General features: G+C 40.7%; 4 protein-coding genes across 4 annotated transcripts; all 4 read right to left on the bottom strand.

Annotated features, from left to right (window-relative positions):
• Positions 1–3,389: 3,389 nt before the first annotated feature.
• Positions 3,390–4,340, bottom strand: LOC106890105 (olfactory receptor 6B1-like). Its single transcript, XM_014945688.1, has one exon. It carries the CDS (start codon positions 4,338–4,340, stop codon positions 3,390–3,392), a length of 951 nt encoding a protein of 316 aa, XP_014801174.1.
• A 19,290-nt stretch (positions 4,341–23,630) lies between these two features.
• On the bottom strand, positions 23,631–24,560 carry LOC106890088 (olfactory receptor 12-like). The gene has a single exon (XM_014945671.1). It carries the CDS (start codon positions 24,558–24,560, stop codon positions 23,631–23,633), a length of 930 nt encoding a protein of 309 aa, XP_014801157.1.
• Positions 24,561–34,133: 9,573 nt separating this feature from the next.
• LOC106890087 (olfactory receptor 6A2-like) lies at positions 34,134–35,069 on the bottom strand. The gene has a single exon (XM_014945670.1). It carries the CDS (start codon positions 35,067–35,069, stop codon positions 34,134–34,136), a length of 936 nt encoding a protein of 311 aa, XP_014801156.1.
• Positions 35,070–44,423: 9,354 nt separating this feature from the next.
• LOC106890102 (olfactory receptor 6B1-like) lies at positions 44,424–45,347 on the bottom strand. Its single transcript, XM_014945684.1, has one exon. It carries the CDS (start codon positions 45,345–45,347, stop codon positions 44,424–44,426), a length of 924 nt encoding a protein of 307 aa, XP_014801170.1.
• Positions 45,348–72,089: the final 26,742 nt, after the last annotated feature.

Here is a 72,089-nt window from a genome sequence, read left to right as displayed (position 1 = left end):
AAAGGTTAGGTACTTAATGCCTTCATCTCCTTGATCTTTATTGATAAGATTTGTCTTCAGGAATCCCAGTATCCTGAGACCCATGCAAAGTTTGGGGCAAGGAAGACTTAATCTCAGTGGAGGAAGATCAGCTTAGGGAAAATTTAAACAAACTAGACTTGCAGAATTCCATGGGATCTGATGGCATGTACCCATAAGTGATGAAGGAGATGGGCAGTGTCATTGCAAGGTGACTCTTCATTGTCCTTGAAAGGTCATTGTGATCTGAGTAGGTTCCTAAGAACAAGAAGAAAGCGAATGTCACTCTTGCCTTCAAAAAGGGCAAGAATGAAGAACTGGGTAACTACAGGCCAGTGAGACTTCCCCTGAGTCCCTGGGAAGGTGATTGGATAAACCCTTCTGGAAGCCATTTAAACCCATATGAAGGACAAGAAAGTGGTTGATAGTAGTCAGCATGGATGTATGAAAGGCGAATCATGCTTAACAAATCTGATTCATAACAAATTCCTGCTTAAACAACTTGATCTCTTTCTGTGACCATGTGACCTGTCTTCTTGATGCAGGGAGGGCTGTGGATGTTGTCTACATCAACTTTGGTAAGGCTTTTGACGCTGTCCCCCACAGCGTTCTCCTGGAGAAGCTGGCGATTCATGGCATAGACAAGTGTACTCTTCAGTGGATAAAAAACTGGCTGGATGGCCGTGCCCAGAGAGTTGTGATTAATGGGGTGAAATCTTGTTGGCGGCTTGTCACCAGTGGTGTCCCTCAGGGCTCAGTTTTGGGGCCAGTCTTGTTTAATATCTTTATTGATGATCTGGATAAGGGGATTGAGTGCACCCCCAGTAAGTTTGCAGATGAAACCAAACTAAGTGGGAGTGTTGATCTGCTTGAGGGTCGGAAGGCTCTACAGAGTTGGTCAGGTTGGATCAATGGGCCAAGGCCAATGGGTTGAGATTCAATAAGGCCAAGTGCTGGGTCCTGCATTTCAGTCACAGCAACCCCAGGCAATGCTACAGCTTGGAAAGGTGCCCAGCAGAAAAGGACCTGGGGATGCTGGTAAACAGCCGGCTTAACATGAGCCAGCAGTGTGCCCAGGTGGCCAAGAAGGCCACCAGCGTCCTGGCCTGTATCAGGAATAGCATGGCCAGCAGGAGTAGGGAAGTCATCGTGCCTCTGTACTCAGCACTGGTGAGGCCTCACCTTGAGTACTGTGTTCAGTTTTGGGCCCCTCACTACAGGAAGGACATTGAGCTGCTGGAGTGTGTCCAGAGGAGAGCCACCAAGCTGGTGAGGGGTCTAGAGAACAAGTCATATGAGGAGAGGCTGAGGGAACTGGCCATGTTTAGTTTGGAGAAGAGGAGGCTGAGGAGGGACCTCATTGCCCTCTACAACTACCTGAAAGGGGTTTGTAGAGAGGGGGGTGTTGACCTCTTCTCCCAAGGGAATAATGACAGGACCAGAGGAGATGGTCTGAAGTTGCGGCAGGGGAGGTTCAGATTAGATACTAGGAAGAATTACTTTACTGAGAGGGTGGTCAGGCACTGGAACAGCCTGCCCAGGGATGTGGTGGAGTCACCATCCCTGGAGGTATTTAAGAAATGTGTAGACATGGCACTTCAGGCATGCTGTAGTGGCCAAGATTGTTGGTTTGTGTCTGTTTGTGGGTTTTTTGTTTGTTTGTTTTTTGTCTGTTTGTTTGTTTTTGTTTGGAGGTTTGGTTTGTTTGTTGTGTTTTTTGGTTTTTTTGTGTGGTTGGACTCGACGATCTCAAAGGTCCCTTCCAACCATGAAGATTATGTGATTCTGTGATGGACTTCCACAGTGAAATTAATAGCTGAGTGAATTGGGGAGAACAGTGCATGTTTTCAACTTTAGAATGGCTTTTGACACTGTGCCTCATAATATCCTCATAGAAAAATTAATGGAGTGTGGGTTACATAAGTAAGTGGACAATGAAGTAGATTGAAAACTGGCTGAACTGCCAGGCTTAAAAAGGTTGGGATCAGTGGCACAAATTCCAGATGGAGGCTAATCACTAGTGGTGTGCCCAGGGGTCAATACTAGAGTGAGCACTTTTTAATACATTCATTAATGACCTGGATATTGGAAAAGAGTGCACTGTCATAAGGTTTGTTTATGATACAAAAATGTGAAAGGTGTTTGGAAAATTAGATGGTTGTGCTCAGAGGGACCTTGACAGGCTGGAGAAATAGGCAGATAGGTATCTTATGAAGTTCAACAAGGAGAAATGCAAAGTCCTGCGCTTGGTTGTGACCAGACTGACACCCACCTCACTACACCCTTGTGTCAGGGAGTTGTAGAGAGCAATAAGGTCTCTCCTCAGCCTCCTTTTCTCCAGACTAAACAACCCCAGTTGCCTTGGCCACTAAGAAAATTAAGCAATTGGAATATCTTCCATATCAGCAAAGACTAGAGAGCTAGGATTGTTTGACTTCAAGAAGGGCAGGCTCAGGGAGGAATTTTATCAGTATGTATAAATACCTGATCAGAGTAGTAAAGAAGGTGGAACCAGATGTTTCTAAGTGAGCCCAGCAACAGGTCAAGAGGCAATGCAAACAAATTGAAATACAGGACATTCCTTTTAAACTTAAGAAAAATCTTTTTTTACTCTGAGGACTGTTGAACACTGGAATGGGTTTCTGAGGGAGGTTGTAGGGCCTCCGTCTGTAGAGATGTTAAAAACCTGACTGGGCATGACCCATAGGAACCTGCTTTAGTTGATCTTCATTCAAGCAGGGATGTTGGACTAGGTGATCTCCAGATGTTGCTTCTAACCTCAGCCTTTCTGTGATTCTGAGAGTGATCAAACACTGGAATAAGACATGTAGCTAAGTGGTGGGGTTTACATCTTTGGAGGGATGCAAATTCACCCAAAAAAGTTCCTTATCTAATTGGGCTTGCTTTGAGTGAGAGGTTTACCTATATACCTCTTAGGGTACCACCAGTTCTATATTATTCTATGATTCTGTTCTAGATTCTATGATATAGGTGCAAGGACTTCTCAGAAATAGTCCTGCTAAATAGAGTCTCTTTAGTGGGAACAGAGAGAAAAAGTTATTGCCAGCTTGGGGACCTTAGATCTGGATAGTGTTCTGGATAGACTAGTTAAGGCTTATATGGGGCTAGGGAGCAAAGAAAGTGGGAACAGGTTCTGATACCCACAATTGTCCGCAATTTCATTTTGTCCTGTTGTTAGGTGCCCTGACCACTTGGTTTCTTCATGGAAGGTGGTGCACATTCCTCTGAACTCTCTCCTCTCTTTCTTCAGGATCGCACAAATCTCCCAACTGTTAGAAATGAACACTACTAAATTTATTATGACCTGTAGAAATCACTTTTACAGAGCAGAAAGGAAGTTAAATACATTTCTAGGCCAAAGTATCTCTCCAGTATATTGCTTTCCTAAGAGCAATTTTGAATTCCTGGTTCCTTAAGCAATAGATGACTGGGTTGATGAGGGGTGTCAGGACAGTGTATACCACAGAAACCAGTTTGTAGGAGCTGAAGGAGTCAATAGGCTGGGGTCTGGCATAGATAAACAGTGAGGCTGTATAGAACACCATGATCACTAAAAGGTGAGAGGCACAGGTAGAGAAAGCCTTGTGACGCCCCTGGGCTGAAGGGATGCCCATGACAGTAGAGATGATGCACACATAGGAGGCCATAATCACAATGAGGGGTACAAGAAGGATGAACAGGGCCAGTAAGAAATCCATAAGTTCAGCTAGTGACATGTTTGTGCAGGCTAGCTTCAGTAAGGGGGAGACATCACAGAAGAAGTGGTTGATGATATTGGGCCCACAGTAGGTCTGAAGTGAAATGAAGTAAACCTTCCCTGTGGAAATCAGGAAGCCACTCATCCAGGAGCCAATGGCCAGACGGGCACAAAGAGTGTGATCCATGATGATTGGGTAATGCAATGGGTTGCAGATGGCCACATAACGATCGTAGGCCATGACAGCCAAGAGAGTGCACTCACTGCAGGCCAATGCCAGGAAGAAGAATAGCTGAGCCATGCACCCTGTGAAGGAGATGCCTTGTCTCTTTGTCACCAAGCTTACAAGCACTTTGGGCACTGTGACAGAAACATACCAGATCTCCAGAAAGGAAAGATTTCCCAGGAAAACATACATTGGCTTGTGAAGCTGGAGATTTGTCCAGACAAGCACAAAAATCACTGCATTTTCTGTCACTATCAGCATATAAGCCACGAAGAACACAAAAAAGAGCAGAAGCTTGATTTCCTGTTTACCTGGAAAACCAACCAGAATGAATTCAACCACATGGGTCACGTTGTCTGAGGGCATGCTGAGAATCATACAGAAGCTGCAATAGACTTTGCAGGAGAAGCAGATGTAACAGCAGTTTGAATATCTACTCAAGCTAGCTCGTATACACAGACCATGACTTGAAAATCCATATTTGTAATTAGAGCTGTCTGGATTGAGGAAAAAAAAAAATACAGTATTAGTTACAACAAATCATTCATAATGGGAAAAAATCCAGCCAATGACAGTGACATATCAAATTCAAAAAGTACTATTAAGGCACAACAGGAATATTCCAAAGCAGACTGCGTATTTTTTTTGTAAATGCAATTAGGATCATGCTCACACAACTGTGAGTTATGTTTCTTATCCAGATCTCAAGCATTTCATGGTAATAACTCAGTAAGATCTGAAACATGCTAGATACCTGAAAGGGTGCAATGCTTAGGATGTTTTTTCCCATACTCTGTTGGTTTACATGAGTTTTTCACCCAAGCTCCGTATTTCTTCTCATCCAGAAATCAACCAGTTATAACAATATAATAATATAACAATATAATAATATAATATAATAACCAATTATAACAATATTCTGGACACCAATCTTTAGTGCCTCTGGACTATTAGGGACACAATTAATTAAGCCATCTCATGAAATCTTAAGATTAGTCATCCTTGTGTAAGTTAGAATCTTCACAGAATGAGTAACGTGTTTCCTGAAATGCCTGTGATACCATTTCTAGATGTACTTCCATCCCTCTTATTGTTAGCCTTTAAACTGAGACAGATGCCTGTCTCTGTTTAAAGAGGATAAGTGGATCTCCTTGTGAATAATCTGGTTATGTAGTGAATACAAAAGTTAACGCAGAGACACAGAGTTAAGAAGAGTAAGTAAACTGTGTGTTCTAAGTAAACAATGTGGAATTAATCACACTGTGGGTATCTAAACTGTATATTAATGATTCAGGTTCCTAAACATAAGCATTTTTTGAGATGTCTTAGATATCCTGACATTCCAGCTTTCAGTCTAGAAGATTATGAGATTTCCATAAATTCTGTGTCCTGTCTGGCAGTAATTTGTGAAACACTCTAGGACATCTCAAGTGCTTTCCTATGTCTGTGTTTAGACTCTTGAATCTCGCCTTCAGTATCCATATATGAGGTTGTGGGCATGTGTAATGTGTAATTTCTTTTACATGCTGTAGATATTTGGGTCATTCATACAAGGCAAAAAAAAATAGGACACAGAAACTAGAGGACATTCAGAACCCTGGAATGACACCTGCAATGTGTGGAGCAAAGGGCCTCTCAAACAATACTGAGAGTTATGCATGGACCAGCAAATCAAATCCCTAATTAGTACAATCTGTGACTCTAGACAGTGATTCATCTGGCCTTATATAGGGTCCTAGTTATGAATGGGTTAAATATTTCTGTAGACTGTTGTCTATATGACTTACACTTCCACTTATTATGTATAATTATGTGACTATAATCAATCCTTAGCAAGCATTGCATATAAGCTACACCACTTCAGGCATTCACGGTGATATTCAGGCACCTATATAGAGTGAAATAGTGCAATTTTGGCTGCCAAGGGTATCTATCTTAGACACTCCCTTGGAGGTAGCAGATATAACATGAGACTCACAGAAGATCTATGCCATTTCAGAGCAGGCTGAAAGCCATGCAGAGTACCACAATAGGTTGAAAATGGCACTAGACATGCCTGTGTTTAAGTAGCTGAATTCCTCTTCTGTTGCTAGGTACAACTAAGAAGAAAGATCTTAATCCCTCCTTTAGGCAGGGATTGCCTAAAAATATATTTTTGTTGCCATCAGGGATGATGAAGATTATGGCACCCAGCTTTCAACTCTTGCTTCTGAAGGATGCAGAAACTTAAGAGTGTAAGAAACTTACAGACACTGTGCAGATGTCTTGGATAACCTGCAAAAGGCATTTATTTTTAGTAACTGTATTGAGCCACTAAGATTAGCTAACTTCTAGATGGTTTAAATGAGGTGACAGAAGTCCTGTGATTAGACACAACCAACATAAATGCACAAACTCACTCTTCCACATGCAGATAGCTTGTTAAATCTTACATGCATCCATTATGGTATATTTGTAGTAAAGTGCGAGGTTATTCCCTTTCACAAATGTGCTATAGAGTGCTCACGCACACCCCCACCCCTATCCATTCATCTATGCTTATACCAACATATCAACACTGTCTGGCTGAATATTTCTTCCCCCATATGTGTAAGATACATGTTTTTAATATCAGATTTGGGCAGACAGAAAAGGATATGCTGTACTAACAGAGTGCAGATTGAAGATACCTACATTATTGCCATGGTGGAAAGACTATTTTTTCCCATGACTTCTTAATTGTCCACTTTAATATCCTGCTGTTGCTCCATATATGAATCCATCTATCTATGTGAGTAGCTGTGGAAAGAAATAAAAGCAAAAGAATTTCATAAATAAGTGTGTGTGTATGTGTGTATGTTCTAGAATTAAATATTTGTGTGCAACATTTCTTAAACAATGTCATTTTTTTTACTTCTCAATTAAAGATGCTTTAGGGACATGTGATTATCAAAAAATGACAAACAATTCTTGTCAGATTAGCTTAGTTTGGGATCAGAAGGTCTGATTTCATCCTTTAATTAGGCAAAACTTTGCTCACTGTATTAAAAAAATATTATGGTGCCAATGAACCATGAACCTCTACACAGGAGAAACTGTTAGATTTGATAAAAAATTTCCCTGCCTGCTTTATTGTAAGTCACAGGCAGGGAAAATATGAAGTCGGTTTCAAGACAGATAAACTTTACTCATAAGAGGAGATTCACCAATATAAATAATAAATACAGATTTTAGTCAATTAATTTTACAGAAGATTCTCTCTCTATAACATGAACTATCTAAAGTAAACTTTAAAATAATTCAGGTGAATTGTATTCAAAGAGTGTTTGACGACAGATATTGACAGTAAACTATGGAAAGGGGCTGTACTATTGGTATTGATGTAGATACCTACGCTTAGAGGAAACTAATCTCATAGTACACAGCTCTTGAGGAAGAATGAAAGAAAGAAGGGAAATGATAAAAAAGTAAAAAAATTAGAAGTGGGAGGGCAGGAAGGAAAGAAGGAGGTAAAGAAGGAAGGAAGAAAGCAAGGAAAGAGGGCCAGACACTGAGAAAAGCTATTTCTATAATAAATGTGGATTAATATAAAGGCTAAAGAAATCATTACTTACTTGAGAGAAAAGGGCGAAGATGAACACACCAGCCTATTATTTTTTTCTTGATGCTTGCTCTAAACAACTGATGAAAGAAAAAGAAATGTCATGAGAAAAATGTCTTTTAAAGCATGGAAATAGAAATTTGAAGAAAAAAAAAAAGCAAAGATGTTTCATATTAAAAAAGAGTGAATTAGTTTTTTATGGAAGTTAGAAATCAAGAATTAGACAAGACTAGGAGAGCACTGTTTCTTTTTCTGTTGCATGGGAAAAATTAACCACTCTCTCTTCAGGGACCAATTTGAGATCTGTATGTTGAGTTGCTCCTCATTCTCCAACATGAGAGGTAAAAAAAAACATTCCTCCTGTGATCAGCAACTTTTTTTCCAACTAGACCAAAGTTGCAGTGCAAGACACTTTACTTTGAGAACTGCTAAGAAAATCGGATTCACACAGAATCTATTCCAAGGAGAAAACACTAGTTTATACTTACCATAGCATTTCGCTCCCCTATAACATGACCTAGCAACCTAGAATTTCATTCATCTGTTCTGTTTTAAATGGGTGCATTACCATAGATTGACTACTTTTAGAATTCATGGACTGTATTTAGTTACTCTCCCTTGACACAAAGCATCTATGATTAGCCTGGTATATACTAAAGGAGCAAGCAAGATGTCTAAACACAGAAATACAGTAAAATTTTATGTCTTAGGGTATTTGACACTTCTGTACAGGGCATATATTAAATTATATTCCTTAGTGGGAGCAAGAAGTCAGGTGTGATGCTCTGGGGCACCTAAAATGTCAATACCTAATGACAGATAGGCACATGAATCCTATTATTACCTTCTGCTGACTAATAGAATAACTTATGCTGGATGGGACCTCAGAAGATCTCAAGTACAACCTCCTGCTCAAAATAGGTGCAGTCCAATAGAATCATAGAATTGTCTAGAATGATAGGTTGAGGTGGATAAACACTTCTCTTGATTTACTGGCTACAGTGTTGTTTATACAGCCCAGAATACAGTTAAACTGCTTTGCTGCCAGGGTATTCTGATTGCAGTCTACTAAGACTCATAGATCCTATTCTGCAGAACTTCTGCCAGTGTCATTGCCAGGGGTTATTCCTTGCCATGTGCAGGAATTTGCATTTATTTGCATATTTGTTCCTATTGGCCAGCTCTTCAGGTCAGTCTATACCCTTGAGTGTCATCCCTCTCCTCCTCCCCCAGTTTTATGTCATCTGGTAAATCTGGTGAGTAAGCACTCCTTCACCTTATGTAGGTCATTGATAAAGATGGTAAACAAGACAAGTGCCCAAATAGACCCCCTGCAGTATTTCAGGGAAGAGTTGACCCCTTGGCCACTCCAGGCAGAGTATGACCCATTGACCACTAAGCTCTGAGCCACTAACCAGCCTTTTTATCCATCCATCCAGACTGTAGAGTTTAACTTGGCTCCAATAGGATGAAAGACAGTGTTGAAAAACTGCTTGATAAAGTCTTGCTAAAGTTCATGTAAATGGCATCTGCTGCTCTTCCTTCATCCACAAATCCAGTGATTTCACGACAGATATAGGTTGGCCTGGACTTCCTTTTTGTAAATCTATGCTGACTTCTCCCAGTCACCTTCTTTTTCATGTGATCGTAAGTGTTTTCCAAGAAGAATTAATCCATGATTTTCCTTGGAAGAGAGGTGAGAAAGTTGAATGGCCTGTAGTTTCTCAGTCTATCCTTTGGAAATGTTCACGTTGCACCCAAAATGTATTGCAGGAAAGGAAGGAGCTCTGTTTTTTTTTTTTTTTTTCCACTTCATATGGTTGCCACAGTTGCACTTTCTTCCTGTAGAACCTGAAAGTTTATTCTGCACTGGGTCTATGTATACAAAGGTAATTTTAAACAAGTCCAGGCAGACATTTCTGTATTATAAATACCCACATTGAGATAGATGAGCTTCAGCTGATGGGCCTATATACTCTGACTTGTTGCCCTTTTTTCTCAACCTTCTCTCAGATTTTAGGGTAGTTGAGATAACCTGTGTATAAGGTGAATATCACTACCATGCTGATGGTTATAATTAAACTCCCTTTAAAGGCTAGAAATGATAGCAGCTGGGACATGACAAAAGAAGCCATTTATTTAGCTGCTGATGTAGAACTGCAATCTGAAGAATGCTGTTGGCATAGCCAAAAGTGTACAATGGCACCATTTTTTTACATCTTGTTGAGGTAGAACAGTGGGCTACCAATGGCAATGAAGCAGTCATAAGCTGTGACCACTGTAAGAAAGTACTCTCTGGTGACAAAGAGAGGAAGCAACATCAGCTGAGCTAACAAAGCACCACAGGAAATTGCCTGTCTCTGAGCAAAGAAGTGGTCTAAGAAGTGGCAATGGCGGAGGGGTGGCAGAGGTCCCAGATAGAGAGTTTCTTGACAAGTGAGACATTGTTATTTGGTAATATATGAGTGTTTGTATAAATGATAACAGTCATGGGATTCTTTCCCAAGAGTATGGAGACATAGAGCAGTAGGAAGACCATGAAGGAAAGATCTGCAGTTCCAGCTGATTTTGAATGCTGTCAGTGTGGATGCAGTCACCCTGCAGCAATTTTCCATGGCAGATGCCTGATGAAGAACAAATAACACAATAAAGCTGAGTTCATGTTGGAGTTGCTTCTGCTTTCCACCTCAAATGAGAGGTAAAAACAGCCAAATACTTATTCATGTAAGTGTATGCATATAAATTAATTCATATACATAATACACATATACGTACATATAATGTATACACCTGTGCATATATAACATGATATATAAACATAATACATTACTTTCTTTTTCTGTATTATTGCCACAAGCTATATTTATCTGTAAAATTAATAAACAACTTTCCCCCTTCCACCTTCTCCCATTCCTTTTAGAAGTGGGAATTGGTGAAAGGGAAAAAGATCATAGTAAATGAATAACCAAGTGAAAATCCATTATAGCGTCTAATTACTTTTTATTTCCAAAGAAATTTTAGTTTTGAAAATTTCAATACTGCAATTAAAATTATTCTAACTCCCTTTGAACTCAAACATACCAATGAGGCTTATTTTTCAGTTAACTCAACCGTTCTTGTGATTAAAAGAAAGCAGACTATCCTTCTTTATTTTATTCAGCTATCACTGAGGATTTGGCTTCTATTCTGCTTTAATTTATGGACTCATTTATATTCATAAGCTCTATTTATATTATTATTCATGGTAAAAACCAGATTATCTGAGTTCATATAAGAATAAATAGATTTTTTTCCTATTTTTAGTAAGCATAAGTATATAGAGTGAATATTGTTTTCTGTATGTCATTGCTAGCACTCATATCTGAGTCAACTCCGCAGCTTTCCTGTATGACTATTGGAGAGAAACAGGCAATTTCAGAGAACAATCATTTAAATACCTCATTTATTAGAAGCATAATGAATTTTAAAAGTGTTAAATTTATTGTAGAAGTACTGTACATGACTTCTTCAGATGAAGTAATCTCATAGTATCTAGATGTAAACTGATCATACCAATTTAAACTTTATGTTTCTTAGAATTAAATTTAATTTTCCTACCTTCAGTTCCCTAAAGGGGGTCAATAGATGTAGCAAAATATAAACATGTAATACCATTTCATGGCTGTATGGTAGTCTGTCTGACTCCTGCTGGTGTTCAATTAGGCTAGAAGTCTCCTTTAGGTCCTATGTCATAGCTGCTAGCCTGTGCAATTTTCTTGGGTGTGCTCCTTCCTAGAAATATAATTCAGAGGGAAAAATGAATAAGTCATTCAGTAAATGTAAAAATAAAATTCAGTTTTTCCAGAGGTTCCTATGGAGCAAATCAATATGATTCTTGTTTCGGTTCCAGGAGAATATTACCCCATACATTTCAGCAATCAATTTTTGGCTTCGTTTCATCTCCCCAAAATGTTTAATGTTCGGATTTTATTTGCTTGGGAATAGTGGTGAAACTTGATTTAGCGGAAGATTCATAAGCAAAGATTGAGATTATTTGCATGCAGACACCTTTAAAATCAGTATGGCATTTAGTGATACTTCCTATTCTGTCACCATCAAAAGAAAAATCTGATGAAGAATACCTTTGCTTTGGAAAAGTACTTGTGGTGTTCAGAAATTACTTTCTCTTACCTGATTTTATGTTTATGCTTAGTTTATAGCATAAGCAGTGAGAACAAAATCTCACTTTATGTACAGTGGTAACTGACAGACAAATCCAGAATATGATCCATCTTTCCAGTAACAGAAATAGAATTTTTGGAAATTCATTTCTCTTTCAGTTATGTATTTGTCATTTTTGTTATCTCTCTTCCACAAACTCAGTTTTCCAGACTTGCTGCAGCCACACTGCACAGCTTGAAGCTGTACCAGTCCATCCTAGGATTCATTTTCCTTTTCTGTGGATCAAATTCTCTCTGAAGCATAAAGGAACAGTGTAAGGCTAGCATGTAAGCAACAGGGATTTATCTGAAGTGAGATTATTTTTTTTAACTTAGGAAACAGGTGGTAATTTGACTCCCTGCTCAAACATACCAAATGTTCCAAACAGAAGTCTAGATGAATCAAAGATGTTCAGTAGAGGCAGTCTCAGACACTGGGATTGTACAATCAGGGAGTAATTAAAGAGTAGTACATATACAACTGCAGAGAAGTCCTTGTACTGGTTTTGCAATTATCAATAAACTCCCAAAATTATTTTATGTGTTTGGAAAGACAAAGTAGTGGAATATTTTTCTGCTGTTTGTCATGAAGAGGAGAGAAAAGATAGATAGAGCCACCCTCCCAAAATCCCACCAATTGTCTGTAACTGTTGTTGATTTCTCTTTCCATCAAAACTACTGAAGATGGAAAGATGTTTTCTCTTCTGGCCGCCTCCCTTTATCTCCTCCTGCACCAACAGGTACCATATGAGTTTCCATAAAACAGGTATGAAGGAACATAGCAGGAATCATCTCCTTCTATGTTTCCACATCAAATGAACAAAAAAAAAATTGTTGCCTAATGCCTCTTTAGGCTGCAAGCTTCTCAAAAATCATGTCTTCATGACAAAGTATTAGCAACCTTTTAGTTGTACTGAAGCACTTCTAGTAGTGGCTAAGCCTACTTTACTTTCAGGAGTGATACACAGCAATATTTTGCATACTACTTTTGAGGAAAATATTGAAATTGAAATGACAAGGAAGATTTTCAAAATGAGATGAACAGGGAACTTGAGATTTGATTAGAAAAATTCATTGTGAGACTTTGCTTTGTTCCTTTTTGCTTCTACCTGCTTCTGAAAATGCTTTTTTTGAAAGCATGTGACTTAATAGAGGTGATTCCTTGGAATAATTTCCTTTTGTTGCAGATAAAAATATTTGAGATTATTATGATTTAACAGCTATTCAAAATTTATTAATGATGTAAGGTAGATTGAGAGGTTGGATTTTAGCAGCACTTAATCATTAACTGATTTAATGGTTTACAAAGTGAGTAAACAAAATAATCGAACAGCAACTTAGTTACAGGTTCAAACATGGCAATATTCACACTAACATACTAGAAGGTATCCCAAATCAATACATATCCATATGACTAGGGTTACCAATCACAGGTCAATACATATACACATTAATGTAAGAACAAAAGAACATCCCCATCCACAAAGCTAATGTGTATCTCATGCCATATAGGTGGAGAGGTGGATGAGAGAGACCAGCCTGTAATTAAAATTTCCCTTTCTCAGATTTAGGGTAAATACTCCCAATACATCAGCATTCCTCAATGGGCGATAGTTGAGGCTTGAGAATGGTCTTCTCCTGCCCTGACTTTGAGATGGTCTCTCAACTCAGGAGAGTTACTGGCCACAGCCCCTTGCCATCCAGAAGAGCTCAAAGGTCAGGTACATTTCCACTCTGGCCCAACTTGGATGATAGTTACATAACCCCAGAGCTTGCTAGATCTTGGAGGCTCCTGGTAGCCCCCACACACACACCCCATGGCCATGATCCATATGGTGTCAGGAGTGTTTGATTATAGTTATTATCTCCAAGCAGTAGGAGCCGTGGGGACTGAGCACGCTATTGTTTTCTTTGTTGCTCTCTGCCTTTTCTTCCTTTCATGTTAGACCCTTATGTTACACTCTGCTCCATTGTGGTGTTCTGTGGCCCAATTGGAAGGGAGATCTCACCAAGTACCAAGTGGCCTGCAGGGGGTGGGAGGGCATTGTACCACTACACCTTTCCAGTGTTTTCTACAGAAAATCCTTCACATCTTTATTCCTCAGACTGGAGATGATGGATTATAACATGAGGATGAAAAGACAGTATGCCACGGACAGTAATTTGAGCTGGTCTGGTGAAGAGAAGTCAGAAGGAATGGCAAACATTTTAAGTGCTGTGCCAAAATACAGTGCCTCTGCCATAGAGTGGAAGCACAGGTAGAGAAGGCTTTTCTCATGGCTCCCTGTGAAGTGATCCTCACTGTGCTGGAAATAATGTTGGAGTAGAACACCATGATCATGCAGCATACAGTGGCAATAAAGAAAGAGGAGAAACAGAACAGCACAATCTTATTGACATGTTTCACTGCAGGAGAGCTTTAGGAGAGGTAGGAGCTCACAAAAGGGGTGATCAAGCTCATTGGATCCACAAAAGTTCAACTGAAAGATTAAACTGGTGTGTACTGTGGTGTTGTCCTGGTTTGAGGTAAAACAGAACCAACTTTCTGTTCAGTAATTTTACATTTTAGCTACGCCTCTTCTAACGCTCTGAAATTAACAGCATATTGTGGAGAAAACTGTTCGCTTACAAGCAAAGAGTGATAAGACCGATGTTTGTATTTCATGCCAAAGAGGGTATGCAGAGAGAGTCTTGCTCATACTTATTGCTATAACAACCAAGATCACCCAATTTTGATATTTGCCCCGTTGGAGGGTCTGAAACAGAAAAGCGTATAAGGGTCCCACCTGTGAGGAGGAGCAGACAGGAGAGGTGACCCAAACCCAACCAACTGGGGTATTCCAACCCATCTGTCCCATGCTCAGTATAAAAGCTGAGGGATCAAAGGGTCAGCCCTCTTTTTGCAATGGCTGATGTCCAAAGAGGACCCTGTCTGTTCATTTACCTTTGATACCAATCTGTGCATTCCTGACTCCAGAGCTGGAATCCAGTTCCTGTCCCTCGTTGAGTCCAGTCTGGCAACCCAGTGCCTGCCGGTGACATCATCCTGGGAGCTTCATATGGTTTTGTATATAATCTATGTGATTATTTCTTTTTAATTTTATTATTAATGTTTCATTAAAGTAGTTTAGTTAGTTCTAAACTAGTTCTAAATCTCTTTATCTCTCCTCCTTTTATCCTGCACTGGAGAAGTGAGGGGAGAGCATCTGCCACCGTCATAGGCCAGTTTGTCCTAAACCAATGACAGATTCATGGGTGCCCAACACGGGCCATGAACAGAGCTCGACCAGAGCTCTGATAGATTGCCTGAATAGTTTGAATTTCAGCTTGCTCAGGGAGAACAGACGACTCACATCATGTTGTTCCTAGGCTATATGTTATATTGTATTTTTAGAGAGCTTTTTATGGTGTTAATTGATACAATGGTGTTTAACTGGCTGAATATATTGAATGGTTTATTTATTCTTTGTGTGTTTGGATGTGGTGGGTCAAGTGTGCTATTTTGCTGTGGATTTGCCTTCAGATGTATAATGTGATTACTTGGATAACAGTTCTAAGGGCTTGCCTATGCCAAACAATTTTAGCTATCTTGATCACCTAAGAAAAGAAGTAAATCCCTCCAGAATGTGTTAGCATTCGACTGGATCATCTCTGGAGATCCCTTCGAACTTCAATTTAAAGAGAGGCATTGGAGATATGGAAAAATAATTTGTAGAAGCCCACTTGAAAATACCCACTTACCTTTCTTAAGTATTTGGGGGAAGCACTGTGCTTGGTCCTTTACAAATGCAAGATGATTTTTGTTGCTAAAAATGGACATCGCAATTCCCTTTGTCCCCTTGCACAGGACAAGATCCTTCACACTATCATTATAGAATCATAGAATCGTCTAGGATCGAAGGGACTTTAAAGATCATCTAGTCCAACCATCAACCTAACTCTAACAAAAAAATAAATAATAAATAAGCAATAAAAAAATCACTAAACCATATTCTTGAGGATGATGTCAACCCGTCTTTTGAACACCTCCAGGGATGGTGCCTCAACCACTTCCGTGGGCAGCCTATTCCAATGCTGGATAACCCTTTCCGTCATGAAATGTTTCCTAATATCCAATCTAAACCTCCCCTGGTGCAACGTGAGGCCATTTCCCCTTGTCCTATCTCCTGTGACTTGGGAGAAGAGTCTGACCCCGCTTGTCTACACCCTCCCTTCAGGTAGTTAAAGAGCACGATAAGGTCTCCCCTCAGCCTCCTCTTCTTCACACTAAACCACCCCAGTTCCCTCATCCTCTCCTCATAAGACTTACTCTCCAGACCCCTCACCAGCTTCGTTGCCCTTCTCTGGACCCGCTCCAGCACCTCAATGTCTTTTTTGTGGTAAGGGGCCCAAAACTGGACGCAGTACTCGAGGTGAGGCCTCACCAGTGCCGAGTACAGGGGGATGATCACCTCTTGGGTCCTATTCACCATGCTGTTCCTGATACAGGCCAGGACACCATTGGCCTTCTTGGCCACCTGGGCACACTGCTGACTAATGTTCAGCCAGCTGTCGACCAACACCCCCAAGTCCTTTTCTGCCAGGCAGCTCTCCAGCCATTCTTCCCCAAGCCTATAGCACTGCAGGAGGTTGTTGTGACCCAAGTGTAGGATCTGGCACTTGGCCTTGTTGAAAAAGTAGTTTAGTTAGTTCTAAACTAGTTCTAAATCTCTTTATCTCTCCTCCTTTTATCCTGCACTGGAGAAGTGAGGGGAGAGCATCTGCCACCGTCATAGGCCAGTTTGTCCTAAACCAATGACAGATTCATGGGTGCCCAACACGGGCCATGAACAGAGCTCGACCAGAGCTCTGATAGATTGCCTGAATAGTTTGAATTTCAGCTTGCTCAGGGAGAACAGACGACTCACATCATGTTGTTCCTAGGCTATATGTTATATTGTATTTTTAGAGAGCTTTTTATGGTGTTAATTGATACAATGGTGTTTAACTGGCTGAATATATTGAATGGTTTATTTATTCTTTGTGTGTTTGGATGTGGTGGGTCAAGTGTGCTATTTTGCTGTGGATTTGCCTTCAGATGTATAATGTGATTACTTGGATAACAGTTCTAAGGGCTTGCCTATGCCAAACAATTTTAGCTATCTTGATCACCTAAGAAAAGAAGTAAATCCCTCCAGAATGTGTTAGCATTCGACTGGATCATCTCTGGAGATCCCTTCGAACTTCAATTTAAAGAGAGGCATTGGAGATATGGAAAAATAATTTGTAGAAGCCCACTTGAAAATACCCACTTACCTTTCTTAAGTATTTGGGGGAAGCACTGTGCTTGGTCCTTTACAAATGCAAGATGATTTTTGTTGCTAAAAATGGACATCGCAATTCCCTTTGTCCCCTTGCACAGGACAAGATCCTTCACACTATCATTATAGAATCATAGAATCGTCTAGGATCGAAGGGACTTTAAAGATCATCTAGTCCAACCATCAACCTAACTCTAACAAAAAAATAAATAATAAATAAGCAATAAAAAAATCACTAAACCATATTCTTGAGGATGATGTCAACCCGTCTTTTGAACACCTCCAGGGATGGTGCCTCAACCACTTCCGTGGGCAGCCTATTCCAATGCTGGATAACCCTTTCCGTCATGAAATGTTTCCTAATATCCAATCTAAACCTCCCCTGGTGCAACGTGAGGCCATTTCCCCTTGTCCTATCTCCTGTGACTTGGGAGAAGAGTCTGACCCCGCTTGTCTACACCCTCCCTTCAGGTAGTTAAAGAGCACGATAAGGTCTCCCCTCAGCCTCCTCTTCTTCACACTAAACCACCCCAGTTCCCTCATCCTCTCCTCATAAGACTTACTCTCCAGACCCCTCACCAGCTTCGTTGCCCTTCTCTGGACCCGCTCCAGCACCTCAATGTCTTTTTTGTGGTAAGGGGCCCAAAACTGGACGCAGTACTCGAGGTGAGGCCTCACCAGTGCCGAGTACAGGGGGATGATCACCTCTTGGGTCCTATTCACCATGCTGTTCCTGATACAGGCCAGGACACCATTGGCCTTCTTGGCCACCTGGGCACACTGCTGACTAATGTTCAGCCAGCTGTCGACCAACACCCCCAAGTCCTTTTCTGCCAGGCAGCTCTCCAGCCATTCTTCCCCAAGCCTATAGCACTGCAGGAGGTTGTTGTGACCCAAGTGTAGGATCTGGCACTTGGCCTTGTTGAAACTCATCCTGTTGGTCTCAGCCCATTGATACAGCCTGTCCAGATCCCTCTGCAAAGCCTCTCTACCCTCCAGCAGGTCGACACTGCCACCCAGCTTGGTGTCGTCTGCAAACTTACCAAGGCTACACTCTATCCCCTTGTCCAGATCAATGATAAAGATGTTAAAGAGAAAGAGTCCCAGTACCGAGCCCTGTGGGACACCACTTCTGACCGACTGCCAACTGGATTTGACTCCATTTACCACCACTCTCTGGGCCCGGCCTCCAGCCAGTTTTTAACCCAGTGCAGAGTATTCCCATCCAAGCCATGAGCAGCCAGTTTCTGCAGGAGGATACTGTGGGAGACTGTATCAAAGGCCTCGCTAAAGTCCAGGTAAATAACATCCACAGCCTTTCCTTCTCTGGCACTCAGGACGATCTGTTCCATGACCTTCCCAGGCACGGAGGTCAGACTGACAGGCCTGTAGTTCCCTGGATCATCCTTCTGACCCTTCTTGTGGATTGTCGTCACATTTGCTAGACGCCAGTCGGCTGGGACCTCCCCAGTTTGCCAGGACTGCTGGTAAATGAAGGAGAGTGGCTCTGCAAGCGCTTCCGCCAGCTCCCTCAGTACCCTCGGGTGGATCCCATCTGGGCCCATAGACTTTTTTGTGTCTAAGTGTTGGAGCAGGTCCCTCACCACTTCCGTTTGGATTACAGGGGCTTCATTCTGCTCCAGGCCCTTATCTGCTGGCTCAGGGGTCTGGGTACTCAGGGGACACCCTACTCCATTACTAAAGACTGAGGCAAAGAAGTCATCCAATACCTTAGCCTCATCCTTTGTCACTATGTTACCTCCCATATCCAATAGTGGATGGAGGCTGTCCCGAGTCCTCCTCTTGCTACTAATATATTTATAGAAATTATTTTTATTGTTTTTAACATCCAAGGCCAGGTTCAGTTCAAGCTGGGCTTTGGCCTTTCTAATCTTTTCCCTACATAACTTTGCTACACCTTTATAATCTTCCTGAGTGGCCTGCCCTTTTTTCCAAAGGCCATAAACTCTCTTTTTTTTTCTCTGAGCTGTGACCCTATCTCTTTGTTTAGCCAGGCCGGTCTTTTCCCTCAATGGCTCGCTTTACTGCGCAGAGGGATGGCCTGCGCCTGCGCTTTTAAGACTTCCTCCTTGAAAAATGTCCAGCCTTCCTGGACTCCTTTGCCCTTCAGGGCTGCCTCCCAAGGCACTCTGTCAGGCAGACTCTTGAAAAGACCAAAGACTGCCCTCCATGGGGCAGACGTCTGTCCATGACGTCTGTCCATGACATCAGTCCTGCTGGTTCCCCTTCTCACCTCCCTAAGAATCAAAAACTTTATCATTTCGAGGTCACTTTGCCCCAGACAGCATCCAATCAGGACCTCCCCCACAAGTCCTCCTCTATTTACAAACACCAGATCCAGCAATGCTTCTTCCCTAGTTAGCTCCCTCACCAGCTGTGTCAGGAATTTAACCCCAACACACTCCAGGAACCTTCTAGACTGTTCCCTCTCAGCTGTATTGTGTGCCCAGCTGATATCTGATAGGTTGAAGTCTCCCACCAGGACAAGGGCAAGTGATCTTGAGACTTCTGCCAGCTGCTTATAGAACATTTCATCTACTTCTACATCCTGGTTGGGTGGTCTGTAACAGACTCCCACCACAATACCAGCCTTACCGGCCCTCCCCTTCTTACCCATAGGCACTCAACTCTACCATTGCCCTCAATAAGTTCTAGACATTCAAAATCCTCCCTAACACACAGGGCCACCCCTCCTCCTCTTCTTCCTTGCCTATCGCTTCTGAAGAGCTTGTATCCATCCATTGCAGCACTCCAGTCATTTGATTCATCCTACCGTGTTTCTGTGACGGCAACTAAATTGTAGCTTTCCTGCCACGCAACGGCCTCCAGCTCCTCCTGTTTGTTGCCCATGCTGTGTGCATTTGTGTAGATGCACTTCAGCTGGGCTGGTTGTCCTGCCACTTTTTTGGGGGGACGAGCCCTATTTCCTACCTGACCGTGCTCAGTCACTTCTGTAGTTGCCACCCTATTACTACTACTTATGTCTTCGCTACCATATGTATCACCATCCCCCACTGCCACTGAGACAATGGACTGCAAGGCTTTGCTAGCAGTAGTAGTAGGCTTTCCCCCCAGGTCACAAGCAGGCCTGGTGTCCTGTAAATCAACCCAGATGAGAGAGCAAGAGTCATCACTACTCTCCCATCCCTCAAGCCCTGGCATGCTTCCCTCGGGTTTAATCCTCTCAGTCCCAGTTATCTCCCTCTCCCCCCTCATATCTAGTTTAAAGCCATGTCAATGAGCCCTGCTAACTCCTGCCCCAAAATTCTTTTCCCCCTCTGGGACAGGTGACTCCCACCTGCCACCAGGTGTCTCATACAGCAGCCTATGATTGAAAAATCCAAAGCCCTGCTGATAACACCAGTCCTGGAGCCACAAATTGACCTGGTGCCTCTTCCTGTCTGTTTCCTCATTCATCATTGTTAGTGAAGGGATAGAAGAGAACACAACTTGTGTTCCTGATCCCTTAAGTAGCCATCCCAAGGCTCTATTATAGGGAGTAAATTACAGTAAAACTGGTACAAAGAGTCTGGGGAAAAGACGCTCTTGTCATGAATGTAAGTTTCTAAAAAGAAGTTAAAAAATTATTGCCCAAGGAAGTAATGGCAATAGGTTGAAAGTAGATGTCTGAAAGAGTCAAATTCTCTGATAGTGCTATTTGTTATTTGATTTTAACTTTAGACAAACAGAGAGAAACACAGCTATCTATCTAGTTAGAGAAGTGGATGAATTGCATTTGCACACATTGCATGTTTGAGTGTGTGTGAGAGAGATGTAGAGATTCCAGAATGACTGAACGTGAACGTCCTGAAAGTTCCTTTAAGAACACAAATCCCTGATTCAATGCAGCTCAGGAATCTGCTGAATTCAACCCCAGAACTTAAATCAAAGCAGTGCTTAAGAGCCATGGATGTGCTGAGGTAGAACATAGGGACATCAAGACATAGGGACTTCAGAGAAGATCTACATTCTTCCCAGGAGAGGAGCAGGTACATTACTGAACATGAATTATCTGATCTTTGTAGAATCTGCCATTGTAGAATCAAGTGGATGACCCATTTCTTATTTTAGATAACGACATCTGCTATTCCTCTGTCATCACTCCTGAAGCAGCACTGACATTCTCACTAGGCAGAAGAATCATTTCCTATAATGGCTGTGCATTTCAAATATTCGTCTTCTCTCTCTTTGGTACATTGGAAACCTTCTTCCTTGCTGTGATGGCTTATGATCGCTTCGCTAAAAATTACAGCAAATCTTTTTAAATGTCAATTTAATGTCAAAATGCAAAAAAATCTTTTTAAATGTCAATTTTCTAGTCCAAGCTTATAATTGAGCTTCTTTTAGTAGGCAAGAAAAAGCGAAATAATCGAAGGGCTGGAGAATCTGTCCCCTGAGAAAAGACTCTTCTCCCTGGAGGAGAGAAGGCTCAGGAAGGACCTCATCACAGTACCAAAAAGGCAACAAAGAGGACAGAGACTCTCTCTTTACAAGGAGTGACATGGAGAAGACAAGGGGCAATGGACACAAGTTACACTGGGAGAGGTTTTAACTTGACATAAGAAAAAAATTTTTTACAGTAAGAAAAATCATTCACTGAAACAACATCCACTTGAACATGATACAGTCCCCATTGTTGGAGGTTTTCAAGATGCAGTTCGACAGGGTACTGGATGATCTCATCCCATGAAGGGATGGACCAGAGGTTTTGAGGTCCCTTCCAACTTGGGCTATTCTGATTCTAAAAGTACCTTTCATAGGAAAATTCAACCCATCAGAAGGCAAAAATTAAGCTATTGGTATAAGCTGAACAGTGTTTAACAGTATCTAACCTAATAAAGGATTAGTTTCACTAATAGTTAAAAGAAAAACATATACATGGCCAGTATCTTAGTATTTGGGTGAGGATCAACTAAAAAATGAGATTTCTGAAAATACCAACCTCATACTTTTGACTGAAGCAGCATTTAGGGTTTGTGTGTACAGGCTCCCTCTGTATTATTAAACAATGTATTAAACATTTCTGGTCCCTAAGTCAAATGGCATAAAATGTGCATACCATTTAATGTTTTTTAACTACGAAATACAGTGGCAACTATAAAGGACCCCTGGCTGAGGCTTGTCTATAATGGAATGAGTTGACTAGCTTGCTAGAAAATACTAAACTTCAGGTGCAGAGACCTCCATTGTACCTGAACATAAATGTCTGAAAGTGGAGCTGCAATCCATGCCAATACACAGTTTAAATACAAGGTTTACAGATGTTTTCTACTGGTTTAGATAATTTGAAAGACTACTGAGCACTAAAGTTAGTTATAACAGTGGCTGGTAGAAAACAAACACTCATAGAAATACCTATGGTACATCATCTACACAGAGAGATATTCCTTCATAGTTCTGCATGCATGGGAATATAGGCATTTGCATTTGAGCTTATAGTATAGATTCTTACAGTATAGATTTCTCTTTAAGAGAGTAAGAGGTAACTATGGATAGCAATTCATTTATTTTAAAGTGATATCATTTCTTTTGAGTAGGAAGTGAACAAATAATTAATTTAAAGAATTTATCTGAAAGGTAATTTCCGATTTCTAGCCCTGGTATTTATTTTATGTTGCAATATAATGAGAACTGAGCAGTCTTCTGGTAGGACAGTGCTTACATTATAAGTCAAGAGGTCATGCTTCAGACACTTGATGCAAAGTTTCAAACTGGCATATTTTGAAATGTGCATTTTTCAACCAAAATTTCAAACCACTGCAAGGAACTGCAAAATTGAACTTAAACATATTGTCTTGATACTACTTGTTACTAACTTATCTGTCACAGAAAAATAGCTCCTGTCCTGTTACAAACACTCATGCAAGCATGCATGCAAAACCAAGGAACCAGAATTCAGCTATATTTTTTTTTTTTTTTTTTTTTTTTTCTTGTTAGACTACTTCAGACACAAGATTTCAGTTGCCCATCAATGCTTGATGGTTGGAACCTGAATTTCAGTGGTCCCCCTATTTCTAATCAATCATAGTATCATAGAATTGTCTAAGTTGGAAGGGACCTTTAAGAACATCTAGTCCAACAATCAACTTTCTAAGAGAAGTGATTAAAAGCAAAACTGAGGGAAAAAAGTTCAAAAAATTGAGAAGTCTCAGACAAATAAATCATTCATTTCACTCTTGATTGAACTAATTTATCTTTGAATGTTTACAGTGAGAATGTCTCCACCTGAAGTGGCTGTGTTCCAATGCATAAAAATAAGGCATTGCTAGAGTCCAAGTTTGATGTCCTATTTTAGATTTCTAATACACAGTTGAATTAATTATGGCTCTAAAATGCTTGCGGCTATAGAATCATTATAGAAGGACTCTATTACAGCTCAAATGGATTGTAAACATCTAAATCTGGTTATATGAACCAACACCATCTGATCTAATTCTCCTAGATGTCTTTTATACCTCCTACTCTCATCAATGACACTGATATCTATAATCACAAAAGATTCTTGAAAACAAGTCCCTTGTCATTAGTGAATTGGACACTGTGGTCATTCTCATCCTTAGTGTAGGTATTAATAAAAGCCTTTCCTTTTTAACTTTTTTTTCAGAGAGCCTTTTACCTCCTTGTTTCGGAGGGTATAGATTAAAGGGTTTAGCATGGGAATAACAACAGTATAGAGGATAGAGATGATGTTGCTTTTGTCAGGTGAAGATGTGGCCCCAGGCTGACCATACATGAAGAAAACGGTTCCAAAGAACAAGCTGACAGCCAGCATGTGAGAAGAGCAAGTAGAGAAGGCTTTGTGCCTACTCTCAGCTGAAGGCATTTGGACAATAGTAATGATTATATAACCGTAGGAGATAAAAACCACCAAGGCAGTGCCCACAATAATTGATCCGCATACAGCCAGCATTACTATTTCATTGACAAGTGTGTCTGAGCAGGAGGCGTGCATCACTGTGGGAACATCACAGAAGAAGTGGTTTATTTCTTTGCGCCCACAAAAGGACAAACTGAATGTAAAGCCTGTCTGGATGGTGCAATTGATGCAGCCTGACAGATAAGAGCCCATCACCATGAAAACACAAAGTCTTTTATTCATAATGATTTGGTACAACAGTGGATTGCAGATGGCAGCAAAGCGATCATAAGCCATCACAGCAAGGAAGAAGGCTTCCGTTGTACCAAAGAGAGAGAAGAAGAACATTTGAGATGCACAGCCATTATAGGAAATGATTCTTCTGCCTAGTGAGAATGTCAGTGCTGCTTCAGGAGTGATGACAGAGGAATAGCAGATGTCCAAGATGGACAAGTTCTCCAGGAAAAAGTACATGGGAGTGTGCAGCTTGGAGTCCGTTCTAATGATGAGGATCATGCAGGCATTTCCTACCACAGTGACAATATACATTGTGGAGAAGAGAACAGAGAGGAGGAGTTGTGATCCTGGATGAGATCTGAACCCAATCAAAATGAATTCAGTTACTTTGGTCTGGTTTTCCATCTTTCCTGTCAGATAACATTCAAATAAATTAGAAAGTAGTCGACATTCCCACTTTAGAAGATTGATTGCTTTGTCTGTAGAAGCAATTAGAGGAATCAGATAAACGATGAGGTATCTGAAACATAAGAAATATGAAAAATAGAGAGACAGAAGGAAAACAATAGAAAATGGATTAATCTATCATATCTGAAGATTTTTCATATATATTCATTTACAGATGAAGCAATTACCCTGTTATATTCTCTGCAGCATGAAGGAATACTCTGTATGCAGTTCATCAAAACTATTTTAGAGCTTTACTTTACAAGCAGTCAAGAAACAGACCTTTCATTCTTAAGTTAGTCTAAGCTATTTCAGATATAACTGGGCAGAAAAGTCTTACCCTAGCATTGTAACTAACCCACAAAAAGCTGCTCTCCCCTCAACAAAAACCAACAAATGAATATGCTTCAGCTGATAAAATCATAGAATCATAGAAAACAGTTAAAAAATATATGAGCCAAAAAATGCATGGAAAAAAGTGTGGGTAATTGTAAAAAAAAAACAAAAAAAACAAAAACAAAAACAACCAACCAAACAATAAAAAAAAACCAACCCCAAAAGCCCCCTCAAAACCTATTATAAAAAAAAAACACAACCAAAACCAAGCCTTCTCCATCTGAGAAACTGAGATAATTTGGTTTCGTTTTTGGGGGTTTTTTTTAAGTATTTGGAACAAAACTCTCAAAACTTATTTCTTAAATAAATTTTCTCTATTAAAATATCTACTTCACACGTGATGTTCAACGTAATATTAATGGACAGAATATTTCAAGTGACTCCTTTTCAATTATGTTTAGTCATTTTGTTTTCATAAATTAGGTGTCATCTCACCTAGTCTTGAGTATATGCAGTGGGTTGATGCCTACACTAGAACTAATAATTTAGATTACATTTAAATTCAGTGGATAGAAATAAACACGATATGAATCATGTTCTAAGATTTTCTGTTTCTCTCCTTTGACCTAAAGAGAAGTCCAGTTCAGTCATAGCTAACTATTTTCCATGTATAAAGATGTATATAGATGTATAAAGCTGAGTGATATCAATCCCCATCTGGTTACTTGTATTTTGTTTGCTTTGTTGTCATTTCCACTAGATACACTATCAAAAACCTCATGTAACTAATTTTTTTTTAAAAACACTGAATTAATTTCTAGCACATTACTTCAGCCATCTTTTTATAATCCTTGAAAAACATCTTCAGCTCTGAGTACCTTCAGAAACCCAGTTTACTTTTTCTTTGTTCTTTTTTTTGTTTTTGCATTCATGCATCTTAGACAAGGAAATAACTTTGGAGAAAGAACTTCTCTTTGCATACCCTTGTTTAGCAAATATTTTGGCTAGTTCCCCTCAGGATTTTTCTGTATGGAGAACCTAAGTTTAGATGGTTAAGCTTCTTCTATTGTCGAAGCTTCCTCTACTGTCAAAAGAGAAAAATAGACGCATCCATGGTGTGATTCTTCTGCAGAAGATCTGAAGGTGTCTCTGGAATCGTCTGTCTTTGTTGATCAAATAAAAAGTCTAGGATACCTAATGTAGACCCATTAAGTACTGGCTTCTTGCTAATTGACTTACTTTCCAGAAGAACTAACTGTATTCATAAGCCCTCTAATTCCTATGGAAACAAAATAAAGACACAAAGAATTTTAATCCACTCTGTCACTAAACTTAGCAAAGCAAAGCCTAGACTTCACAAGCCACAACATACATACCTTGTAATATTGTGATTAAAGCCAGGTGTGTTTTTGGAATTCAGATTTCAGGAATACATTGCCAAAAACATTGAGCATTTTTTCTACTCAACTGATTTCTCAATAGTCTCCTGGTAATCAACAGGTCACTGAACTTTCATCTTGATGGTTGTGAGAGTACTCTTCTTAGCATGTTGCTCATAGATGCTTTAATAGGTGTGCATGAAACCACTAGGGATTCAGCTTCTAGACCTTAACAGCAGTCATCTAAGCCTCAAATGAGATAGTTTTTCTCTTGTGCCATTTGTCTTTGCATGCAAAAGAAGAGAACCCAAGAAGAAAACATGAACAATAAAGTGTACTTCTGCTTCTGTGTGTCTTTTAACCCTACCTTTTTCACCATTACCTAAGTGTCCTGTGTAAGCCGATGCAGTCAGGACACAGGAACAACCAGGAGACCACAAATAAAGGAACAGAACAAGTTTAATCTCGATACCTCACAACTCGGGGAGTCTTCAAAGCGGCACCTGGGTGGAGACACGCAAGCAGGGAACACAGGGACTGCAAAGCTGGCAAGAGTCCTTGTCAGTCAGAGTCCTTATTAGCCAGAGTCCTTAGCAGCCAGAGTAAAGCAGCAGCGGGAACAAAGTGGGGGCCTACCTCCCTGCTTAGCTGGTTTTTCAAGAGTTCCAGCAGGCATAGTCCTCTCCCTTGTGCTTTGATCTTCTCCAACAACAGGGCAGGAACCTCAAGCGGCGAGATAAGGTGTCCCTGAGTCCATCACAGGCGTAAGTTATCTCAGTGTGGATGTTCTGCTCACAGACTCGAGACCAAACAGCAATTGGCATGATAGATGTGTTTTCCAGTACCCCAGGTGCAAGTCCCTTGAGCGTATTTACAATCCTCCTCGCTAATCTTCCGTTATTTTCCCACATGCCCCTTAAAGATTTTTTTCTGATAATCAAAATAGTGTGGATCTAATCAAAACCCTATTGGCCATTAGAATCTTCTTCCCTCCAGAACACCAAAATAGAGCAGACACCATTGCCTTTTTTCCAACCAGTGTGGTTCCTTTTTTCACTAAATGTGCTCTCTTCTCTGACTGGCAGGGAGAGCCTACTCACGTCCTAAATAACATCTGTGATGCAGATGGCTAAAAAAGGCCTTTTATATAGGAAAACTACAGCAGCCACTCCAGGAAGAAAAAAACATCTCACAACTGTGTAAGTATCTTGGGCACTCTAGGACATCCTGTTATTTTTCAAAAAGCAAATTTACATTTTTTTTCAGCATCACATTTAGCTACAGTAGACTATATTAAATTATCTTTGGTTTGCATGGCATTTTTAAGTTGATTTACATGAAAGAGTTGTTTCCCTTCTTGATATAAAGGCTTCCCAAATTTTGTGACTCATGATAGATCAAAACCTTCTACAACTAGACTATTTTACTTTTGCTTACATCCTCACCAGCTCCCTGAGGCAGATGATAAGATTAAGAGAGATGGTAAGGTTCTCAAAAGATGAGATAAGATTGGACTGCTAGTCTTATCTAGCAGGGAGGGGATTTATTTACAATACTCTAAAGGCACCTAACCTTGAATATACAAGTGTTTATTAGGAAAGCTTCCAGAAATAAACTGTTAGATATAAGAGAGAACTTGCATTCTCAGGATGTTTGTGTTTGTATAATACTTGTCTGTGTTCTCTCCTTCCCTAAGAACACTTAGGAATCCCTGTTGGATAGGTAATTTATTTGTTTCAGGTTATCTGAATACATCACTGCTGCAGTCAACGTGTGAAGTCGAATCACTATATCTATACACATCCTTTCAGTGGAAAGCTCACTAAGGGGTACTGGAATGCTATGGGTTTCACTTTATGTATGAGAAACTGAAAAAAAAGGGAGAAATAGGTTAGGTGATTATTGATGTATAAATGTTTTACTTTTATATATTGTAATAAGAATAAAGTAGACTTGACAATGTACTGATTCTGGCTAAGATACAGTATTTTCTTCAAAGTATCTTGTATGGGGCTATGTTTTGGATTTGTGATCAAAGCAATGTTGATAACACAGCAGTGTTTTAGTTATTGCTGAGCAGTGCTTGCACAGCGTCTATGACTTTTCTGCCTCTCATGCTGTACCCACCACCAGCAAGTAGGCTGGAGTGGACCAAAAGCTGGGAAGGGGACACTACTGGTACAGTTGACCCCAGCTGAGCAAAGGGATATTCCATACCATATTTAATATTCAGCAATAAAAGCTGGGAGAAAGAAGGAAGAAGGGAGGGATGTCTGGAGTATAACATTTTGTCTTCTCAAGTAACTGTTATGCATGATGGAGCCCAGCTTTCCTGGAGATGGCTGAACACCTGCCTGCCCATGGGAAGTAGTGAATTAATTCCTTGTTTTGCTTTGCTTGCGCACACAACTTTTTCTTTACCTATTAAACTGTCTTTATCCCAACCCACGAGTCTTCTCACTTTTACCCTTCTGATTCTCTCTTCCATCCCACTGAGGGAAGACTAAGCAAGCGGGTGTTTGGGGCTTAGCTGGAGTTTATCCATAATTAACACAAGCATGATCTAAGCATTACAGACTATGTTTAAAATCTACGAGACAAACAGACACTTTTGGAGACTGACTCATTATATCTTTTTGTTAAAGCTAAATAGAATAAATATCCTCTGGGTGTGATAATCTGTGTTCACGTAGTATAAATAGTAAAGGACCCTAGGGTAGTTTGTTTTGACCTCTAATCAGACATCAGACTAAGATATCTAATTTTTAGTTATTTTTTTGAGGAATCCATGCTTATATATCTATCTCTGTGGCTCTTGATCTCAAATGCAAAACCAAAAAACTACTGAATTTTTTTTGGCTTCTTTCCCCTGTCATGGTTCATATTGTATTGTATATTCATATTGTGCCATTTTTTTTCTCATAGCCTATTTTCTGCTAATACCTGGAATACAGCCAGCATCTTACATTTCTGGCAATAGCTTCCCAGTTTGATTAACTTCAAGTTGTTCTTGGCACCTCTCCTTAAAATTGTGCTCAATTCCTCAGAAAGTCTTGTTTGGATCAGTTGTATCCATAGCAACCGTATGGACAGAAGAACTTCTTCCAGCAAGTGTCTTAAGGTTTCCTCACTGGAAAACTAAACGTTTCATTAACTGCAAAAAAATAAAAAAGCAGTCTGCTATTACAGAGTATCAGAATATCAGAAAATCTGGTCTTAATTATAAACTCAAACCCACATTTAACATGGCCATATAGATATACACTCGTCAGACAGATTTTTATCTTTTTTATTATTATAATTTAATTATTACAGACATTAAACATTTTGAATCACTGTGATATTCTGAGCATGGAGTAGATTTCTTAGAGGCGATTTTTTCCTAGTGTCGTGGTATCAGCCAAATTTAACAGAACCAGACTGACAGATGGCCCTTCCGCCACCTCTCCTGCCCCCCAAAAGAGAGGAGAGGGAGAGACGAGCTTTACGAGTTTAGAACTGATTAAACTACTTTAATGAATAATTAATATTAAAATCAAAAAGAAGAAAATAATGCAATAGATACAATACACACAAAACCGTATCAAGCTCCCAGGATGACAATCACATCACTGGAGGCACTAGGGAAATGCCAGACTGGACTCAGTGATAGATGGGAACTGGATTCTAGCTCTGGAGTCAGGAACACATGGATCAGGATCAAAGGCAGATGAACAGACAGAGACCTCTTCGGACATCGCCCATTGAAGAAAGAGAGTTGACCCTTTGATCCCTCAGCTTTTATATTGAGCATGGGGCAGATGGGATGGAACGCCCCAGTTGGTCGGGTTTGGGTCAACTGTCTTGTCCACTCCTCCCCACAGGTGTGATCACTTTTTCCATTTCAGACCCTCTAACGGGGCAAATAATGAAATGGGCTGACCTTGGTTGTTTAAGCAATAAGTATAAGCAAGAGCCTCTCTGCACACCATTCCTTGGCATGTAGCACAAAATCAGTCTTATCATTCTGAGAACGAGCGGTTTTCTTCACAATATGCCATTAATTTCAGACACTTAGAAGAAGCCTAGCTAAGATGTAAAATTACAGAACAGGAAATTGGTTCTGTTTTACTTCAAACCGGGACACATAGAGAGACTTCTAACTGATAATCAGATTTTCTCACAGATAGTCAGTATTTAACTCAGACGCATTAGCTGTGTCTTTAGACTTCTTCTTGATCCAAGGTTCATGCAGCCTGAAGTGATTAAAGCACTGAAGTGATCTATACTATCAATTCTGTCTGAATTTCCTCTTGAATTGTTTGGTGTGCCCTGGGTATGATATCATTACTCAGGGCCCTGGTGTGAACCAGAGGCTGAGTCCAAGTGACACTGTAGTTATACCACAGCGTGAGCTACTCACTTTATACTCTACATATTGCTATATTAGAAAAGTTGCTTCCTTCAGAGGATGTTTCATTTTATCCTAAATCAGATATCTAAAAAAATTAAGATTACTCATCCTTTCCCACTGCCTATTTCTTCCCAGGGACAATGACGGAATCACAGTGTAAATAAATCAGATGCAGACATGTGAATTTTACCTGTGTTTTACAATACCACCTAATGTTTTCTGGACCTAGTAATCTACCTAAGGCAAACAAAATCCAGGGTTCAGTTTCATGCATTTTAAAACTTTCTTTTTAAAACTGAAGCATTCATTCAGATGAAGACTTTTAAGAAAGGTAGGCAGTGCAGAAACGTAGGGGGAAAACAAATAAGCCAAGAAACCCTCCCAACCAAAATCCCTAGTATATACATAGATCAAACTTCAATTTATCAATGTGTAGTAAGATAAATGTGGTTACTGGGTTACATAAATAGGAGAGTTTCACTTTGGTGTGGATTAGGGTCTGGACCTCCTGACTTCAGTTCATCAGCACTGCCAATTGATCTTCGTGACCGAAGCCCCTTCTCCAGAAGTCTTTAGTTGATTTCTTAGGTGCGGCTTGTGCAACTAAAGGTCTTCCTCAGGGCAAACCTGACTTCTTTGTTTCTGAGACAATATATTAAGAGAATTCAGAAGTGGCACGACTACCGTGTACATGACTGATACCAAGTTGTTAGCACTGTAGGTATACATGACCTTGGGGTGGGCATAAGTGAAAAGAGTGGTGGAATAGAACAATATCACTACAGTTCTGGGCTGCAAGTGCACATTGTTGGCTCATGTCCAGCTTTTCACCTACCAGTATCCTCAAGCCCTTCTCAGCAGGGCTGCTCTCAGTCCCTTTACCCCCTAGCCTGCATTGATACTGGGATTTGCCACATCCCAGGTGCAGGATCTTATATTTGGCCTTGTTGAACCTCATGAGGTTCACACAGGCCCATTTCTTGAGCCTGTCCAGGTCCCTCTGAATGGCATCCTGTCCTTCAGGTATGTCAGCTGCACCACTCAAGAAATATGAAATAACCTAACATTTTTATTAGAAGAAATTTAAAATTTGACTTAAAGAGAGGAGCATATCTGAGGATGAAGAACCATAGCATCATGGTGTTGTTGAGGTTGGAAGGCTTTGACAAGCTAGGCAATTTTATTTGGTCTACGTGGCCAGGTTTACATAGCAGGAGCCCTGAAAGGAGCCCTCTGTGAGAAGAGTCCAGGGAATGCTCTCATGTCAAACAGAGCCAGTTTCAGCCAGATGCCAGACCCTTCACTGCCCAGAACTGAGCCGATCAGTGAAGCTGGTGATACCTCTGAGATAACACATTTAAGAAAGGGTAAAAACACTGTGTGGCAGATTTGAGAGAGAGGAGTGAGCAAAATCTGAGAGATAGAGCCCTGCAGACACCAAAGTCAGAAAAGAAGGAAGGGGAGTAGGTGTTCCAGGGACTGAAGCAGATTCCCCTGATACTTGTGGAGAAGACCATATTGAAGCATGTTGTCCCCTGCAGCCCACAGACGACCACATGCTTGTGGAGGACCTTAGGCTGCATCAGACAGATGTGCCCTGAAGGAAGCTGCAGCCCATGGAGAGCCTGTGCTGGAGCCAACTCCCGGCAGGAATTGCAGCCAGAGGAGGGCCCATGTTGGAGCATTCTGTTCCTGACGGACTATACACTGTGCAGAAGACTCATGCTGGATCAGTTTGTGAACAACAGTATCCAGTGGGAGGGACTCAATGCTAGAGAAGGGGAAAAGTATGAGGAAGGATTTGCAGTCAGTATTATGGTATACTGATAATATGAAACCCCACTCTCTAGCCTGATGCACCATTTAGAAGACAGCAGGTAGAAGAGTCAGAAGTTAAGAAGTGAAGTTGAGCCTTAGAAGAAGGGTAGAGGGAAGGTTGGTTTAGTTGTGTCTTTATTTCTCACCATCCAATTCTATTTTCAATTGGTAATAAATTAAATTAATTTTTACTAAGTTGAGTCTGATTTGCTCATGAGGGTAACTGATAAATGATATCTTTGTTCTTTACCTCAACCCATGAGAATTTTCATCTTATTTTCTCTCACTGTCTTGCTGAGGAGGGGAATGAGAGAGTGGTTGGGTGGGTGTCTGGCAGCCAGCCAAGATTAAGCCACCACAGCAGTCTCTCCAAATCATTCTCTGAACTGAGCCATTGACAAGAAGCAAATCTTTCTAGATAGCCCTGCAGGTTGAGAGGTGAGGAGTCTATGCCCCACAGAGGGGCCTCCAACTGTTACCATGACTTGCCATATCCTTCTGATACTGTTGTGTGGTTCAGGCTCAGATGGCACTGATTCTTCTTCGGATAGAGCATTCATCCACCCATCTACTTCGAGGGCATTAAAACCGTTCTGTAGTTGTAAATCTGCAGGGAAAAGAAGAGACTTCCTCCTTGCCAAAAGTCACAGGCTTCCAGCCTTTACTGTCATGCTGTTTCCATTATCCTAGCTTCCATTAGCCAACCTGATATGGACTCACTATGGCTCTCCCTCCTTCTGTACAGTTGGGGATTCATGCTCTTGGATCTGCAGGGTCTCAGAAGATCTTATCAATCAATTTTATCGTCATCCCTGATATAAAGTCTGCTGACCTCCTCCCATAGCTCCTTAATTTGTTGACAAAGATCCTCAATCAGCATATATCTCTGACAGGCACAAACATCATCTTCCAGCCTTGGCAAGAGACACTAGTAATTCCCTGAGACCTGAAGTGTTGTATCCTGCCTTATCTCAAATCTGAGTGGAGACCACTTTCTCCAGAGGTAGTTGCTTCAGTTTGGGCTAGAAAGATATCATTTCAACAGCAAATACACATAATTTATATATATATGGCCTTGATCCTTTTGTCTTCACATAGATAGCTCTCTTCTTAAAGTTAGGATAGCTCTCATCCTAGGCTACGCAAAATGGGAATGGTCTCCTCATGTATTCAGTGAAGGAATGGAAGATCCTCCAGAAAAAAAATCAGATAAATTTGCATAACTTTGTCTTTCTTTACAAATTATCTATTGATTTTATAGGATATCTGACTGATAAAGCAAAGCTAAAGGTGTCTACCCTGCCCTTAAAACAACATTTAACTTTGTCTTTCTGTAAAACAAGTCACTGTTAGGGCTTAAAATGCCAGGAGATCATACATAAGGCTGTTTCACTCATATCAATCCATTCCCTCTAATTTCCAGATTTCAAGAAATAATATATTTGGACCATCTTGCTTCAATTTCTGAAGTATAAACCAAAACTTTTCATGAAGTGATTTAATCGTAAAATCTGATTATTTCTATATGGTTTTCTTACCTATACAATCCCCTTTTTTTTTTTTTTTTTCCCCCTCCCATTAGACCTGATTTTTCTACAAGGAAACTTATTTTCTGAACAAGATCTTTTGGACAGCATCTTTGATTTCCTGGTTCCTCAGGCAGTAAATGATGGGATTGAAGAGAGGAACAACAACAGCATAGAGAACAGACACGATTTTGTTTGTGTCATGAACTGGAAGTGTTTTGGGCCTCACATAGATGAAAATGCTTGTTGCATAGAAGACAACGACCACTATAAGGTGGGAGGCACAGGTGTAGAAGGTTTTTTGGCAACTTTGTACCGATGAAATGTGAAGGACAGTGAAGATAATATAGGTATAGGATAGGACTACTACAGAAAGAGGCATCAGGAGAATAAATAAGGCAGCCACAAAATCCATAAGAGCAGCTCTTTCCATATCTGTGCAGGCTAAGTTCAAGAGGGGAGAAACATCACAGAAGAAATGATTGATTATATTGGGTCCACAGTATGTTAGCTGAGAGATAAAAAATACTTTGCATCCAGAAATTAAGAAACCAGTCAACCAAGATCCCATAGACAGGTAGATGCAGACAGTGTGTCTCATGATAGTAGAGTAATGGAAAGGATTGCAAATGGCAACATAGCGGTCATATGCCATGACAGCCAGGAGGAGGCATTCAGTGTTGCCCAGGCTGAGGAAGAAGTACAGCTGTGTCATGCATCCCATGAAAGAGATTTGCTTTGTCTCTGACACAAAGCTCAGCATTGTCTTGGGAAGTGTGACTGTCACATACCAGATCTCCAGGAAGGACAAGTTACTCAGAAAGAAATACATTGGGGAGTGGAGGTTAATGTTGGTGCAGACAGTCAGGATGATAATAATATTTTCTGCTAAAACTAAGAGATATGCAATAAGAAATATTGCAAAACAGAGAATCTGCAAATGAGGAGCGATGGGAAATCCAAGCAGAATAAATTCTTTGACCACACTGTGATTGCTCACCTCCATGTCTCCCATCTACATCTGTAAAGACATCAATGACTTATTATTAGTGATTATAATACATTAGAATATCTTTCTATCACATTTTACATTTTTTTTACATTTTTTCACACTGCAGTCAAATTAGTATGAATATGCTGTAAAATACTGGTTTTATTAATTGTAAACTATTCAAAGACATAGTATTTAGAATGAAACAACAATAATTCCGAATTCTCTCAGTGACATAGTGTCTAACTTCTTGACCTTCTAGAGGGAATTATCTGTTATTATGTCTAGTACTTTTCAAAATTGTACAATGAACTTATGTGAACAGATGCCTGAAAACCAGTCACTAGAGATACTTTAAAGATAGCAAAATATTATCAACTTTAATAGGAGTATTTACATAATCATCACCAATGCATTGTTATTTTGTAGAGTTTGAACTTTAATTTTGGTCAGAATTCAAGCTGTAACTTTAACATAATTAAAATAATAAGCATAAAATAAATAAGTATAATATATAAATAAAGGTTTTCTGCTCCATAGCCCATGTGCCTTAATGTGGTTTTAAGCCAAAACCCAATATAAAAACTCTCTAATGTGGTTTTAAGCCAAAACCCAATATAAAAACAAAACATTGCCTCACATTTTCAAAAAAATTTGAGAAATTTGAGAAATTTTCCAGTTTGTTCCCATTTTGTATAATACATTCCGGTTCTTGTATAAGCAGGGTTCAAGCCTGAATAACTAATGAGTGTTGGAGTCCTCTTTCTTATTATAAGGGCAAGATTCAGTTGGATACACATAGATATGTAGTACCACTTAAGGAACCCCAGGATATCTGAGCTGTCCAGATGGGCATGAGGGATATGACAGAAGTCCTCTGCATTTTTAGAACATCAGCTGGAAGGGAGGTGGGGTAGCTAAGATCTAAGTCTTGTTTCAGGTTGTTGAATTGTGTGTTGAGGAATCGACTCACCCATAGATGCCTAGTACAAGTTGAGATACCATGTGGTACTGGAATTATCAATTGATTTCAGGTAGACACAACAGAGGACTTACAGTAGACCTCTGCCCTTCTTGAATGACATCTGGAGGCTAGGAAGGATATTTCTGGGCATCTCAAAAGCAGACAACTTATTCAAGTCTCTTCAAATTACATCACTGCTGTTTAGTCACAGTGGGAAAAAGAGACACCAGCAAAGTGAAATTCAGATGGCATATTATGTATCTAGCTGAACAACCCTGAGGTTTGTTTGTGTTTTTCTCCATTAACTATAAAACAGCCAGGATTGGATTTCCCAGACTTTGATGTTTAATTTCTAAACCTTTGAAGCACAATTTTTTGTTAAATGAAATGAAAGCATAAAAGTAATACCAAGAATAATTTCTTGAGAAAGGTTTCAAAACTCCCTGTTCTTGTAGTCTACTATATTAACATTAACAATGCATTTAGTTCTTAACTACAGGGGCCTGCAATAGTGTCTTTTCTAACAGTAGGTCCTTTTACTCAAAGTTATTTTGGTGAATCATTATCTATCAGAAAGAAAGGGAGGAGGCTGGAAGGGAAGAGAAGGGAAGGAAGGAAACTGAGACTGACAGAAAGTATCTTTAGTTGAAAAATACTGCTTCAATTTTTTTTTTTCTTTGTACAAAAATTCACAGCTGTTCTATGAGAAATAAAATTGGCTTCTCGCTAAAATGATTTAATTCAAAACCCATCTTTTCTGTCTTATTTTTTTACTAGCTTCATTAGCCAATATACTACTCAGCAAACTTAAAGAAAGTATTATTAATATTTATGATAAGAAATACTAGATTAGTAAACACTTCTGTTTCACTTACAATTTTGAGTCCTATCAATGTTGAAGGGACTGGATGAATTTCGGAGAGACTGTGCTGCGACATCTGCTTATTGTTTCTTCACTTTTCTGAAGTCTTCATCTGTGCATTTGGGGTGTTGCTCCAAAGGGACCAATCAAAAAACCAAATTATTTCTTCCCTCTTCCATAGTCTGGAAATAATATTTGTCATTAAACTTCAGAAAAAAAACCAACAACAAAATCACAAAAAACTCAAAAACTCAACCATGAAAACAGAAGATATGGTAATCTTCCAGTAGCCAGAAACAGATTAAGGAAATAAGCAGCATTCCTGACTTTGCTGAATTATTTTTTCAAAGATTTGTGACTAAAACTGTTCATGATATTGCTAAACAGTGTACAGTTGCTTACCAAACAGATCTTCTCAAAGGCTTCTCTTCTAATCAATATGAGGCATATAACAGAAAGGTCTATCTTACACAGCAGAGAAAACAGGATTTGGGTCTTCACACTATTGGTAGGATTTGTCTTCCTTGACAATGCAGATGTGACAAGACAAATATTCTTTATCCCTCATTTAAAGACCTGTCATGATATTGTACCTCTATAAGCTAGTTGTCTTAACTTAAACAGTGGAGAGAAATAAGCACTGGGTGGGATTTATTTTATCCCAGAGAAACCATTTAATACACAAATTGCTTGAATTGTGCTCTAGAAAGAATTGACCTATTACAAACCAATTTTGAACAATTGGCTCAAATGGAGATGTTATGTACTGTTAGTGCCAGATGAGATGAATCATCACCCTGATTACAGATGTTACTAAATTCAGAAGCTTAGCTGAGCTGCCTAGTTAAGAATTTAGTCACTGATCTTCTTATGTGTCAGCAATGAGATATTGACATGCGTATAGGTCATTCATTCTACTAATTATTCGCTGCTTCTCCACTGCTAAGAGGCTAGATTTCAAAAAAGAGGCAAAGGGGTGCAGACAGATTTAGAGTAATTTTGCTCAAGACTAAAGCCCCTGAGAATGAAAGGTCCAGGATAATTCTGCCTAGCATAGCTATGCATAGCTTCAAAGGTGAATTAATGTAAATAATCTTAAACACGTGTTGAAGTATGGTTTAACTCACACAAGGAGCTGTCTGTATTATTTCATTAATGTTTTAGAGTGTCTAGATGATTAGCATAGGCTTGGGTAATTTTTAGACATCTGAAGCAAGGTAAGAAAAATTTCATCTATAGGCTGGATTTATCATAACTGAAACTGTACAGTACAGGTGTCTATTTGAAATCAAGTAGTCTATACTCCTTTAACATTCAATAAAGAGAAATTAATGTTTCCACATCAGGTTCTGTCTGGCATTATTTTCAAATCTGTAGCTCTGGGGCGGGGGAGGTGTCTCATTTGCTGTCAATAACTTCAAATACGATCTAGACCTGTATATTGGCTATAGACATTTCAATTCTGGGTGCATAAATCTGGCAAAAATAAACTACCCTCTTCTAGTCCAAAAGAGAGTAGATCCAGGTTATTCCATTTCATATAACCTCATAACTGGGGAAGGAATTAGTAGTGTAATCATCCTAGCATACCAATATAGGCAATGAACAATAAACAGCTCCAGGGAATGACTGTGTAAAGTAGCTAAAACAGTGTCTCATAGAGGAAGTGGGGAGAAGTTATGTAATAGGAATATTTTCATCCAGTGACTCATTTTATCTGAGGTGATAAAACTTAGGGGAGGAATTCAGCTAGCTAACCAGTGATATTTTCTTCCATTTCAGATGCTTCAAGTTATCTAAAATATCTCCACAGGGCTTAGCAAATATAACAACGATCTACCAGAGACCCTCATTAAGTCTTTTAGAGCGGCAGACAGAAGCTAGGCAGTATACTTTATATACCTAAAAATAGCACTGATGTTTATGATTAGGTACCTAAGTTATTCTAAGCCCTCTGTATCAGTAAATGTGGTGAAAAATATATTTCTGAGGAGAATTTACCCCATCTACTCTACACATTTATCTTTGGAGACTATGAAATAACCATGAAGATTTGATTAGAGAAGGAGCCTCAGTAATTACCTTAATCTTTATCTGCTAGGCATCCAATATTATGGTAACCTAAAAGCTTGTTATGAGGGCTACTGAGAGTGTCATTAACATTATGTTTATATTATCCTTTCTTTAAAGGACACAGAATTCCTATTGTTAAGTTCACTTCTGCCATTTATTATTTTTCCTGCAAGTTCTATGAAAACTTGGTTCCTTGGGCAGTAAATGACAGGCTTGCAGAAAGGTACTACAACCGTGTATAGAACTGATACTTCTTGAAGTCAAAGGCACACATGGCCTTAGGCCAGACATAGGTAAAGAGAGCAGTAGAGCAGAAGATGACAACTACCAGGTGAGAAGCACAGGCTGAAAGAGCTTTCCACCTCCCCAGAGCAGTGGGGATCCACATTATACTAGTTGATATGCAGAAGTAAGAGGCCACCACCCCAAGCAATGGTACAAGAATGATAATCAATGCCAAAATTAAACCCGCTGTTTCTGCCATTGACATATCCTTGAAGGCATGGTTAAGCAGGGGTGATATCTCACAGAAGAAATGGTTGGTGACTGTCACAGAAATCCGAGATGAAGACTACCTTGAGCATGGATCTGGTAGAAGCTCCCATCCAAGAAGTACCAATGAAGATAAATGATCAGCTCAGATTTATATATACTTCACATGTCTGAAGTTGAGACAGGTGAATCCTGTAAAATGGGACAGGAATCCAAGATCCAAGGTCACTTCCATTTTTGTGACTAAATTCATAACTCATACTGGCTCAGAAAAAAACGCACCATTTGTATTTCCAACAATCAGAGACAGTATGACCCCAGTGAAAAGCTAGGGGTAGTCTTAACTCTCATCACTTCCTTCCAAGTATAGCAAGCTAATGTCCGTGCTTTTAAGGTGTTATTTTGTTCTCATAACGGGGATTTAGAAATCTTGTAGCTTCTTTGGCATTCTCTATCTCATACTATTTCTTCACATTGGAAACATTTGAGTGTGATTCTTCCAAGGAAGTTACAGAAATTAAATACCCAATGTCTGTTGATTTCAAACACAATTCGGTGCCTAACTGAAAATCGCTGTCCAGTATACACATTAAGCAGGCACTAATTTCCATCAGGCATCCTGGAACTCGAACAGATTGATGTTGCCTGCAGACTCTTTGATTCCATCTGGTTAAAAGTAAAGACAGTAGGTAAAAAGGTTCTTTAATAAACAATCATAGTAGTACTGAGAAGATACTGTTTTCTGAAAAGTTCATAAGAGTTTTGTATAAATATGCTGCATGTGACTCCACAACAATCCTCTGGAAGGAATGAGAGAGTTTTTGCATTTTTTACTTCAAATCTCACCAGGAAGTAAATGCAGTTTTTAAGATTTCAATCAGAAATTTGACATATGTTCCAGAGAGTAAAAGAAGACGTTGTGGTGGTTTCAGCAGAAATCACTGCAACCAGACCAACAGATGGCCCTCCCCTCCACCCCAAAAAGAGGAGAGGAAGAGAGAAGGAGATTCAAAAGTTTAGAATGAACTAAACTACTTTAATGAAGAATTAATATTAATTTTTTTTTAAAAAAGGAAGAAAATAATGAAATGGATACAATATATACAAAACCGTATCAAACTCCCTGGATGACAGTCCCGTCACTGGCAGGCACCAGGGAAGTCTCAGACTGGACTCAGCGACAGATGGGAACTGGATTCCAGGTCTGGATTGGGATCAAAGGCAGACGAACAGACAGGGTCCTCTTCGAATGTCAGCCATCGCAGGAAGAACCTTGACCCTTTGATCCCTCAGCTTTTATGCTGAGCATGGGGCAGATGGGATGGAATACCACAGTTGGTCAGATTTGGGTCACCTGTCCTGTCCTGTCCTGTCCTGTCCGTTCTTCCCCACTAATGTGACCCCTCTATGTTTTTTCCGTTTCCGACCCTATAAGGGGCAAATAACGAAAATTGGCTGACCTTGGTTGTTACAGCAATAAGTATAAGCAAGGGCCTCTCTGCTTTCCATTCCTTGGCATTGAGCACAAACATTGCTCTTATCATTCTGAGAATGAGCAGTTTTCTCCACAATATGCTGTTAATTTCAGAGAGTTAGAGGAGGCCTAGCTAAATGTAAAGTTACAGAACACAAAATTGGTCCAGTTTTACTTCAAAGCGGGAGAGACGTGAAGCAGACAATCTCAAATTCTAATCACAGATTTCTGTGTACGTTAAATCCCTCATGTATTCTCACCTCAGACAGACTGATCTGACGGCTAGTGTTTATAGTTTTTTGATAAATTATGATTAAGAAATTTCTTCCATGTGAAGAACAGTGCCAACTAATAAAATCTGTGTTTTTCAATGGGGTCTTGGGGTGAGTGATTCTAATACTCATACAATCATAGACTCATAGAATGGTCTAGGTTTGAAGGGACCTCTCAGATCGTTGAGTCCAACCATTAACAAAACACTGCCAAAACCACCACTAAACCATGTTCCTTAGCATGACATCTACCAGTCTTTTAAATACCTGCAGGGATCATGACTCCACCACTTCCCTGGACAATCTGTTCTAATGCTTGAAAACCCTTTTGGTGAAGAAATTTTTCCTAATATCCATCCTAAACCTCCTCTGGCACATCTTGAGGCCATTTCTTCTTGTCCTATTGCCTGTGACTTGGGAGAAGAGACTGACCCCCCACCTCTCTACAACCTCCTTTCAGGTAGTTGTAGACAACTATAAGGTCTCTCCTCAGCCCCCCTTTTTTTCAGGCTGAACACTCCCAGCTCCCTCAGCCGCTCCTCACAAGACTTGTGCTCTATACCCCTCACCAGCTCCATTGCCCTTCTCTGGACCTGCTCCAGCACCTCAATGTCTTTTTTGTGGTAAGGGGCCCAAAACCAGACACAGTACTTGAGGTGGGGCCTCACCAGTGCCGAGTACAGGGGGATGATCACCTCTCGGGCCCTACTCACCACGCTGTTCCTGATACAGGCCAGGATACCATTGGCCTTCTTGGCCACCTGGGCACACTGCTGGCTCATATTCAGCCTACTGTTGACCAACACCCCAGGTGTTCTGCTGGGCAGGTCTCCAGCCACTCTTCCCATGGCCTGTAGCGCTGCAAGAGGTTGTTGTGACACAGGTGCAAGACCCTTCACTTGGCCTTGTTGGACCTCACACCATTGGCCTCCACCCATTGATCCAGCCTATCCAGTTGCCTCTGTAAAGCCTTCCTACCCTCCAGCCGATCAATGTTCCTGCCCAACTTGCTGTCATCAGCAAGCTTACTGAGGCTGCACTTGATCCCCTCATCCAGGTTGTTGATAAGGATATTAAACAGAACTGGCCCCAATACTGAGCCCTGGGGAACACCTCACTCGTGATTGGATGCCAACTGGATTTAACTCCATTCATCACCACTCTCGGCCCAGCCCTCCAGCCAGTTTTTGACCCAGTGGAGAGTGCTCCCATCCAAGCCATAGGCAGCCAGTTTCTCCAGGAGGATACTGTGGGAGACTGTATCAAAGGCGCTACTAAAGTCCAGGCAAACAAAACCCACAGTCTTTCCCTCACCCACCAAGAGGGTCACTTTGGCATAGAAGATCAGGATCAAAGGGTCAACTCTCTTTCTTCAATGGCCAGCGTCCGAGGAGGACTCTGTCCGTCTGCCTTTGATCCAGATCTGAGCATTCCTGACTCCAGATCAGAATCCAGCTCCTGTCCATCACTGAGTCCAGTCTGGGACTTTTCCCTATGCCTGCTGGTGACGTGATTGTGATCCAGGGAGCTTGATATGATTTTGTATATATTGTATACCTTTTTTTTAAATTTCTTCTTATTATTTATTATTTCATTATTTATTAATAGTTCCATTAAAGTAGTTTATTTTTTTTCCTAAACACATAAATATCTTTATCTCTTCTTCTCCTCTCTTTTTTAGAGAAAATGGAAAATTGATTCTTTCCTCAAACAAAACATAGGAGTGGTACTGTGCTTCCAATCAGTTTAGAGCCCATCTGACTTGGATGCAAAGATGAAATATCTCCTCCCTTTTGCTCTGTCCACATGGCCCAATACTCCAAAGCTATTGCACCAGTCTTGGGATCTTTGCTCACCTTATTTTGTCTAGTGTCCATCATTTTACATGTAGCATAGATACCCAGTACCATGTAGAAGCATAAACAACACAGGCTGTAAGATATTTCTTGGCTGTGAACTTGTAGATTAACTTTTGAAGCTATTACAGTATTTCCAGACCAGTGAAGGGCCACAGGAAGGCAATAGCATCCCAGGACCTTGTGTTTGGAAGTGCAGGAATCTTGCTTGTAAATGAAGGAGATATCGATGTAGTTGCATCTGAAGTGTTTTAACCCCAGTGATATTCTGAAATAACAGCAGCGGAAACTGGAAAGATGACATTGCTGTTGTGCAACAGAGAAGTGGCAGTGAACAGCACACACAACACACCAGCAGGAGGTCTGGGTGAACAGTTGCAAAAGCCTATGGACTAGGTCACAATCAAGGGATTGCTCATTGTAATGGTCAGCCTGGTAAAAAGGGGCCTAGCCATGTATATTATCACCATCTGACTCTGTGTATGTTTAGCAAAATGGGTACAGATCACTCCCTAGAGTAAATTAAATTAGTGGTACAGATGTTGACAAAGGCAGCAGAGAGCAGCCACTGATTCCCAAAATACACAAAATCCCCCAAAACCTGTATGTTCATTCATATGTAAACTAATACACAGTGACTTCGGCAGAAGTTGTATGAACAGAAATTAATGAAAATATCCTACAAACTGGACAAAAAGTTATTTTATTTACAGTCACCAGGATTTTAAGTCTTCAGTTTATTTAGAGTATTTATTTCAACGTTCCTTAAGAAAGTTGGGCTTCCCCCATTCCACTGTGAGCATTTTCTTTCCTTCTACTGTTACTCTCTTCCAGAAGGATTGATTCAGGTTCTTAAGTACAGACTTCTTGTAGAAGATGAAATACTGTGAAGTACCTGAGACTTCCCCATTTTGGATAGGCAGTTATGATACAGGAACTGCAGAAAAAACTCTTCCTTTGAGCATTACATTTGTAGATCAAGCAGAATACCCAAGGTCTTTAAAACATTAGGCATGTGTCTGTAGTTAGGGACATGCATCTGACCTTAGCTGGATCACATGCTATTAACAGAATTATTCAGTTCTGTTCTCAAACCCATTGATGTATGATATCGTAGACATATCTTTTTGTTCCCTAAAGTGCCCGTGAGTCAAATCAATAACTTCATTGTGCATAATCCTTCATCAGAGGAGAAAGAAGTTAATAGGTAGGAAGGTGAGTGTATGTGGCCATATGTATGCCTCAGTCTCTTGAATAGCAATATGATGATTGCAGTTCTAAGTACAACCTAAATCTTCAAGCCTTTCCTTCTAACTCTTACACTCTGTCTATAAAGAGCTACCATAAAGGTGGACAGCAATGGATTGAGAGACCTTGGGGGCAGTCTATCTAAGACTGAAGATTTTTTTCAAAGCCCCTTTAACCTCCTGGTTCCTCAGACAGTAAATGAAGGGATTGATCATAGGAGTTACAGTAGTGTACACAACTGACACCAGCTTGTTTAAGTCAAAAGGGTGGATTCTCTTGGGCCGAGCATACATGAATAGAGTGGCTGAAAAGAAAATAATAACTACAGTGAGGTGAGAAACACAGGTGGAGAAGGCTTTCTTCTTGCCCTGGGTTGTGGGGATATGCAGGATAGTGCTGATGATGCATATATAGGAGATAATCGTGACAGAGAGGGGAACCAGCAAGATAAGCAAGGCCAGGATAAAATCCACTATTTCAGCCATTGTCATGTCAGCACATGACATGTTCAGCAAAGGGCTGATGTCACAGAAGAAGTGGTTGATGACGTTGGAGCCACAAAACGACAGCTGAGAAATGAAAAATACTTTCAGCACGGAGGCCAAGAAGCCAATGAGCCAGGAACATGTGGCTAGTTGAATGCAGAGCCAGTGGTTCATGATGACTGGATAGCGCAAGGGATTGCAGATGGCGACATAACGATCATAAGCCATGACTGCAAGGAGGACACATTCAGTACAAATAAGGGAGCTGAAGAAGTAAAGCTGGGTCATACAGCCTCCAAAAGATATAGTCTTGCTTTCAACAAGAAAATTCACTAGCAGTCTGGGGACAGTGACTGAGATATACCAAGCCTCCAGGAAGGAGAGGTTGCTGAGGAAGAAATACATGGGCTTGTGAAGCTGATGGTTGATCTTTATCAAGATAATTATGAGTGCATTTTCCAAGATGGTTAGCATGTAGGCCACCAGAAATACCACAAAGAGCAACATCTGAAGTTCCATGACAGTTGGAAATCCCAAGAGGATAAATTCCTGAAATGTGCTGTTTTTCTGCTTCATGGTAAATGGCATAGTATCAAGCTTCAGAGAAAAACGTAAGACAATTAAAAAATAAAAAAGGAATATTTTTAAAATCAAAGGAATAGTGGTGAGAACTGCAGAGGAAGAAAAGAAAAAAGGGAAAAAATGGGAAGTTGATAAGAAGAAAGGATAATAATGATAAAAAAAGGAAAAACATAAGGAGAGGGAGAAAAAGAACACTATTCATTTAGATCATATACCATTTTAAAGATATAATAGCACATTCAATATATATTTTGTTATCTGGTTCATAATTAGTGGCCTAGGTTATTACTGAAATCCATGGGTGTTGAATGTCCAGATGGATGCTCAGTTCTCTCTAACTTGCAGGGGATACTGGATATCCGGGATGCACCTTCATGACTTAGGCAACTGGGCTTAGTTCTGCAAAATCAAATCATTCCTGCGCTGTCTGTAGAGTAGAGCTTTGTCTTGGTTACATTTTCCAAGGATAGAAAGCCTCAAGATACTCACTAAGGGAAACAGGTTTTTCCAGAGAACAATATGTGTTTCTTTGTGTTTCTGTTTCTTTGTCTGTGTTTTTTCCTCTCCTATCCACTGCTTTTCCATTTCTTTATCTATCTACTTTTTTAAAAAATTTGACAAGATAATTTTCATATATTATTCTCAATTTCCACAGGTCAAAATTGAAAAGAAAAAAAACCCCTCAAACTCGAAAATGCACATTTCTCTCCTTTAACCTTATCATACTCTAATCTAAGACAAGAAATGTTTTTTCATCTTGTTTTAAAGTTCTAATAGTCTAGTATATTATTTCATGTTAAAAACAAAGGAACAACACACCTCTTCCCACACACACACACCAAATTGGGTTAAGTGTCTAATGCACACAAGAAAGCAAGCAGACTTTACTACGTAAATCACATGAGATTGCAGAAGAGCTCATGATCTCACAGGGGTCTCCAGAAAGCAGTTCCAAAAATAACTAGTTCCTAGAGTAAGCAGTGGGATGAGGCTGAGGAAGCCTACAAGTCTCCTTGGGGACAACATGGATTTAGATCAAACCCATGTTTCTAAGCCTAAGATCTCTCTTCTATTCAGCAGGGGGTGTTTGTGGGTTTTTTGATTATTTTTTCCCCCTCTTCCCCCCCCCCCCCCCCCAATTATTAGTGAAAAGCATATAATAAACTAGGTTTTCAGTGATAGAAGAACATTTATCTTCATGAAATAACTCATGGACACCGAAACACCAGTCCAGATACAGTTCATTTAAAACCTTTTATAGCTTCAGAAGTGGTAATATAAACTATGATTTAAGATTGTAATATGAAAACTCATTTAACTTTGTAACCATATTACTGCTAGCTTTTACTACCATGAGGAATTCCACATGTCTAAGGAGAAGCTGCAAAATTTTGTCTTTTTTTCTTAGTCAGCACAAAATACATTATTAACCAATTTGTCTCCATAGTACATGCATTCAGTATTTCCTTACCTGGTCAGTTTTAGTTCTATAAAACTGGGGATATCTGAGGGTTTCAGATTTAAATTGTTCATCTTACACATCTAAATAAGCAATTACAAGAGAGTGATAGTGATTCTCCTCAGTAAAATACAATGCTTACATTTCTCTGTCACTTGAACTGAATTAAATACATGAGCTATCTTAGCATCAGAAGACCATACTGAGAAGCTGAGATTCATCTACTGAAATTTAGATAGCTATCAGGTTAGTTATCTAATGTACAATATATTCAGCTTGTCTTCCTTCTAGGGAATATAGATATACAGGCATTTCCAGGTAACACTGCTCTCACTGAGAGGAAGAGGTCTAAAAGGGGTCAGATAGATCATTCCATACCCAAGTCTAATTCTCTCTTCTTTGTCTCTATAAGTGCATGTCAACAAGCAGCTCAGATGCCTAGGTGTGTTGCTCAGTGTAGTTCCTACATATGCTGTAGATGTTGAGATGCCAGTAGATTAGTTTCTCCTTAGAATAATATGATTATACTACAAAAATTCCTGATGAAGAATAACAGTGATAAACTTTCTTCTCCTCTTACCTTCACACCACTTCAGCAGTGCTTGTGGTCCCATTCATGAATTAGTTAGGGAAGACAACCCTTCTTCATGATTTAATTGAAAAAACATAACTCAAGTGCTGGGAGTTCTGCAAAACATTACTGACGTGATTGCTTCTTACCTGTTCTTAAGAAAACAGTTCAGTGTAAGATTGCGTAAGTAATCACTCATGGGATTTCACTATTTACTTTGCCTTTGTATAACTGAGGTACCCAAGAAGAAAAATCATGAATACTAATTCTAGCTTTCCGAGGCTCTCTCTGCAGCACTTGCAGTTCATGAAACAAAAAATTAACCTAACTTAGCTGCTGTGAAACATTTTCTGGAGGTCACTATTCCTAGTTATCTACTAGTGATTCTTCTTATGAACAAGCTACTGACAGAGGTTCTTCAGGAAACTACCCAAAAGTACATATAGTGTGAATCTATACCTGAGTAATTTTCTGTTGCTGTGCCTTCGTGATCAACTAACCATATTTACAAAGCATATCACTCTGCAAATGGAACTCATTTGTCTACATCTCCATGTTTTGTGGCCATTTCAGAAGCATGTATGCATGTGGCAGACCTCACTCAAGACCTCTGGCAAGATTTAAGCTATTCTGGAGAGAAGGAAGGCTACCCTACGACACCTAAAACATGAAGGCATCTCTACCCATATAAGGGAATGTCTTTGTGCAAGCTTCTCCTTTGTCGCGATGGAGGGAAGACATGAGCACTCAATATGAGTGATCAGCAAGCTTTGTTTATTTAGACACACTATCATTCTTTTATGCTCACACATAATTAGCTCATACATATTGCAAAATGAGAGCTCATTATTGGTTAGTTCTAAAAAGACAGTTCCGCCCATAGTTCCTTTCTTATGGTTACATGTTACCTTATCGCAGACATTCTGTTGTTGGACCACAGCTGCCTTCAAGGCCAGAACGTCCTTGCAGTTGTTGGGAGCTAGATAAGCTGAGTACGGTGCCTGTTGAGCTCTTGCTGGACTAGCTGACCCATGTCTATGTGACCCTTCTCAGCTAGCCCGTCTCCCACACTCCTTTTTTGTTAGTTCATAACCTCTTTGTCTTTTAGTTGTAGCAGAGCCAACCGACATTCCTTTAGACCAGATCAAAACTTATCTCCATGGCTAATTTCCGATAGTTGCTGTTTGCTATAGATAGCACAGGCAAGATTCCTCTGGCCTGTAAATTCCTCATGCACTGTACCATCAGTCTTTTTTCCTTCATACCACTTCACAGGATACACAACACCTAACATCATGCTGAGAAATATAACTAAGTTCAGTACAAGTCTGTCATTATATGGGTTTTTCAAACTGAACACCAAGGGAAATAAATGCCTCAGAATCATAAGGACTACACGTAGCCTGAGGTGCCATATCATGGGAATATAAAAAAAACATGCAGGACGGATGTCAAAGACGGATCCCAGGAGAGAACAGACTTAGAGCAGTCTGGGTAAAATATAATAATCAATGGAGACAGATGGAGGCATCCAGTAGTTGATACTTTACCTATGCTAGAGTCAGTAGACAGCCCAGAACTCTTTCTCAGAACTAAAATCTCAATCCGTGAGCTTCACTTAAAATTCCATAAACATTTATCAGATATACCATTTGTATTTCAGATGAAGATCTATTTTGCTTACGGTGTGAATGAGACTCATACAGTTCTTAGAAAAATATGGGAGTTTGTGTGTTGTGTGTACGTATGACTGCAGATATCACCAGATTTAATCTAGATCATTATCTTTTATTAGTTACGCAGTTTCCTGATGCCTGCATGAGGTGATATGACTCCTGTGCTTATCAGAAGTTCAATAAATCTTAGTTTGTTTCTGCTCCAGCTTTGTTGATTGCAAGGAAATTTGAGTCATATCAAAGACCTATTCAAAAACTAAAATATGCCACTAGGGTAGGTCAAAGTCACTTGAGAGCTCACCTCACTCCTATTTGTAAGCCCTGTTGCTTGCCCTGTCATAATGGAAGACAACACCAAATTTAAACTTTGTGGTGGGCATTATAAGTGTCTTTTGCATCCTTGTTCCTCATGGTTCATGAATGGAGTTCATTGGAGTGAATATAGTATAAATTAGGGAAACCCGTTTGTTGAGATTCTGAGTCAGACACACATGAATAGCGTTCTTAAAAAGATGATGACCACAATCAAGTGACAAATATAGGTGGAGAAGTTTTTCTCTTTATACTTAGAAGTTTAGAGAGCTACACATATCACCCTACCACGTATATCTACATTTACTCAGCTTAATAGATCCCTAGGGTCTACTCTCTGCCCTGACTAATTTCTCATTTCAACTGTGTATTGTTGTGCTTCCAATGCCATATAATGGCCTCAGATACATGAAACGTTGAAAGAATTCTAACAGGTATAACACAAGAATTACAGCAGTTCTGTTCCCACCTGGAGTAGCAGCTGGAAGTCATGAGGAACACCACCGAATGACCAGTTTGAATGACATTCTGGATCCAGCTTTTTTACCTGAATCAAAAACTAGAGCTAAGTGTTATCACCCTAATGAAAATGTAGGTACTTAGGAGGGGATTCGTTACCTAAAGAGAGATGTTCAATTTCAGATTCTGTGTTATTTTATGTACTTTTCAGTAGGGTTTCCAGGAGTCATATGTTTCCAGTAAGTTCTGTGTCAAATCTGTCAATTTATGAAGGTATGTTTATTACTTTAGTGACCTCAGATTATTCTTACTGCTGATGCTGAAGTAGTTGATGTCTTGAGTAGATATTTACAGTTTATGTGTAATAGCTAAAGCCAACCCTAGACCTAAATGAAATTATTCCATTTCATTATAGAGATTCTAAAATAACTTTCAATTATCTTCCTCACATAAATGTCCGTCAGGCAATTTTTCAGTTCCATATATCCCTCCAAAATATGGGGACCATACTGTAAGGCCTTTGACATGGTCCCACACAATATCCTTCTCTCTAAATCTAAAAGATATGTACTTGATGGGTGGACTGTTCAGCGGGTGTGGAATTGGTTGGATGGTCACATCCAGAGGGTGTCCAGCTCAATGTCCAGATGGAGACTGGTCTGTATTGGCACCTGGAGTGTTTAATATCTTCATCAACAACAGACAGTGGGATCAAGTGCACCCTCAGCAATTTTGTAGATCACACCAAGCTGGGTAGTAACGAACCCCTGCTAGGTTCTAGAAATTAGTCACAGGCCACTCTGATCTTTCTTTTTGTCTGGATGTCATGAGCTAAGAATGCTTGAAGGTGGGCCTGAATCTTGAAGCCTTGAGTAATGGTGAACACTGAGGTCATTTTTGTGGACAACACCAAGCTGAGTGGAGTGGTGTGGTGACACACCTGAGGGACCAGATGCCATCCAGCCGGATCTGGACAAGCTCGAGACATGAGCCCATGTAAACCTCATGAGGTTCAACAGGGCTGAATGCAGGGTCCAGTACCTGGGTTGTGGCAACTCCCAGTATCACTACAGACTGGGACATTGAGAGGCATTGAGAGCAGCCCTGCTGAGAAGAGCTTGAAAAGCAGGGTGAAAAGCAGGGCATGAGCTGACAATGTCTGCTTGCAGCCCAGAAAGTCAACTGTATCCTGGGCTGCATCAAAAGAAGTGTGGCCAGCAGGTCGAGGGAGGTGATTCTGCCCCTCTACTTAGCTGTGCTAAGATCCCACCTGGAGTTCTGCATCCAGCTCACCAGTTGGTGATTTCTTCTGATTAAAGTGATGATGGCTGTTTTCAAGGGACAGTCAACAAATGCACAATGAGGAAAATTACAAACAATAGAGCCTGCAGCTCTGTTATGGTAGGGAATCCTGAGAGGATGAACTCATGGATGTGGATATCATTTTCCTTTGTCAATGTGACCTTGAATATCTGGAACGTGTAAGGAGGAAGAAGCAAGGAAATGAAGAACTTCTTGTATCACCTGCTCCAAGCATCCTCTTCATACTGGACTTACAAATACTCAATTTAAGTGGACATTCCACACTGGTTATTTAATTGACAATATTTATTATTTAATCACTCCTGAAAATTTTTGTCTCCAAGAAAATATTTAGGCTTCACTGATTTCCTCACAGGTCTTCTTACCCCATCCTCACTTAAAAGGCAGTCAAAGGGAAGATAAAATATTATTAAATGTGCTTTTCCTCTCAGTTCTGAGCTACCCCCTAGCTGGCCACTAATGCCAAAAGATTTCTAAATAAAAGCACAGTGTTGCTAAAGGGCTGAACTCATGAACAACAAATTTGTTATTTCTCTCTCCCGTTCTCTTGACTATAGGCAGAAGAAAATAATTGTTTTTATCTCAAATACAGCACTTTAAGTTTTCTAGAATTATGATGTATATGCATTTATTTTTGTCTTTCAGAATAGGGAAGGACCTGTGCGCCTGAAAATTTCTCTCATTTCTAATATATTGGTTGATTGACTAAAAGAGGTCACATCTCACAAATAGCAGTTTTCACATAGTCTTAGATTGCAGTAACTATAATACCCATCCATCACTTTTCCTCACCGTTACCTGATAGAATTAATTTTGATTTATAGCAATATACCTGAAGACTGATGTTTCTTGTTCTTTTTTCCGCTTTTTAGTGAGGTTTCAAACAAGCTTTTTTGACCTATTCCTGCATATTCATATCAAATAATCAACTGCTCTTCTAGAATGATGTTCAGGCTTTGTCCTTCACAAAATGTTTTTCATATAAAAAATTAAGAAAAAGCTCCATTAATGTTATGAAATGTTTCAAAATTTTTCACACTAAAACAAATAGGCATTTTATTTTTATTTGTCTTTAATTTTCAAAATATCAATTTTGATTTTGATTTTTTTTTATGAATTCTCTATGTAGAATTAGTCTAATTGCATAACTTATGTTTCATTACAAGTATATAACTGCTGCCAAATAATAAAGTAACAGAATATAAGACACAATTTTATCTCTAGATATGTCTTTCACATTTCCTAGCTTGTACCGTATGTGGGACTCCTCAACCCTATATTATCAACTTGGTGTAGGTACCTTTCATGAGGCTTGGGGCATTTAGTTTAAGCTGTGGTAAATGCTGACAGGTAAGGCAGGTAACCTGGTTTCCAGTATAATCAGTGATCTAAACAGTACAAGAAAAAACATAGTCTGTGTGATCTTAGCATGCTATAGAACACAAACCATAATTGAAAAGTCCATGAATGAAAAGGATGTCAAAAAGAGAATTATGTTTACACATTCAAATATAGGCTTTAAAAATCCCTAAACTACCTTTAGTACCCTAGAATATTAACTGAAAATAATTGGATAAGAAAGGGTGATTAGAGTATTTCAGGTATCTGCCTTCACATAATGGATCCCTATCAGGTGACATTTTTGAGGGCTTTTGAAGCCGGTGAAAGCGACTGGTCCCTGCCAGAACCCGGCTGCTCGTAGGCAGTGGAGGTGCATGGGTGGAACCGTTTCCCCCCGGCTAAAAGAGGCCTCTCAGGAGCGCAGCCACCAGTCCCTGCACACCCGGAAAGCGTGCGAGTGCGGAGCGTGGCAACAGGCATACGGGAAGGAACCCGGAGTTCTGTCGGCCAGATGGGTGAGTCCTCCTGGTGATCACCACCCCCCTTGGTAGGAGTTTAGCCATGGTCTCCACCCAGAGGAAGGTCATGCGCTCACTCAAGACCTCTGGCAAGATTTAAGCTATTCTGGAGAGAAGGAAGGCTACCCTACGACACCTAAAACATGAAGGCATCTCTACCCATATAAGGGAATGTCTTTGTGCAAGCTTCTCCTTTGTCGCGATGGAGGGAAGACATGAGCACTCAATATGAGTGATCAGCAAGCTTTGTTTATTTAGACACACTATCATTCTTTTATGCTCACACATAATTAGCTCATACATATTGCAAAATGAGAGCTCATTATTGGTTAGTTCTAAAAAGACAGTTCCGCCCATAGTTCCTTTCTTATGGTTACATGTTACCTTATCGCAGACATTCTGTTGTTGGACCACAGCTGCCTTCAAGGCCAGAACGTCCTTGCAGTTGTTGGGAGCTAGATAAGCTGAGTACGGTGCCTGTTGAGCTCTTGCTGGACTAGCTGACCCATGTCTATGTGACCCTTCTCAGCTAGCCCGTCTCCCACACTCCTTTTTTGTTAGTTCATAACCTCTTTGTCTTTTAGTTGTAGCAGAGCCAACCGACATTCCTTTAGACCAGATCAAAACTTATCTCCATGGCTAATTTCCGATAGTTGCTGTTTGCTATAGATAGCACAGGCAAGATTCCTCTGGCCTGTAAATTCCTCATGCACTGTACCATCAGTCTTTTTTCCTTCATACCACTTCACAGGATACACAACACCTAACATCATGCTGAGAAATATAACTAAGTTCAGTACAAGTCTGTCATTATATGGGTTTTTCAAACTGAACACCAAGGGAAATAAATGCCTCAGAATCATAAGGACTACACGTAGCCTGAGGTGCCATATCATGGGAATATAAAAAAAACATGCAGGACGGATGTCAAAGACGGATCCCAGGAGAGAACAGACTTAGAGCAGTCTGGGTAAAATATAATAATCAATGGAGACAGATGGAGGCATCCAGTAGTTGATACTTTACCTATGCTAGAGTCAGTAGACAGCCCAGAACTCTTTCTCAGAACTAAAATCTCAATCCGTGAGCTTCACTTAAAATTCCATAAACATTTATCAGATATACCATTTGTATTTCAGATGAAGATCTATTTTGCTTACGGTGTGAATGAGACTCATACAGTTCTTAGAAAAATATGGGAGTTTGTGTGTTGTGTGTACGTATGACTGCAGATATCACCAGATTTAATCTAGATCATTATCTTTTATTAGTTACGCAGTTTCCTGATGCCTGCATGAGGTGATATGACTCCTGTGCTTATCAGAAGTTCAATAAATCTTAGTTTGTTTCTGCTCCAGCTTTGTTGATTGCAAGGAAATTTGAGTCATATCAAAGACCTATTCAAAAACTAAAATATGCCACTAGGGTAGGTCAAAGTCACTTGAGAGCTCACCTCACTCCTATTTGTAAGCCCTGTTGCTTGCCCTGTCATAATGGAAGACAACACCAAATTTAAACTTTGTGGTGGGCATTATAAGTGTCTTTTGCATCCTTGTTCCTCATGGTTCATGAATGGAGTTCATTGGAGTGAATATAGTATAAATTAGGGAAACCCGTTTGTTGAGATTCTGAGTCAGACACACATGAATAGCGTTCTTAAAAAGATGATGACCACAATCAAGTGACAAATATAGGTGGAGAAGTTTTTCTCTTTATACTTAGAAGTTTAGAGAGCTACACATATCACCCTACCACGTATATCTACATTTACTCAGCTTAATAGATCCCTAGGGTCTACTCTCTGCCCTGACTAATTTCTCATTTCAACTGTGTATTGTTGTGCTTCCAATGCCATATAATGGCCTCAGATACATGAAACGTTGAAAGAATTCTAACAGGTATAACACAAGAATTACAGCAGTTCTGTTCCCACCTGGAGTAGCAGCTGGAAGTCATGAGGAACACCACCGAATGACCAGTTTGAATGACATTCTGGATCCAGCTTTTTTACCTGAATCAAAAACTAGAGCTAAGTGTTATCACCCTAATGAAAATGTAGGTACTTAGGAGGGGATTCGTTACCTAAAGAGAGATGTTCAATTTCAGATTCTGTGTTATTTTATGTACTTTTCAGTAGGGTTTCCAGGAGTCATATGTTTCCAGTAAGTTCTGTGTCAAATCTGTCAATTTATGAAGGTATGTTTATTACTTTAGTGACCTCAGATTATTCTTACTGCTGATGCTGAAGTAGTTGATGTCTTGAGTAGATATTTACAGTTTATGTGTAATAGCTAAAGCCAACCCTAGACCTAAATGAAATTATTCCATTTCATTATAGAGATTCTAAAATAACTTTCAATTATCTTCCTCACATAAATGTCCGTCAGGCAATTTTTCAGTTCCATATATCCCTCCAAAATATGGGGACCATACTGTAAGGCCTTTGACATGGTCCCACACAATATCCTTCTCTCTAAATCTAAAAGATATGTACTTGATGGGTGGACTGTTCAGCGGGTGTGGAATTGGTTGGATGGTCACATCCAGAGGGTGTCCAGCTCAATGTCCAGATGGAGACTGGTCTGTATTGGCACCTGGAGTGTTTAATATCTTCATCAACAACAGACAGTGGGATCAAGTGCACCCTCAGCAATTTTGTAGATCACACCAAGCTGGGTAGTAACGAACCCCTGCTAGGTTCTAGAAATTAGTCACAGGCCACTCTGATCTTTCTTTTTGTCTGGATGTCATGAGCTAAGAATGCTTGAAGGTGGGCCTGAATCTTGAAGCCTTGAGTAATGGTGAACACTGAGGTCATTTTTGTGGACAACACCAAGCTGAGTGGAGTGGTGTGGTGACACACCTGAGGGACCAGATGCCATCCAGCCGGATCTGGACAAGCTCGAGACATGAGCCCATGTAAACCTCATGAGGTTCAACAGGGCTGAATGCAGGGTCCAGTACCTGGGTTGTGGCAACTCCCAGTATCACTACAGACTGGGACATTGAGAGGCATTGAGAGCAGCCCTGCTGAGAAGAGCTTGAAAAGCAGGGTGAAAAGCAGGGCATGAGCTGACAATGTCTGCTTGCAGCCCAGAAAGTCAACTGTATCCTGGGCTGCATCAAAAGAAGTGTGGCCAGCAGGTCGAGGGAGGTGATTCTGCCCCTCTACTTAGCTGTGCTAAGATCCCACCTGGAGTTCTGCATCCAGCTCACCAGTTGGTGATTTCTTCTGATTAAAGTGATGATGGCTGTTTTCAAGGGACAGTCAACAAATGCACAATGAGGAAAATTACAAACAATAGAGCCTGCAGCTCTGTTATGGTAGGGAATCCTGAGAGGATGAACTCATGGATGTGGATATCATTTTCCTTTGTCAATGTGACCTTGAATATCTGGAACGTGTAAGGAGGAAGAAGCAAGGAAATGAAGAACTTCTTGTATCACCTGCTCCAAGCATCCTCTTCATACTGGACTTACAAATACTCAATTTAAGTGGACATTCCACACTGGTTATTTAATTGACAATATTTATTATTTAATCACTCCTGAAAATTTTTGTCTCCAAGAAAATATTTAGGCTTCACTGATTTCCTCACAGGTCTTCTTACCCCATCCTCACTTAAAAGGCAGTCAAAGGGAAGATAAAATATTATTAAATGTGCTTTTCCTCTCAGTTCTGAGCTACCCCCTAGCTGGCCACTAATGCCAAAAGATTTCTAAATAAAAGCACAGTGTTGCTAAAGGGCTGAACTCATGAACAACAAATTTGTTATTTCTCTCTCCCGTTCTCTTGACTATAGGCAGAAGAAAATAATTGTTTTTATCTCAAATACAGCACTTTAAGTTTTCTAGAATTATGATGTATATGCATTTATTTTTGTCTTTCAGAATAGGGAAGGACCTGTGCGCCTGAAAATTTCTCTCATTTCTAATATATTGGTTGATTGACTAAAAGAGGTCACATCTCACAAATAGCAGTTTTCACATAGTCTTAGATTGCAGTAACTATAATACCCATCCATCACTTTTCCTCACCGTTACCTGATAGAATTAATTTTGATTTATAGCAATATACCTGAAGACTGATGTTTCTTGTTCTTTTTTCCGCTTTTTAGTGAGGTTTCAAACAAGCTTTTTTGACCTATTCCTGCATATTCATATCAAATAATCAACTGCTCTTCTAGAATGATGTTCAGGCTTTGTCCTTCACAAAATGTTTTTCATATAAAAAATTAAGAAAAAGCTCCATTAATGTTATGAAATGTTTCAAAATTTTTCACACTAAAACAAATAGGCATTTTATTTTTATTTGTCTTTAATTTTCAAAATATCAATTTTGATTTTGATTTTTTTTTATGAATTCTCTATGTAGAATTAGTCTAATTGCATAACTTATGTTTCATTACAAGTATATAACTGCTGCCAAATAATAAAGTAACAGAATATAAGACACAATTTTATCTCTAGATATGTCTTTCACATTTCCTAGCTTGTACCGTATGTGGGACTCCTCAACCCTATATTATCAACTTGGTGTAGGTACCTTTCATGAGGCTTGGGGCATTTAGTTTAAGCTGTGGTAAATGCTGACAGGTAAGGCAGGTAACCTGGTTTCCAGTATAATCAGTGATCTAAACAGTACAAGAAAAAACATAGTCTGTGTGATCTTAGCATGCTATAGAACACAAACCATAATTGAAAAGTCCATGAATGAAAAGGATGTCAAAAAGAGAATTATGTTTACACATTCAAATATAGGCTTTAAAAATCCCTAAACTACCTTTAGTACCCTAGAATATTAACTGAAAATAATTGGATAAGAAAGGGTGATTAGAGTATTTCAGGTATCTGCCTTCACATAATGGATCCCTATCAGGTGACATTTTTGAGGGCTTTTGAAGCCGGTGAAAGCGACTGGTCCCTGCCAGAACCCGGCTGCTCGTAGGCAGTGGAGGTGCATGGGTGGAACCGTTTCCCCCCGGCTAAAAGAGGCCTCTCAGGAGCGCAGCCACCAGTCCCTGCACACCCGGAAAGCGTGCGAGTGCGGAGCGTGGCAACAGGCATACGGGAAGGAACCCGGAGTTCTGTCGGCCAGATGGGTGAGTCCTCCTGGTGATCACCACCCCCCTTGGTAGCAGTTTAGCCATGGTCTCCACCCAGAGGAAGGTCATGCGCTTGACCCTAAACAGAATGGATGTGGGAACCCAGAGCTCCCACAGAAACTTGTGGCTGTCCAGGTCATAGGCTTCAGGGAGTGCCAGGACCTTTTACTGGTAACAGATGATAGCTGTGAGACCTGCTGTATAAGATGCGAACGGATCAATGATCTGCTCAGCATGGTGGCAGAACTGAAAGAAGAATTTGAAAGACTGAGGAATGGCAGGGAGAAAGGCAGCAAAGGTCCAGGAGCCCCCGTAGGCGCTCCTGGTCAGGCTGAAGTCAAAAGCATAAATGAAAAGAGCAAGTGGAAGCAGGTTTGTGTTCGAGGCACCAGACAACCTCCCACCTTACCTACCTCATCCTGTCAAGTACCTCTGAGGAACAGATATGAAGCTCTGCTTGAGAATGGCCAGTGAGGAAGCAGGTAAGGATCACCCTGTAACATGGATATCTCCTAGGCCAAAAAATATACCTCAGATCACCACCACACCCTCTAAGAAAAAGTGGAGGGTTATAGTTGCTGGGGACTCCTTCCTGAGAAGGACAGAGGGCCCAATATGCCAGATAGACCCTCCTCAGAGGGAAGTCTCTTCTCTTCCTGGAGCCCATGTGAAGGACGTCATCTGGAAACTTCCTTGTTTAGTACAGTCCTCAGATTATTGCCCACTACTGATATTCCGAAAGACTTCAGGGAGTTGGGAGGCTTAGTAAAGGAATCTGGGATGCAGGTGATTTTTTTTGTCACTCCCTCCAGTGGCAGGCAATGATGCTTGGAGGAGCAGATGGATCAAGTCAGTCATGGCTCCATGGCTGGTGTTGCCACCATAACATCAGGTATTTTGTTAGGGGGTTGGCCTATACGGCATTTCGCTGACAGGAAATGGAAGATGCGTCTCTCAAAGGGGGAAGAATATTCTGGCCCAAGAGATTGTGGGGCTGATTGGCAGGTCTTTAAACTAGATGTGAAGGGGGAGGGGTGTGATAATGAGGGGGGGTGTCCTCGAGGCTCCTGAGGCAATAGGAACCCAGAAAACACAGATAAAGCACCACAAAGGAAGGCCGCCTGAAGAGCAACATGAAGAAAATAGAGCCATTCAAGCCAGTAAGTCAGCCCCATTGGGTGCCCAGCTGAAGTGCCTATACACAAATGTGCGCAGCATGGGGAACAAGCAAGAGGAGCTGGAAGCCATTGTGAGGCATGAAAGCTATGATGTAGTTGCCATCACAGAAATGTGGTGGGATGAATCGAATGACTGGAGTGCTGTGGTGGAAGGCTACGATCTCTTCAGAAGGGACAGGAAAGGAAGGAGAGGAAGAGGGGTGGCCCTGTATGTTAGGGAGGATTATGAATGCGTAGAATTAACTGAGGGTAATGGTAGAGTTGAGTGCCTATGGGTAAGAATCAGGGGGAGGGCCAATAAGGCTGATATCGTGGTGGGAGTCTGTTACAGACCTCACAATCAGGATGCAGAGATTGATGAAACATTCTATAAGCAGCTAGCAGAGGTCTCAAGATCGCTTGCCCTTGTCCTGATGGGAGACTTCAATCTACCAGATATCAGCTGGGCACACAATACAGCTGAGAGGAAACAGTCTAGAAGGTTCCTGGAGTGTGTTTGGGTTAAATTCCTGACACAGCTGGTGAGGGAGCCAACTAGGGAAGGAGCATTGCTGGATCTGGTGTTTGTAAATAGAGAAGGACTTGTGGGGGATGTGACAGTTGGAGGCCGTCTGGAGTACAGCGATCATGCAATGATAGAGTTTTCGATTCTCAGGGAAGTGAGAAGGGGAGTCAGCAGGACTGTCATCATGGACTTCCGGAGGGCAGACTTTGGTCTTTTCAAGAGTCTGCTTGACAAAGTCCCTTGGAAGGCAGCCCTGAAGGGCAAAGGAGTCCAGGAAGGCTGGATGTTTTTCAGGGACGAAGTCTTAAAAGCGCAGCAGCAGGCTGTCCCTGTGCACAATAAAGTGAGCCGTCTGGTGAAAAGACCAGCCTGGCTGAACAAAGAGATAGGGTCACAGCTCAGGGGAAAAAGGAGAGTCTATGGCCTTGGGAAAAAAGGGGCAGGCCACTCAGGAAGATTATAAAGGTGTAGCAAAGTTATGCAGGGAAAAGATTAGAAAGGCCAAAGCCCAGCTAGAACTGAACCTGGCCCTGGATGTTAAAAACACTAAAGAATTTCTATAGTAAGGAGTTAATCCAGTTGGTGGCTGAAGGCCAGATTTATTCTAGGCAGGTTAGACTTGAAGGTTTCTAATTGAAATTAAGAGTTAACACTGATATATGAAAGTGGTACAGAATAGTGTCAAAAATGGACTTGTCAAGGGAAATAATTTAACAAAGGTGGATCAAGGCACGACATGGAATTAGGAAGAATTTGGTTGTTCTTGTCTATGGAAGTATTTGGTCTTTACTTGCTTATTGGGTCACTTTAAAACTCAACCATTTTCATGATCATTTTCAAACCCAACTGAGGGTTTGATTTCTCAAAACAGAGGGGTCACAATTCCCTAGGTCATTCTAAGAGTTATGGGAAACTTTGCTGAAGACAAAAAAAACTGTCTCTGATCATTTTCTGTAGGCTGTTGGTCTTGAGGATAGTCCATCAACCCTCATCACAGTGTCTCACTTTATTTTTATCAGGATGTCAGTAGTATAATGAGCTGTGAGGTGTGAAATGAGGGAAAGGAGTCTGTGAAAAGAAGTTCCATATGCTCTGCCCCAGGAATAAGCCTCTTGCTGAATGACAATCCAACCTCTGCAATCAGAGTGCTGAATAGCACAAGTCAGAACATGAAATAGTGCAGCTAGACCTGACCCATATACCTAGACTATAAGAATAGGCCAGGCTATGCAGAAGGTTGAGGTGGGTGGGACAGTCTCTCTCAAAGGTTCATTTATCTGGATTTTCATAATTTCTGTTATGAATGTGTTGCTCTTTGTTCTGTAAATCTGGCTTGGTAATCACAGCCTTCTGATGCTGTTATCCATTTTATTGCAACTGTGTTCATTAAGAGAGATTTTCAGCATTTGAAAATAGAGCGAGAAAAGTAACACCATACTCAAGCCTGGTTTGTCTGAGAGATAGGCAGTAAAAGTTTCCTGAAGATGGGCCAGAAACAAGAAATTTGTGTGATACCGATAGATGTCTGATAAAGATTAGTGGACAAGTGAAGCTGACGCATTCTGGTGAATTGAGTTAATTTAGTTAGGCCAAAGTAATCAAATCATTTAAGGTGAACGGAACAGGCCATGGATTGAGTTATAAGAGCTAGTCAGTCTCAGTATGAATTGACCTCTTTGTATCACTTTAGAAAGCATAGACTAGCATGGCGCAATCAATAAACTAGATGAGGGGAGTGATGCAAGATTCTTTTTGCAGCTTTTCCCCTCCGCAAGATTTAATCCTCTGTTGCTGATTTCTCAGACACACTCTGTGCTGCTGCCAAACCGGTTTTACAGGTGAAACTTGACCCTTTGGGAAGCTGACACTGCAAGTGTCTCACTTCCACTTTTCAGTGAAGAGCAAAGACCCCAAAACGTTCTACAGTCCATGTCTCTTGCAACATCCTATCTGAGGGCTGAAAAAATCTCTTATCCATGCCCGCTCACTCCATCTGACTTCCTTGCTCAGTGCCTCTGGAGACTGGAGACATGGTTTCCACTACCCTGAGAGGCAGGATTGAACACGTAATGCACAAAGAAAAGCTGAGTTGGTGACTATGAGTAAGGACTACCAAACATGCTGCCTGAGCAGCTGGCACCATATTAAGGTAAGAAAACTGTCTGAGCTTTAAAAATGAGAGCTCCATTCAAATTACTTCCTTGTGCTAAAGTTAAACCTGTCCACGACAGAGGGCTAATGGGGGGGATAGGGTGGGAGGTGTCATGGCAGGATGGTCTGTGTCTGTATGAATCATCGTTATTGCAGTGCCACTGAAGCAGTTTTAGGCATCAAGTCAGCATGAATGAAAAATACTGGGGTATGGTATAAACTCAGAGCAGGCAGAATTAGTAAATTAAGGAGGACTGAACAAGTCCTACTAAGGTAGCTTGAACAGAACAGAGCAGGCAACAGAGAAAGCATGATGGGACAGGTCAGGTACTGACCAAGTGTGGATGTCACATTGGCTTGATGCTGGTCATCATGATGCATGTTAGATTAGACTTAACTTGGCAACACAGGAGGGTGTTTAATATGGGTGGACCACACCACGGAAGTGGGTTAAAAGAATCATAGCATCATAGAATCGTTTAAGTTGTAAGAGACCTTTAAGATCATTAAGTCAAACCATAAACCTAGCACTGCCAAGCACATCACTGAACCATCTCCCTAAGTGCTACATCTATCCATCATTTAAATACTTCCAGGGATGGGGGCTTTTCCCTGGGCAGCTTGTTCAATGCTTGACAACCCTTTTGGTGAAGAACTTTTTCCTAATATCCATCCTAAACTTCCCCTGGTGCAACTTGAGGCCATTTCCTCTTGTTGTCTTGCTTATTCCATGGGAGAAGAGATTTACCTCCATTTCACTGCAACCTCCTTTCAGGTAGTTGTAGACAGTAGTAAGGTCTCTCCTCAGCCCCCCTTTTTTTTCAGTCTGAACACTCCCAGCTCCCTCAGCCATTTCTCACAAGACTTGTGCTCCATACCCCTCATCAGCTCTGTTGCCCTTCTCTGCACACACTCCAGCACCTCAATGTCCTTTTTGTAGTGAGGGACCCAGAACTGGACACAACACTCAAGGTGGGGCCTCACTAGTGCCAAGTACAGGGGGACGATCATTGCCTCAGCCCTGCTGGACAGACTATTTCTGATCCAGACCAGGATGCTGTTGGCTTTCTTGGCCACCTGGGCACACTGCTGGCTCATATTCAGCCGGCTGTCGACCAACGCACCCTGGTCGTTTTTCGGCTCTCCAGCCGCTCTTCTTGTGGCCTGTAATGCTGCATGGGGTTGTGACCCAAGTGCAGGACCTTTCGCTTGGCCTTGTTGAACATCATACCATTGGCTTTGGCCCATCCATCCATCCTGTCCAGAACCGTCTGCAAAGACTTCCTACCCTCAAAGCAAGTCAACACTCACACATAACTTGGTGTTGTCTGCAAACTTACTAAGAGTACACTCCATCTCCTCATCCAGATCACTCATAAAGACATTAAAGAGAACAGGCCACAATACTCAGCCCTGAGGGACACCATGAGTAACCCAATCCACCAACTGGATTTAAGTTCAATACCGCAACTCTTTGAGTTCAGCCATCCAGTTATTTTTTTTTAACCAGCAAAGAATATGCCTATCCAAGCCATTTTCCAGGAGAATGCTGTGTTAAACAGTGTCAAAGTCTAGGTAAGCCTGTCCAAGTCCCTCTGGATGGCATCATGTCATTGTGTGTCACGCACACCTCTCAGCTTGTTGTCATTCGCAAAGATGACTTCAATGTTCAGCATTACTCACTGCCAACTGGCTTCAAAATTGAGGCCCACCTTCAAGCATGCTTAGCTCATGATATCCAGATCAAAAGAAAGTTTGGAGTCACCTTTGTCTCATTTCTAGAAACTTGCAGGGGTTCTGTATGGACGATTTGTGTAAATTGTCTGTCCTGCAGTGGCGGATCTCCTTCTTCACAGTAACAGCTTGTAGCACATTTTGGGCTCTGAAACTCAAGACTGAGCTGAATGGGCATGGGCTAAATAAGGGTAATGAGATTAGGTTAAATTTACAGTTTCTGCTACCTGCAGGACTCCTTTACTCCTTGATATCTGAACTCTTGGTGATACACTATACCATCTTCAAATCCAGTAGTTTTTATTATCTATTATTATAGGAGGTTCATCATGGCCAGTCAGTTTCCTCTGGTGTTAAACAGGATGAACTAAGTTCTGTGGTCTACATTTAGTTCCATATGGTAGTTGCTAGTAGTAAAGGAACTCCATCAGTCTGACTGAAATCTCAGCTCATACCAGTGAAAGACCTTTGAAATCAGGTTCTGGGGGTAGCTCATGTGAATCATTCGCTCTAACCTACTTTCCTGAAATAATCTGGCTGTGGGGGGAAGAGTAATCTTGATTTACTTGTTTCTTTCAGAAGGCTGGGAGAGATTATCATACCCACAGCAGACAAGCATGCGTGTGATAAAAGAGAGCAGTAATAAAGGGTGACTTGTATGGCGTCTCTTCCCTAGAGTACTCAGCCCATTGCTGCCATTTGAACTTTCAGTCATTGAATCTGCTTATGACACACACAACACAGAAGCTACAGGAGCAGGTGCTTCTCATCCTGCTATTGAGAAGTGTCCTCTAGTTGCCTCTAGGCAATCCTGCTTCAGCAGGGGAGTTGGACTAGATGATCTCTATGGTCCCTTCCAACTCTAAAATTCAGTGAAAATTCAGTGAAATTTATTGCAGAAGAGCCATACAACTCAGTTTTGACTGTGCCCTCCCAAACCAGAGCAGCTGATCTGGTAGCAGGCTCTTCTCCCTGCTTTATCTGTAGTTAGTAACTTCAGCTGCTCTCTCTGGGAGATAATTTTTTTTCCCCTAATGGGAAGAAAAGGTTAGGGGTCCCCTAACCCCTAACTGTTCAGCCTAGAGAAGAGAAAGCTGAGAGGGGATCTTTGCAATGCTTATAAATACTTAAAGGGTGGGTGTCAAGAGGATGGGGTCAGGCTTTTCTCAGTAGTGCCCAGTGACAGGACAAGGGGCAATGGACACAAGTTGAAACACAGGAAATTCCATCTCAACATGAGGAAAAGCTTTTTTACTTTGAGGGTGCTAGAGCACTGGAAGAGGCTGCCAAGAGAGATGGTGGAGTCTCCATCTATGGAGATATTAAAAACCGGCTTTGACACATTCCTCTCCAACCTGTTCTGGGTTACCCCACTTTGACAGAGGGTTGGACTAGATGATCTTCAAAGATCTCTTCCAACTCCTACAATTCTGTGCTTCTGTGAGATGGATTGAACGCAATATGGAGAGTATGGTACTGAGTATGGACAAGAATTCTTCCACAGCTCTCCCTTATGATCCATGTTAGTTAACTGGGATCACAGTATGGACAAGAATTCTTCCACAGTTCTCCCTTATGATCCATGTTAGTTAACTGGGATAACAGCAGAATAGTTTTCCAGGTGGATATTAAAAGAAAACTAAAATAAGCAAAAGCTCTCTGCCTGTTTGATTTAATTTGATCACAGTGGTGAGTAGAGAGCATGTATGAGTCGATTAGACCGAACACCTCTCCTTGTCACTGTGCAGGCTGGATGTTGATGGTGCAAGAGTGAAGTGAAACTGGTTTCAGTTATGATTTTAGCATAAGTAAGCCAGAACAATGTGTGATCAAAATTTTAATATAACAGAGGAATTAATAATGGGGTGGACTAAGGTGAGGCAGGAATAAAAGACATGTTTTAACTTGCTGCCTAGGCTGGTGCTTAGTGGGAATATAGGGACTATGGTACAGCTAAATGGATAGATAGGCTAAGTGAGGTCCATCACGTCCAGAACTGTGATTTTAACAGGAAAAAAAGCGGGAAATGCTGTGTGGATGAAGCAGTTCAGGTGATTAAGAAAAGCACTGGCAAAGCTGTGTGAGACACAAGAAGGCAGTGAACAACAACCAGACTTTGGTGAACAGAACTAAAGCAGTGCACTAGGAATGAGCAGTGAGGGTAGTGATCTAACTAGACTGGCCATGCCATCACGGTGGGATAAGGGATCCAGCCTCTGCTTTCTCCTCCTGACCACGTGGTTTCAAGTAACATTCCAACCTGTTTAGACTATGAAAGCTGACACAAGAGGAGTCTTAGTATCAGAAGTCACATACTCCTGAAGTTTAGCAGGGTATTTTGGTGAACAGTGATCCTCCTCTCACTACAAACACACACACACTCACACCCCCCCACACACACACACCTATTAAGCATATTTTTATCTGGTGGATTAAAGGACTCGGGGAAATCCTCTTATGCCATTATGTTAAAAGGAATGCTGTTGCTCTTTCCTGCTCGCAGGCCCAACCAGTAGCAACAGAGCACATATGGCAAACATGAGCACTGGCAAGAAAACCAAATACAGATATGGCTGCCACAGCCAAACAGTGAGGACACTACCTTTACTGGCACCTGCACAAACACAGGCAGCACTCATGTAAATACAAACAACAGAGAAAGCTTGATTTTCTTCCTGCGGATCAAGCTTAAAATATGCTGTTGGACAATACATATAAGCTAATTCACTTAACTTACATATATACTTCTATTCGTGGGTATCTCTTGATCTCTAGCCAAGACTTCAAGTCCCTCAGTATCTGTCACAGAGCCTAGGCCTTTTATCCACTCTCCAGCACAGACCCTGGGTCCTTTCACATTTAAGTTTCCTAACCTCCAGTTAGCTCAACTAAAAAGTCACTATCAGAACAGGCACTTCCACACACATGCACACAAACAAGCTAGACTGCAAACTTACACACACACACACACAGGAAGTACTTAGAACAGATTGTTATGACTCCAGAAAGGTCTAGCCAAGCAAATACACTGACCAGCAGCCTCCTTAGACACTATTAGCAATTTTTATCCATCCTTCTCTAAATCCTTTTCATAGTCACAAATTTTTCCTCATCGATTCATCTGAATTTGGTCTCTGCCTACCTTTGATAAATCTCCGGAACATGCTACAATGAATTTCATGTATTCCTATATTCCTCTAAAGCACCCTCAATGTCTAAGTGGACACCAGTGACAAGTGATGTTCATCAGGGGTCAGCACTGGCACTGGTGCTGTTTAATATCTTTGTTGATGACATGGAGAGTGGGATAGAGTGCACGCTCAGCAAGTTTGTCAACAGCATCAAGGTGCGGTAAACATGCTGGAGGGAATGGATATCATCCAGAGGGACCTGGACAGGCTTGAGAGGTGGGCCCATGTTGAACCTCATGAGGTTCAACCAGGCCAAGTTCAAGGTCCTGCACCTGGGTCACAGCAAGCCTAAGCATAAATACAGGTTGGGCAGAGAATGGATTCAGAGTAGCCCTGAGGAGAAGGACTTGGGGGTGTTGGTTGATGAGAAGCTCAACATGAGCTGGCAATGTGTGCTCGTTGCCCAGAAAGCCAACTCTATCCTGGGCTGCATCAAAAGAAGTGTGGCCAGCAGGGTGAGGGAGGTGATTTTACCCCTCTACCCCGCTCTTGTGAGACCCCCACCTGTAGTACTGTGTCCAGCTCTGGAGTCCTTAGCACAGGAAGGACATGGACCTGTTGGAACATGTCCAGACGAAGGCTAAGAAGATGATTGGAGGGCTGGAGCACCTCTCCTATGAAGATGGGCGGAAAGGAGCTGGGGTTGTTGAGCCTGGAGAAGGCTTCAAGGAGACCTATTGGCCTTTCAGTTCTTAAAGGTGGCCTACAGGAAAGATGGGACTTTTGATCAGGGAGTGAAGCGATAGAACAAGGATTAACAGTTTTAAACTGAAAGAGGGGAGATTTACATTAGACATTAGGACTAAATTCTTTACTCTGAGAGTGGTGAAGCACTGGAACAGGTTGTCCACAAAAGTGGCTGCCCTGTCCCTTGAAGGTTCAAGACCAGGTTGAATGGGGTCTAGACAACCTGGTCTAGTGGGAGGTGTCCCTGATGATAGTGAAGGGATTGGAACAAGATGATCTTTAAGGTCCCTTGCAACCCAAACCATTCTATGATGTTTATATGATCCTGTGACTTCTAAACATTCCGTATTAAATTTTCATTTACCAGTGAGACCCATTCAAATTCCGTGACAATCTTGTTTCCTTCTTATCAATTACAAAGTTAAAGTTTGAATGTCTTGAAGGCTACATGTGAATTATTGCTATTTAGTTTTGGGCTTTTTTACTATATCCATTATTTGTCATGCATTATAGTATGCGTATGTCCATATTTAATTTATTACTTCGACTATTTATTGCTGAATAGTTGTCCTTTTAAGTTGAATAGCCTATGAATGGATGCCCCAGTACACAAGCACACACCCACCCCCCTCCTCCCTAGACTCTCCAGTATGAAGTGGCATTTCTTACAGCTGGAATATCTTCCATCTAATCTTCACAGAAGGAGTAATCATAGATTGTCTGCTGTGCTCTTTTCCTCTAGGGACTACAGATTAACACTGTGTGGAAGAAAAAGCAGCTGATCAAAGCTGTAAGCAAAGTAAATCCCATATGGTCTTCTCTCCACTAGGAGCCAGACTAACCTAGACAAGACAGCTCAAGTAAAATTTTCAGAAAAATCTCAAGGAAGCAGACTGAAACTTTAATTCCATCTCCCTTGGACACCTTCAATTGCCTCATAATAAATTGATATTAACAAACTGAATACAAATTGTGAGAGCACAATACCAAATCTGAATGCATAATCAGGATTTTTTGGGGCCACTATTGGCTACGAAAATCTATATTGCTCCGCCGGCATTTCTGCCACCACAGTGTTCCATGGTGCAAATTACTACTGTTCAATTATAATTAACTAGAACTTTGTCTTATTTTTATTGGTGGGTGTTGTGGGTTAACTGTGATGGGAACATAAACACTACACGCTCACTCATTTCTCTTCTGCCATGCCCGTTGGTATGGAGGAAGATGAAAGGAAGAATAAAACCAAGAAAACCTGGAGGTCAAGGTAAAACAAACAAAAACCCAAGATAATAATTAATAAGTGAAGGATGATTGGAAGTAGAGGGAAGAAAATGAAATAAAACAAGTGATGCAAAACCATTATATGGCATAGAATATCTCTTTGGTTACTTTGGGTTATCTGCTCATTTGTGAGAAGGTGGACATGGACATGACACAGAGTGAAAAACAGAGAAGGCCTTGATGTTGTGCAAACACTGTTCAGCAAAAGCTAGAATATTAATGTATTACAGTACTGTTTTGGTCAAAAATCTAAAATGCAGCACCATATGAGCTCCTATGAAGAAAATTAACTCTATCCTAGCCAGACCCAGTACAGTGGGGTAAGTACTATATAGCTTTCGCTGGAATGAAGGCCCTGACCCTTGCAAATCTCTGTTGCTGTGGTGCTATGATAACTAAGAAAAAGCGCAGGCTGAAGTATAGACAGTACACTCAGTCTGGCATAAGAGCTCAGGCAGTATAACTTTGAAAATAAAACCTCCTTAACGTTGTGCTAAGTTCACAATAGTCTCCTGTCCCAGAGCAGTTTTCTATCCTTTGGTCAGTGGTTCCACACAACACTTCTGGGCTAGAACAATCTGTGTTCTAGATTGTCGTTATTCCCATGCCAACTATTACAAGGAACCTGTTATCAGTTACAAGGCGCATTCCCCTCTCTTTTCTGGTACATATTATGACTGCTGAGTTTCAAAGGACTCTATCCTGGTAAGCAGATCAGTGTTGTTATGACCTCTACCACTTTCAGACACATTGGGTTATTTTTTTCCTGCCATCAAGTGATGCTAAAGCAGTTTTGAATCTGCAGGCTATTGTGCTTAGCGGTGGCTTCATGCACAGTGAAAAGAACTGTATGTCATTTTACTATCTAGTACTGAGGATAAAGCTTGAGGAGCTGGTAAACCTCTTATCTCCATGGCAACCACTGCAACACAGGCTGCCTGCAGATGTTGGAGGAGAAATTCTTCTTTATATCATAGCCAAGCTGTGAGAGGAGAAAGAGATAACAGCTAAATTGTCCTTAGTGCTGGACTTAAGAGGGGTAAGACTTCTCAGGACAGGTTTCAAAGTGCACTCAGAAAACCAGTCTGACTTTGATATCCCTTTTTCTTTATTTTTGGACACTATTCAATAGCAATAAACACTTATTTATAGCACTGAAAATTGGAAATAGCATCCTAAATTCAAAGGGAAGAAGGTCTCACACTGCTGAGAGACTGACAATTCATAATAACTAAAGAATGACAGAATTCCTTGGCTGAATATGGTACAGACCAGCACCAGCCTCATTATTTTATTCTATTTTCTGAAAGTAACTCACTCCATGCAGGTGAGCTATTGAGAATGGATCCTGGTCAGTGCTAGGTTCTGAAAAATACTCAGGAACTGGGAGGACTATCTAGCTGTAGCTGGTTTTAGAAGACAATTGCATATCAAGCATATGGCAACACAGTAAAAGTACACAGTTTCATTGTAGAGAACAAACTTTCTAAATGTACACAGCATAGCTAAATCAACATACGCTATGAGTAAATCAACATGGTTTCAGGAAGGAAAAGAGGGCTAGAAGACAATGGTCTGTCAGTTATCATTGTTCCTGTGAACTGAGATGCCAGGATGAAGTGCTAAGGATTAGCTCAGCTGCTTTCTCTGAGACCATGTTTCTAGAATAAAGCAGCAGCAGTAAGATGGAATTCAGTAGGAGTTTGCAGTCTCCACCTTCTTCTCCTCACTGCTTTTTGTTTTCGTACTGAAGAGAACTGACAGCAGTTTGAGTGACAGCCAGATCTGACCTCTTGCAGCTTCCAGTAGCCTTTATTAGAGAGCAATGGCCACCTCTTTTGCCCATGAAGTTACTATTTTGGAGTGGCAGCTCTGGAGACTAATATATCTGTCATTTCCATGATATAGCCAGCTATGGCTCTTTCCAGGCCATTGCTCCTGCTGCTCTCTGGGCCTAAGGAGTAAGGTAACGTCTTGCTCCTCCCACTAACATAAGCAAAATTAGTGCTCCATTAACAATGCAGAAAACAAACCTTCACCAGAAAATATTGCTGTTGGGAGCCTGGGAGAGGTAAGAGTGAACCTGGGTTAAAAGAGTTATGAAAAAGTAACAAGGTACTATGGATGGATGAGGACAGTACACTGAGCAAATGTATGAAACTTAACAGGCCCAGGCTGCAGGTTAGTTACTCCTGGGACTTACCATAAGGCATTCCTAAAGAAAGCAACAGACACCCCTGACTCTGTAAAGACGCCACTCTATTTCAACACTTCTGACAGTTGCAGATCATGTCTCTGTACTAGCTATTGGCCATCATTCACAAGCTGTGCCTGCAAACTGCAGTTCCAGTGGCCGGAGATTAAATTCTCCTTAACCAATGAAAGGTGTTTCAGATGTATTACATTGACTGGGTTACCAAGTCAGGCATTTCCACTCACCCATTTCATAGAATCATAGAATCATAGAATTCTATTTCAAGTCACTTATCTCTTCTAGTCCCTGCCTTTCATTGTACAGGGAAATATCAGAGTTTCCACATGAATGAATCAGTTGAGGAGAGTGTATGTGCTATTATATGAACATAACTTGATTCATGAGAATTGATCAGGGCCTTGAAAACATCTTCAAAGGCTATTATAGTACCACAGAATGGATAGAGTTAGTCGTCTAGTTCACTTTTCTCTGCTTAAAGCGAGTCAACTAGGGAAGGCTGGACCATACTTTGCTGGATCTCCAAAGATGGAGGCTCCACTCCAATACTCTTTTGGACAAGCTATTTTAGTGTTTGACCAACCTCACTTTAGAATCTTTTTTCTTGTTCCCTGAGAATCTTAGCCCTATTATGGACTGAACAGGATCCTACACATACCTCTGCCTTGTAAATTTATTATTCTTTGATTTTATGATTCAATTTCAGGAGTATATCAGCATGGCCCAATGAGACCAAGAAAGGACCAGGTACCTATATGCTATCAATTAGTACATTTTTCACACTTTCTATGAACAGCAATGTATTTGCTTTAATGCAATGGAATTCCTTTGCTCTGAGTAAAATCATACCTTTTAATTCTGGAAAACTGGATAGTTACAGGTTTGGCTGTACTTTAGTAAGTATGGAATAGCCTGACTTGACACAATCCATAATGATGCCTCTGTTTTGGATAGACAGCATAAATTAACAGAGAGTTTGAACTCAGTTGCTACACTGAATTCTGATGAAAATAGAGAGGTACCTGGTAAC

This window comes from Calidris pugnax, unplaced genomic scaffold, assembly GCF_001431845.1.
Source record: "Calidris pugnax isolate Ruff unplaced genomic scaffold, ASM143184v1 scaffold146, whole genome shotgun sequence".
NCBI classification, from domain to species: Eukaryota; Metazoa; Chordata; class Aves; order Charadriiformes; family Scolopacidae; genus Calidris; species Calidris pugnax.
This window is presented reverse-complemented; position numbering and strand designations above follow the sequence as displayed.

Bases quoted from the DNA above. Each gene is read 5' to 3' on its own strand.
- LOC106890087 (XM_014945670.1), bottom strand. From the start codon at position 35,069: ATGGGAGACATGGAGGTGAGCAATCACAGTGTGGTCAAAGAATTTATT.
- LOC106890105 (XM_014945688.1), bottom strand. From the start codon at position 4,340: ATGATTCTCAGCATGCCCTCAGACAACGTGACCCATGTGGTTGAATTC.
- LOC106890102 (XM_014945684.1), bottom strand. From the start codon at position 45,347: ATGAAGCAGAAAAACAGCACATTTCAGGAATTTATCCTCTTGGGATTT.
- LOC106890088 (XM_014945671.1), bottom strand. From the start codon at position 24,560: ATGGAAAACCAGACCAAAGTAACTGAATTCATTTTGATTGGGTTCAGA.